General features: G+C 35.7%; 2 protein-coding genes and 4 pseudogenes across 2 annotated transcripts; 1 reads left to right on the plus strand and 5 right to left on the minus strand.

Annotated features, from left to right (window-relative positions):
- The window catches only part of LOC106026582 (olfactory receptor 51H1-like), a 910-nt pseudogene extending 830 nt beyond the window's left edge, over positions 1-80 (minus strand).
- A 2879-nt stretch (positions 81-2959) lies between these two features.
- Positions 2960-12076, minus strand: LOC100731815 (importin-8-like; annotated as a pseudogene).
- Positions 12077-32789: 20713 nt separating this feature from the next.
- On the plus strand, positions 32790-33737 carry LOC100731538 (olfactory receptor 51A7-like). Its single transcript, XM_003465362.4, has one exon. It carries the CDS (start codon positions 32793-32795, stop codon positions 33735-33737), a length of 945 nt encoding a protein of 314 aa, XP_003465410.3. The 5' UTR covers positions 32790-32792.
- Positions 33738-39972: 6235 nt separating this feature from the next.
- Positions 39973-40944, minus strand: LOC100722875 (olfactory receptor 51S1-like; annotated as a pseudogene).
- A 7507-nt stretch (positions 40945-48451) lies between these two features.
- LOC100731268 (olfactory receptor 52J3-like) lies at positions 48452-49453 on the minus strand (annotated as a pseudogene).
- A 10037-nt stretch (positions 49454-59490) lies between these two features.
- LOC100722604 (olfactory receptor 51G2-like) lies at positions 59491-60432 on the minus strand. Its single transcript, XM_003465278.2, has one exon. It carries the CDS (start codon positions 60430-60432, stop codon positions 59491-59493), a length of 942 nt encoding a protein of 313 aa, XP_003465326.2.
- Between the last annotated feature and the right edge of the window lie 11657 nt (positions 60433-72089).

Here is a 72089-nt window from a genome sequence, read left to right on the forward strand (position 1 = left end):
GTGTTCTTGTCCGTCATTGCCAGGATACCTGTCAGAATGAAACCATGGTGATTGACATGCGACACAGTCAAATTTATCATGATCTCTCACCATTGGGTAAGGCAGGACTCTTCCACTTAGCTCACAGTCCCTAAATTGAAAATATATTCTGCATGAGATAAGTAAATGGAATTATGATTATACATATACAAAAAAGGCAAGAATTAGGTGAAATATCAGTATCTGGGTCATTGCCCTGTCACCTTGAATCTTTTTTTTTTTTTTTCTTTTTTTCTTGCTAGACCAGGCAATGGCCTCCCTTTTCTTGGATTGAATTTGTTCACTTAAAGAAGGAAGACAGAGTAATCACCTGGTGTCTATACATTAGAAAATCTGGGTATTTTCTACTTTTGTAATCCTTAAGATTTAGCTAATGGAATGGCCATGCCCAGGAAAATTTTGCAAAATTGTACTGTACAGAGCCATTGTGCCCTCATTGTTGAGGCCTGTCCCACACCTAGACTCCAAAATTCCAAACCAGTGCAAGGGATATGTTTTTCCTTGTCCTAAGTATATATGTGGAAAAACTTCTGCAATTTATTACAGGAAATTATGTGAGGGATTATTTAAATAAAACACACAAATTATTCTACATAGTATTTATTATGTAGAGGGTATAAGAAAAAAATGTAAGATTAATTCATTATCTGTATTAATCTCTATGATCCAGCTCAGAACTTTGCTTCTGCATTTCTCTGACACTGCGGTGCAAGGTACTTATTAAGACAGTCATAAACCTTTAGGGATGTCTGGGACCATCAGGATCCTACAAATATTGTACTAACACTTGGGGCAGTATCCAACTGGGATGTTTGGTAGTGTCACCTGTTCACTTGGTCTGTTCCACAGTAATGTCCCTGCAAAGTCCATTTTTCATTCATCTCTCAGACTGTCTTTTCTTTTTTTGTGTGTGTGTGTCTTTATTGTTTTTATAGGTACCAGGGATCGAACTCACGACTGCCTGCTTGCAAGGCAGGCACTTATGCTGCTGAGATTAATCTCCAGCCCCTAAACTGCCTTTACTTGATTCAGTGTATCTGAACAGTTTTCCCCATTTTTCATGTAACTATTAGACATTTGTATGTGTTCTTTTGGAAATACCATTTTATATTTATTGCATTTCATTTTTATTTTTAAAGAGATAGAAGCAAAACAAAACAATGAACACAATATATGATTTCAAAGCAAGATGATAGGAAATTAACAATGGTCACTGTATTGCAAATTGTTATCTTCAAAATATTTGCTCAGATTACAGGTAAAGGTATGTAAACCAGATCAAACAGTACAGACAATTTCTTTCCATGAACTAATAAAATTAGTAGTACAATTACCTTAGCTATCTTGTGTGTGTGTGTGTGCATGTGTGTGTATTTTATTCCCTTCCTTCTTTTCTCATTTTCCCCATTTTAATCTCTTTACCTTTCACAATATCTATTGTACATTTAGGATCTTATTTACTCTTTCTGTTTCTTACATGAGGGAGATAAAATGATGTTTATACATGTGAGTCAGATTTATTTCATTATACCTTTTTGAATTGTATTTTTTTTTTTTTTGCTAATGAGTTTTTGGAGTTCTTATGCATTGTAGTTATTCAGCTCCTAGTTGGATGTTTGCTAATAACTCTCCTATTCTCTCAGTTGTATCTTCATCTGAAAAACTGTTTAATTTTCTGTGGGGATGCTTTTAACTTTGATAAAATCCTCTTGTGTATTTTATTTTCTCTTCTTGTGTGTTTGGTATTTTGTGTGAAACGTCCTTACCTATTTCAATGTCCTGAGTAATTCCATCTATGTTTTCTTCAAGTAGTTAATGATTTATATCTAAGTCTTAAATAAATTTGAAATAATATTTATGCCTGGTGAGAGTGAGGTATTTAATTCCATTCTTCTCCTTGTTGATACTCAATTTTCCCAACACCATTTTTTACTGTCTTTTTACTGAAGCGTGTTCTTCACACTTTCATCAAAAATCAGTTACGTGCAGGTGTCTGTATGAATTTGCTGGTAGCCTCTCCGTTTGTTTCCACTGATTTATATGTCAGTTTTTATGCCAAGGTTGTTAAGTAAATCTTTGTGGCTTGTTGTGAAGCCAGACACCTGCTTCATACTTTTTGTATAGAGGGCTTTGTCTGTGTGATGTTATTTTTGTGGTAATTCTGTACAAACATTGTGATTTGCTGTTTTTATTCTTGTGATGAAAGCCATTATGTTGACCAGTATTATACTGAACGTGCTTTGAGTACTATGAACATTTAAACAATATTGCAACATTGATTCTCTCAGTTTATGAACACAGGATACCTTTCATCTGTTAATTTTACTCATCACTGTTTTATAATTTTTATTATAATGTTCTTTTCCTCTTTGGTTAAATACTTCTTAGCTATTTTATTCTTTTGTAGCTATTGCACCTATAACTCTTTAAGCAACCATATTGACTTTCTATGTTGACCACATATCCTGAAATTTTGCCAAATTAATTTATTAGTTCTAAAAATTTTTGGTGAAGTCTTTGGAATTTTTGAATTTTTTAGAAGTCTTTCATTTTTTTAATTTGAAATGAATAAAACAAAACAAAAAATGCAACAAAACAAAACAGTGAGAACAATATTGGATTTCAAAAACAAGACAGAAGGTAATTCTCCAGAGTTGCTATATTGCATGTCATTATCCTCTAAACAGATACTCAGAATACTGGCCCCAGGCCTGCAAATTCAATCACTCAGTACAAGCATTACATTTTTATACCTCAGTTGCTATCATTCCAGTCTGTGTTTCTTCAAATCAGCTGGTTGTCTATGGGTGTGGATTGGGGTGGGGTGGTGGTTTCTTGTCTCTCAACTCCCAACTTGGATGGCTCCCCAGACAGGCAAGCTGACTTCTTGGTTCTCTTTAAGGAGTAACATTTCTGTGTCTCACTGATCAATTCCCCTTCCTTTGCACTGAACAATGACAACTTAGAAGTCTGGCTGTACAACAGTCGGAATCTTCTCCTGCATGTCTTCACAGGACCTTTCTATATACGGTGAAAGGACTTCTAAATGCTTTGGACTTGAGAGTAATGTATTGGCATCTACTGTCACATAATTACGCAGGAGAGGCATCATGTCTCTGAGGTATTCAAAGGAATTCTGCTGGAAAGCTTCACATAAAATACACAGAAGCTGCCACAGTTGAGGGGAAGTAGTGTGGCAGGTTAAACTGTACACCAGTTATAGAATTCAACTACATGTTTCTGTAAAACAAGATCAGTAATCCATAGATAGATATTATCCAACTGCTGCATAATCTCTTTATGATCTTCTTCAACTGTTAAAATAGTATCAGTAGTATGTAAAATTCCTATAGCCAGCACTGTTTTGCTTTCAACTTCTTCATATTCATATTCATATTCATATTCATATTCATATTCATCCTTCTGAAGGACTCAGCCAAGTATTGGGTCATGTGGACTGCAGTTGGTGCTACCTCCTGATTGTACTTGCATATCATCTTCTGGATGACAGTAATGTCATCGTTTTCTATCTCTGAAAATTTGCAACAACTGCATAACAGGGCTCACATGCAGCTTCATATATTCCTTAGCTTGTACCTGGTTACAAATTAATGACTGGAGAGTATGGGCAGCTTCAGCTTTGACAGGTGTCTCCGTATCTTCATTCCATTGTGTTTCTTAGGTCGAGCTCATTATAAAACTTCAAAGAACTAAATGCATGAAGCACGCAGCAGGAACTACCTCAAAGATATCCAAGTTAGACAGTAATAGGAGAAATACATGATTCTGTAGAAATAACTTAATTTGGTCCTTGAATAAACTCTTGTTCAATAAAATCTCCACCAAGAGATTTATCAAATACAGGACCCCATCTTTCTTCCTTGGGTCAAAGTTCAGGTTTGGGTTTTGCTGCCGCGCCTGGCCATCGGTGTGCAGAGGAGGAGCTGGGCGGATCTGGGGTGCCTGCATCAGCCTCTCTGTGTGTCTGGAGGACTGTGGATATCTCGGCCCAGACTGTTTGGGTCCCTCCAGGCTTCGGGGTGCAGTGAAGGGGAGAGGTAGGTTTGAGGCCTCTACATCCGCCTCCCCATCTGGTTGCACTTGGAGAACTGCTGAGCTCCCGATGGGTGGGCGGGCCCACAGTATCCCCAGAGCCCAGCCTGTTTTGCTACCGCGCCTAGCCATCAGTGTGCAGAGGAGGAGCTGGGCGGATCTGGGGTGCCTGCCTCGGCCTCTCTGTGTGTCTGAAGGACTGTGGATATCTCTGCAAGCAGGGAGGGATCACAGGTTCCTGAGGCACCAGGGCCTGTGGTGAGTACCCTAACCCGGCTGCGATTGAAGAGCTGTGAAGCTTCCAAGGGGCAGGTGGGCAAAGCATAGTGTCCCTGAGGCCCAGCTTGTCTGGAACTGCGGAGTTCTGAGCAGGCAGAGGAGGGCCACTGGTTCTGCAGGCCCAATGGCTTGGGATAGGGTGGTGCCAGAGTCTCAGTAGCTGCAAACATAGAAGGGGATTTTCAACAGATCCTGAGGAAGCTTTCAAATAACACTTGAAACACAGAAATATAGGAAAATGACAAAACAAAAGACCAAATTACAACCTCAAACCTCCAGCCCATGTCAAGAAACCCTAAGGCAATGTATATAGAAGAAAATATATCCCATCCACCTCATATATCAGACACAATAGCTACTGAAATTGACAAGCAACTCCAAGAAGCTTTAAAGAAATTCAAACTCGAAATAATCTCCCAGATAAAAGAAGAAATGATAAAAGAAACTAAAGAGATTCTAAATTTATCTAAAGAAAACACAGATAAAAAATTGGAGGAACTAAACAAAAAGATAGAATCCCTGGAAGAACAATATAAGAAACAAACAGAATACATAATGCAGATGCACAAAAATATACAGGAAATAAAAAACTCCACTGAAAGTTGTAAAAACCACCTTAACGAAAGTGAAGATAGAATTTCAGACCTTGAAGACAGGATTGCAGCTAGTGAACAGGAAGGAAAGATCTTTTAAAAATAACAAGGAATCAGCAAACAACAATTCAACAACTACAAGACGATGCAAAGAAAAATAACATAAGAATGATACGGATTAATGAAAAAGAAGGAGACAACATAAAGGATGTCAAGAGGATATATAGAGAAGTAATAGCTGAAAATTTCCCAAGCATGAGAAAAGAAACTGACATCAGGATTAGTGAAGCATATAGAACTCCAAATAGTCATAACCAAAATAAAACTACACCCAGACATATAATAATAACCATCCCAGAAATCCAACACAAGAATAGTTTATTAAAACCTGTCAGAGAGAAAAGACAGATCACTTATAAAGGAAAACCTATCAGAATCACAGCAGACTTCTCATCACAAAGACTAAAGTCAAGAAGAGCATGGAGGGAAGTATTCCAGAGCCTAAAGCAAAATAATTTCCAACCTAGACTGATATATCCTGCAAAACTATCATTCAAAATAGATGGTGAAATACGATACTTCCATGACAAAGAACAGCTGAAGAACTTCATGAACACCAAACCGACCCTGCAAAAAATATTGAAAGACAGTTTAGATACACAAAGGAAAAAACCACTAAGCAAAGCAAATAATTAAACAGAACCGAAAGATAAAGATGCAACAGCAGAGAGATAACATTCCTACAATTAACCAGCATTTAACAGTAATAACCATTAATGTAAATGGTCTCAATGCACCAATCAAAAGAAACAGAGTAGCAGAACGGATCAAGAAACAAAATCCAACCATATGCTGTTTACAGGAAACCCATCTAACCCAGAAGGATACACACAAACTGAAATCAAAGGATGGAAAACAATTCTTCATGCAGCAGGAATCCAAAAAAAGGCAGGAGTAGCCATTCTGTTTGCAGACAACATGAACTTTAAACCAACAACGACAATAAAGGACAAAGAAGGTCATTACATACTCGTAAGGGGAAAACTCCAAGAGGAAGAGATAACTATCTTAAATATATACGCACCAAACTCCAGAGCAACCAGTTATATAAAACAATTATTAACAGAAATGAAAACTCAAATTATCAGTAACACAATTGTAACAGGAGACCTTAATACGCCATTGACACCAAGGGACAGATCAACCAGACAGAAAACGAGCAAAGAAATAACAGAACTGAATCACACCTGTGTACAAATGGGTTTGATAGGCATATACAGAATGTTCCACCCAACAACATCAGAATACACATTCTACTCAGCAGTACATGGATCATTTTCTAAAACAGACCATGTATTAGCTCATAGAACACATTTAAACACATGCAAAAGAGTTGAAATCATCCCTTGCATGTTATCGGATCATAGCGCTCTGAAATTAGAAATTAATGATAAAAGATACTGCAAAAATCCCGCAAACAAATGGAAGCTGAATAACACACTCTTGAGTAATCAGTGGGTCAAAGAAGAAATTAAAGAAGAAATTAAACAATACCTAAAAGAAAATGAAAATGCAGATACAACTTACCGGAGTCTGTGGGATGCAATGAAAGCTGTCCTCAGAGGAAAATTTATTGCACTGAGTTCCCACATCAGGAAAACAGAACAAATACAAATAAATAACTTGATGCTACACCTCAAACAGCTAGAAAAAGAAGAGCAAGTCAAGACCAAAGCCAAAAGAAGAGAGGAAATTATAAAACTCAGAGCAGAAATCAATGCAATAGAGACTAAGAAAACAATCCAAAGAATCAACGAATCAAAGAGTTGGTTCTTTGAGAGAATAAATAAAATCGATAAGCCTCTAACAAACCTTATTAAAAAAGAGAAGAAAAAGCTCAAATTCATGCAATAAGAAATGAAAAAGGAGAAATCACTACAGACCCAATAGAAATACAGAAGATCATCAACACCTATTTCGAAAACCTCTACTCTCAAAAGTTTGATAACACAGAAGAAATAGACAGATTCTTAGAAGCATATGAAGTACCAAAGCTAGATCAAGAGGATGTAAAACTGTTGAATAACCCAATCTCTGTTAATGAAATTGAAAATGTAATTAAGTCCTTACCCACCAAGAAGAGCCCAGGCCCAGATGGATTCACTGCAGAATTCTACAAGAAATACAAAGAAGACATAATGCCGACACTCCTCAAACTTTTCAATGAAATTGAAAGGGAAGCAATCCTTTCTAAGTCATTCCTGGAAGCAAATATTACTCTAGTACCAAAACCTGAGAAAGACCCAACTAAAAAAGAGAACTATAGACCGATCTCCCTAATGAACACAGATGCAAAAATCCTCAATACAATATTGGCAAATAGGATGCAGCAAATCATCAAGAAGATTATACACCATGACCAAGTGTGATTCATCCCAAGAATGCAAGGATGGTTCAACATACGCAAATCAATAAATGTAATCCACCATATCAATAAAGCCAAAAATAAGAATCACATGATCATTTCTATAGATGCAGAAAAAAGCCTTCGAAAAAGTCCAACATTCATTCATGATAAGAAATTTACAGAAAATTGGAATAGATGGTCTTTACCTCAACATAATGAAGGCCATTTATGACAAACCAACAGCCAGCATCATACTACATGGCCAAAAATTGAAAGCCTTTACTTTAAAATTGGGCACAAGACAAGGATGTCCTTTATCACCACTCCTATTTAATATAGTACTGGAAGTACTAGCCAGAGCAATTAGGCAAGAAAGAAAAATAAATTGGGTAAAGATAGGAAAAGAAGAAGTTAAATTATCATTGTTTGCATATGACATGATACTCTAAATAGAGGACCCTTAAACTCCATTGAAAGACTCTTAGATACAATAAATAAATCCGGTAATGTGGCTGGATACAAAATCAATACTCAGAAATCAATAGCATTCCTATACACGAACAACAAAATCACAGAGAGTGAAATAAGAGAAACTGGACTATTCACATTAGCAAGCAAAAAAATGAAATATTTAGGAATTGCTCTTACGAAAGAAGTGAAAGACCTATACAGGGAAAATTACAATACACTGAAAAAGGAAATTGAAGATGATCTCAGAAAATGGAAAGACATCCCTTGCTCATGGATAGGAAGAACAAACATTGTGAAGATGGCCATTCTCCCAAAACTCTTATACAGATTCAATGCAATACCAATAGAAATACCATCAACATACCTTATACATCTAGAGAAATCACTCTTAAATTTCATCTGGAACCAGAAGAGACCTAGAATTGCAAAGGCAATTCTAAGCAGCAAAGACAAAGCAGGAGGCATCACAATCCCTGACTTGAAGTTATACTACAAAGCAACAGTAGTAAAATCAACATGGTATTGGAATCAAAAAAGAGCCGAAGATCAATGGAATAGATTAGAAGATACAACCACAACTACAAACACACTCAACCACCTTATCTTTGATAAAGGAGCCAAGCAGGTTCACTGGAAGAACGACAGTCTCTTTAATAAATGGTGCTGGAAAAACTGGCTCTCTTTTTGCCGAAAACTGAAGCTAGACCCATGTCTATCACCATGTATTAAATTAAAATCTAAATGGGTCAAAGATCTGAATATTAAAACAGAAACACTAAATCTATTGGAAGAGAAATTGGGTAGAAACCTTGAAGACACAGGAGTAGGTAAAGAATTCATCAACAGGACTCAAACCGCACAGGAAATACTTCCCAGAATCAATAACTGGGACCACTTCTTATTAAAAAGTTTCTGCATGTCAAAAGAAATCTCCAGCATAGTGAAAAGAAAACCCACAAACTGGGAAAAAGATTGTAGTGAACTCTCCCTCAGACAAGGGACTCTTGTCTAAAACATATAAAGAATTAAAAAAACTCAGACCTCCAAAATTCAAAGATCCAATCCAAAAATGGGCATCTGAGATGAATACACAATTCTCAGATGAAGAAATTCAAATGGCAAATAAATACATGAAAAAATGCTCATCATCATTGATCATTAGAGAAATGCAAATTAAAACCACACTGAGATACCATCTCACTCCTGAAAGAATGGCCAGGATCAAGAAAACCAACAACAAATGCTGGAGAGGCTGTGGGGAAAAAGGAACTCTTCTGCACTGTTGGTGGGAGTGTAGACTGGTACAGCCTTTGTGGAGGTCTGTCTGGAGATTTCTCAAAAATTTGGGATTGGAAATCCCATTTATTGAGCTATTCCACTTCTAGGCATATTCCCAGAAGAACTGAAAGCATCATACCACAGTGATATATGTGCACCTATGTTTATAGCAGCACAATTTGTAATTGCCAGATCTTGGAAACAAGCCAAGTGTCCATCCACTGAGGAATGGATAAAAAAGTTGTGGTATTTGTATACAATGGAGTATTATTCAGCTATAAAGAAGGATCACATTGAGATATTTATCAATAAATGGGTGCAGCTTGAGACCATACTCATAAGTGAAATAAATCAATCTCACATGTGTCAATACCAAACAGTTTCCCTAATGTAAGTAATGATTCAAATATAGAAAAGTATGTGGTAATCATGATTTCCCATTATGTGGCCTTGAAGCCTTATAAAGTTTTCATTCATTAATTAGAAAGGCTTTATTCTGGGCTTCTTGATATGGAAATATTTGAAGATATAGTATATGAAGTTTTATCCAAATATTTCAAGGAAAAAGACAGACACTATGGTAACTACTCTTAAGTCGGGTTATTTGGTGGTGAAGCACTAGGTTGCTGAAACAGTCATGCTTTGACCTCTATTGTTATATTGTTATGTCCTGTTTTATCTCAATCTCTCCCTTATTCTTTAAAAAATTATTTAGTTATTTTTTATGTTTCTTTTAATTAAGGGGAAAAATTTAAAAAATCAGGATATATAATGTTAACTCTTTTTTATTTCCTATTAACTTTTTTTGAAGTCCTGTAATACTCCCACGATCTTGTTTTGACTGATTAGACTCTGTTCCATTCTGTATGATAGTATCAAATTTCAGGGTATAGGCAACTACTTTGAAGGCAATAAGATTCACTAAAATGCCCATTCTGGTTTGACTATTGTCTCCTTTGGAAGTCCTGTAATGTTTACAATGCCTCAGTTTTATTGGTCTTGTTCTCTACTGTTTTGTCCAACTTTATAATATCTAATGAGATAGACAATTCTTTTTAAGGAAACAAGAGACAACGTTGATAACCATTGTTGATAACCTTGTACTCTGTTCTACATCATGTGCTATGTCTATCCTTGGTTTTGACTGACAGCTTTGTTTTGCCATATTTGACTGTATTCTCTCCCTCCCACAAAAAGTAATAAGAACTAAGGAGTAATAAAATCCAAAATGTGTAAATTTTGTTGTAAAAAAGAGAGGCGAACAAAAAAGAGCTCTAACGGATATAACAGAAAGTGTGTTTAGGGGTGTTAAATAGCTGACTATATTGATGTTTTTGGATCATTGAACACAGCTGTTTGCAGTCTCTCCACTTTGTATTCTTTGATACTGTGATTTGAGCAACTATTTCCAAGATGATAATATGTAATCTATTAACAGGTGATTTCTTACTCTCTCTTTTTTTTTTTTTTTTTTTTGTAGTTCTGTATTACGTGTACCCTTACACCGCTTTGTTTCGTTTTGTGTTTTTCGCTTTTTCCTCTTAAATAAAATTAAAAAAAAAAAAAAAAACAAAAAACATAAAACAAAAAAAACAAAGTTCAGGTTTGTGAGGATTTTATAATAGAAACCATCATTTTGCTCAACACCTCTTTCTTTCTTTCTTTCTTTCTTTCTTTCTTTCTTTCTTTCTTTCTTTCCTCCTTCCTACCTTCCTTCCTTCCTTTCTTTCTTTCCTTCTATTTCCTTCCTTTCTTCTTTCTTTCTTTCTTTCTTTCTTTCTTTCTTTCTTTCTTTCTTTCTTCTGCAGCAGTGTATAGAAGTGTCTGGACTGCTGTAATGAGAGAGGAATAATTTTCCAAAATACCAAATTTCATCCTTATATGTTCATATCAATCCTTTTGCCAGAGCTTCTCATCTTCATCTTTATAGCACATCACAGAAAAAAAATCACACCTTCAGAGATGTTTTGTATGTGTGGCTTCATCTGCTTCCAGGTCACAGAATGCACAGCTCCTTGGTTGAGATAGTTAAGTGCTTGTTGAAGAACATAGAACACTATGCATTTTTTCTGCCTATACTGATCTAAAATTTTCAGTAGCACTTGCTAAATTCTCATTGTGTAGGTTTTCAAAAACAACTCAGAAGGGCTTCCATACCACTCGGAAAGATGAGCTACAATACACAGTGCCCACCTCTTACACCTCCACCACACCAGTTCTGGTCTGTCATCCTTGTCAATCTTCAGCACCTCAGGGGGCACCATCCAATCAATGATAGTTTCGAAGATCTCCATCCACAGTGTCATGGTTTGATTATTCACCAGTTGAAGAGGCACTGTGTACTGAACAAGTGCATAGAAATTTTCAGGATTTGTTTCTGTAGTAACACGGAGTAATGGGAGCAATCAAGGAGCTGCATGTCTGCTGCTGTATACATGGCAGAAATAACTGTGTCACTGAAATAAGAGACTCTCTTCTGCTTTCTTATATTCATAGGTCTTCAGCAGTTGACACAGACATAATAAACTGCCAGGCCAGCTTCCACTGTTTTGTGACTGTAAGTAATAATCTATCTTATCGACCACTGCTGGCCAGTGATCAGGAAAATCATGTTTAATCATGACACAAAAACACATTGTTAACTGGATTCTCACTTAATCAGGAGGGCAAATGATTCCTTCCATAAAGTTACCATGTATCTTCTTGGGTCATCTCCATGAATATTGATTGCAATGATTCATTCTCCCAGTGGAAGTTCTCAGTCTCGCCAGTGCTTCAGGTGGACAGCAGCTGCTTGGTGTACTGGGAATTCCACATGGTCAGGGACTGTAATCCAAAGTGAATCAGGGGCAACATTTATAATCTTGTAGGGTGTGTTGAGCTCTTTGTTGGTGGTGAGGTGCAGCTTCGGGTCCATGGTGTCCTTCAGTGCCTAGATGATCTGGTTGAGTTCCATCACCTCGGCATGGGGTTCTGCAAGCCCCAGGCGAGTAAGCCAGACTGTAACTTTATCTTTAGTGGGATCTTCATGGCCTCCTCTGCTCTGCACCCTAATCAATCTCACTTTCCCCAGCAACACTTGCCACCTGCAACCACTTGCTTCCTGTAAGAGCATATCATTTCCAAATACTTAGAGTTTCCTCTCTTCCAAGTTAAATGTCCTTTATTTGTTTCACTTGCTTGATCTTTTCCAGATAGGATTTCCAATTCCTTATTGAATAAAAATGGTAAAGCTAGGCATTTTAATCTTGTTTTAGGTCATAATAAGGAAGTGTTCACTTTTTCTTTATTCATTGTAATCTTTTGGCTTTAGTATGCTGTGGTCTATTCTTTCTGTACCTCGTATGTTCAAAGGTTTTTTTTTAAATCATGAATATGTATCAAAACTTATAAAATATGTTTTGTACATCTACCAAAACTTTATCTATATTTGTTGAGATTAACTTATGTTTTTAATATTTTTTAATGGTCTTTGCTCTTTTATGTGTTGTACAACACTTATTGATTTGAACATCTTTTATCTCTGGAATGAATTCTATTGACTGAAGTGAATAGTTTTTTAAGGTACTTTTGTTCTTATTTTGATGAGGACTTTGGCATTTATGTTTATCAGGGGTACTTTTATTTGGCAAGTCTTTTCTGCTTTTGTTATTAAAGCAATTCTGACCTCATAGAATATATATTTGAAAGAACATTCCTCACTTCAACTTCTAGAATAATTTTAGAAGTGGTATTAGTTCTTATTTAAATATTTGGTGTACTTCAATGATGGAGCTATCTTGCCCTGTACTTTTCTTCAGAGGGAGAAATTTTATTGCTGATTCTATCTCAATATTTTTATCAGTCTGTTCAAATTTTTATTTCATTATGACTCATGATTTGGCAATGTTTTTATGTCTAGGAATATTTTCATTTCTTCTAAATTATTAAGTTCCTTGAAATATGTTTATTCAAAGTAATCTTCAATGATCCTGGGCATTTCTGGAGTGTTACTTGTAATACCTTCTTTGTATCTCTCAATTTATTTATGTGAGTATTAATTATTAACTTTCTTGTTGCTTAAGCTAGACAAGGTTTTATTATTTTGTTTATATTTCAGAGAATGTCTTTGTTTTTTATCTTTTGTATATTTTATTATATATGTTGCCACATGAAGTTGGAGATACTCTCCTAAGTGAAAGAATTCAGACACAAAAGGACAAAGATTGTATGATCCTACTTAGATAAAATATCTAGACAAGTAAATTCATAGAGATAGTGTGTAGATTAGTAATTATCAGTGGTGAAGGAAAATGGAAAGTTAATGATTGTTATAAATTTCTCCTTGGAGCAATGAAAATGTTTTAGATATAGGTACTGGTGATATTTGTGTAACATTATGAAATTAATAGCATGGACTTGCACTTTTTAAATTGTTATATGGTAAAATTTAAATATGCTTTATGCATTTTAGTAACTCATAATTAACATACTTCATGCCATTCAATTATATGTTTTAAGTGAGCAATTTATATAATATATGAATTGTATCTTAATAAAGCTGTTTAGAAAAAGATGCAAAAACTAAATAATGGTAATGGGTGTGCTTAATAGAAGGTAAAGAGTAAAGACGCTTGGAACAGGTTTCTGACAAGAAATATCTGAGAAGTATTTTTGAAGGTCTTTGAACAAGCATATCAGAAACTTTCATATTACTTTTAAAATTAATTTTATTGGTAGATTTTTGATATGTATAATGATCACATTTATCATAGAGAATTTGTACATATAAACAATAAACCTTGATTCTTCTTTTTCACCCATTCTCCCTCTTCTCCTCCCTTCAATCCTTGTCCTCTTCCTTACTTATAAAGGCTGAACTTTCATATTAGACAGATACATTCCTTTCCAGACTTCCAAGTCGTTCCATATACACATATTACTCAAGGAGTTCTGATACAAGTATTACATAATGTGCTGAAACATCGCATATTCTTTCGGTAAAATATATCACTTTTTCGTATTTTTATGCAACAATTAAAAGTAAATTTAAGTATAAAACTAGTCTATTCAAACACATAGATACTCCCATTAAATTGTAAACGTATAAACATGCACATACATACAAACATCACATTATGCATACACACTTTTATCCATACTGATATCAAGCAATATGTACTCCCAATTATGCATTAAAAACAACTTTATATTCACCAAAATAAATATTTTGAGACATATGCACATCAAATACATAAGCATTCAAACAAAAATATATATGAATGCAGGAATACACTTTCTAAGATACAGAAATAACAGATTTGTTGTTTATTATTGAAGACAGAAATTCTTGCAAATATGCAATGATACAGATTCATGTGCTCCTAGGAAAAGTCATATGGAGAGAAAGGCCCATTTATATGCATATATGAAGTTATCACTTATATTATTATGTCTACAAATTCCAAAATGTAATGCTTATTATAGAACTATATAGTCATAGTCCGGTAAATATAGTCAATCTTCTTTCACCAACATAATTATGTAGACAATTAGTAACTCTTGCATCTTCCAATGATCATATATTCACCACATATTCAAACATCTTTTCACTATGCAGCACAGAAACATATACATACACACACATACATATATACGTCATATGTATATACATAGGAAATGTAAGAGATAAGAAATAATGCAAAAATGCCATAAACATTTTTTATGATTACATGGTTACATCATGAAAACTGCTAGGCTGTTCTTAATTGTCTTCAAACTTATGGTAAATAGCTACAAAGACAATTAGATATTTCTTCAACTGAAATCTTGCTTTTTAAATTTGATCAAAATCAAATGTTGGAGAAATGCTTACAAAAAATTTCATCATTATTTGATGAGTTTCCTGTCATATGAAAGGAAAATGACTGAGACCACTATAAGGATGGGGCATAGTATATTAAATTATAAGAGAGATTTGATTCTAGTGTGAGAGAGACCTGAGCAGTCAACTGGAGAGGACAATATAAAATAATTCTCTTGTAATTTGTTTATACAACTGATTCTTGTTATTATGCTGTTCATCAAAATACAGGGGTATTTAACAGAAGAGCATTGAAGAGTGTGGGTCAGAAAATGTCTTTGATTACACATTCATGTGGCCATACTAGAATGGCTTCCAGTATGGGTAATGTGTTAGAATTTATAGTAACTTCTAAGAATTGGTCAGTATCTACAGGTTGTGCCAGAAGCAATGCCTAAAATTGTATATTTATCTCCAAGCCAAGGATTTCTGTTTTTGTCCCAAGAGATGCCTATTTGTTTCCATACTAACACTAATTATACTAACACAGACATCTATGGTGCTAAGAAATTGGAAACAGGTGTTACATGTCGTAGATACATTATTAAGAAAGTGAACAAGCCAGGTATACTTTAAAGTATGGATTTAATAAAATGCTTTTATATGCTAAGAATTAAAAAAACAATAGTAACAACAAAAACAAGCACAGTGGCTGAGTTTGAGAAAGCAGCAATCACAGTATTTCTCATGTGTGTCTTCAATGGAAATGGCAGAATAATTTTACTTTGCTTTGAGTTATCTGAGGTGGAAGACCCTAGGAGATGGCAGGTTGTCACTGGAGCAAAGAAGGCAGAAAATCAGCTCACATGCAGAGATGGGAATTGCTACCATGAGACTTTCAGTGCGCTCCAGTTCTACCATCCAGAGTGTTTGGGTATGAGTGTGGTTAGAACTGTACAATTCAGTTTTTACATGTTCCTTAGTAATCCATCAAAGTGTACTTCTAGTAAGTTTTCAGCTCTAAATTACTCTGTTTTATATTCTTTTATCTCTAGGTGGCTAAATTTTTTTAACCTGATTCCAAATATTGTTTGCTGCTTTGCACCAGTTCCTGTATCTATCTTCTGTTATTTTCCATTTTAAGAAGCAAATTTAACTTTAATCGATCCATGCCATTCCCAAAATCTACTGTTCATGTTTTTTGTTTGAAAAATTCTCAAAGGTTATACTCTCCTCAGCAGTGGCAAGAAAAAAATAAGGAAGGAGTTACCAATTATAGAATAATAGCTCAAAAGGAAATATGTTTTTGAACTGTTTAAAATGCCATTAAATTAATAATTTAAAATATCATTAGCTCTAAAGTCTTCCCACAACTGTAAACAGCACTTCATAAACTTTTTGAAATCTTTATCTGCATTCTCTTCCAAAGCTTTGTAATTTATTGTGACTTACAAAGTCCTCAGGAACCTCTCAACTTTTGGAAGAGAGGATTGACTCCTTTGGCTCATCTATTCCTCCTTGTCAGTTTTTTTCAAGAAGTTGTGATCTGCCAGAAATGTTTATATCTAGATTTTAAAGATTTTGTGCATGTCATCTTTTCTACAGTCCATCATTGTCACAGATTGTCCATTTCTCCCTCAGGCTTTGGCAATGAATTAATCTTCTTGAGGTGTGGTCGCTACCTCAGTTACCCATTTCCCATACTATTAATAAGTTCTATCAATCGTGGTTAATTTTAAATATGTTGAAGTATAACACTGATCTCAACTGGTGTGTACAACAAAAGCATGTTAGTTAGAAATAACGTGAAACACAATATTTTAAGTGAAAATGAAAATTTTATAGTCTCATTGTTTCAAGAAGGTATTATTAAGAGCTGAGTGCATTCCCAAGTCTTTGTACATATGTATTCTGCTTTATAATGGTATTAAACTGCGTAGGCACTGGTTTAGTGTTTTCCTTTTAATGTTTCATTCTGATCAGTTTCATATCTTCCTGTACTTCTATACTTCAGTGGCACATTAATGCTATACTTCAGAGGCACATGACATTCAACTGCACATTTTTCAATAGATATAGTATTTGAATTGTTTTTTATGATTTTATATAATTACTTTATGCATGCCTATTATACATGTTTTTATTTCACCAATCCTGATTATGTATAGAGAGTCTGACATCTCCTTTATCTGTTGGAAGAAATTTATAAACATTTTAAATCATGTACCAACTTATACTTCCAGCCTGATAAAGCAAAGCTGTCAGTCAAAACCAAGGATAGACATAGCACATGATGTAAAAACAATGGTTACCATAATGCCTCTTGTTTCCTTAAGAAGAATTGTCTATCTTATTAGGTATTATAAAGTTGAACAAAACAGTAGAGAACAAGAGCAGTAAAACCTAAACATTGGAAATCTTACAGAACCTCAAAAGAGGATAATAGTCAAACCAGAATGGGCATCATAGTGAATCTTATTGCCTCCAAAGTAGTTTCCTATACTCTGAAACTTGATACTTTCATACAGAGCAGAATAGAGTCTAATCAGTTAAAGCAAGATAATGAGGGTATTACAGGATTTCAAGATAATAGGAAATCAAATAAATTACTATAATATATCCTGCTAGTTTTTTTCCCCTTAGATTAAAAAAGAAATTTGAAAAATTAAATAATTCTTAATAAATAAGGGAGAGGTTGAGATAAAAGGGGGCATAACAACATAACAATACAGGTTAAAGCATGACACTTTCAGCAACGTAGTGCTTCACCAGCAAATAACCCGACTTAATAGTAGTTACCATAGTGTCTTTTTCCTTGAAATATTTGAATATAACTTCAAATATAGCATCAAAACATATCAAGACAGTGTAACATCATTCAAGTGGATAAAAGCATTATAGAATATTTAGAACCAGCTAACAAAAAATGAACAATGGTTTCTATATTGTCTCTTTGCCTGTAACAATTTTTGTTTATACTACCACATATGATAAAATCCTGCAAGATACAACATGATAAAATCAATGGAGACAGAAAAGCCATAGTTTGGTGTGGCTTCAAAACAAGATGGTATTAAATCAGCACTAGCTATTATGATGTCTTGTTTTCTTCAAAATAGCTGTTCATTGCATCACAGGCCATAATATCAAATAGCCCAAAATAAAGCCATTTCAATTAGTGAGTGAAACCTTTACAAGGCTTCAAGGCCACATAATGGAGAATCATGGTTACCACATACTTTTATATATTTGAATCATTTCCTACACTAGAGAAACTATTTGGTGTTCACAAATGCGAGTTTATTTCACTTATGAGTATGGTTTCAAGCTGTGCCCATTTATTGATAACTATCTCAATATGATCCTTCTTTATAGCTGAGTAGTACTCCATTGTATAGAAATACCACAGTTTTTTTTTTTTTTTTTTTTTATCTACTCCTCAGTTGAAACTGAGTTTTTTTTTTTATCCATTCCTCAGTTGGAACTGAGTTGGGTTGTTTCCAAGATCCGGTGATTACAAATTGTGCTGCTATAAACATAAGTGCGCATATATCACTTTGGTATGATGCTTTCAGTTCTTCTCGAAATATGCCTAGAAGTGGAATAGCTGGAACAAATGGGACTTCCAATCCCAGCTTTTTGAGAAATCTCCAGACTGACCTTCACAAAGGTTGTACCAGTCTACACTCCCACCAACAGTGTAGGAGAGTTCCTTTTTCCCCACAGCCTCTCCAGCACTTATTGTTGTTGGTTTTCTTGATACTAGCCATTCTTTCAGGAGTGAGATGGAATCTCATTTTGGTTTTAATTTGCATTTCCCTAATAATCAATGATGATGAACATTTTTTCATGTATTTATTTACCATTTGTATTTCTTCCTCTTAGAAGTGTGTATTCATCTCAGATGCCCATTTTTGGATTGGGTCTTTGAATTTTGGAGGTCTGAGTTTTTTTTTTTTTTTTTTTTTTAATTCTTTATGTATTTTAGACAAAAGTCCCTTGTCTGAGGCAGAGTTCACTAAGATCTTTTCCCAGTTTATGGGTTTTCTTTTAACTATGCTGGAATTTTTTTTTTTCTTTTTACTTACAGAGACTTTTTAATAAGAGGTGGTCCCAGTTATTGATTCTGGGAAGTATTTCCCATGCAGTTTGAGTCCTGTTCATGAATTCTCTACCTACTCCTATGTCTTCAAGGTTTCTACCTAATTTGTCTTCCAATAGATTTAGTTTTTCTGTTTTAATATTCAGATCTTTGATCCATTTAGATTTTAATTTAGTACACGGTGATAGGCTTTGGTCAAGTTTTAGTTTTCAGCAAATGGAGAGCCACTTTTTCCAACACCGTTTATTAAAAAGACTGTCGTTTTTCCAGTGAACCTGCTTGGCTCCTCTATCAAAGATAGGGTGGTTGAATGTGTTTGTATCTTGTGCTTGTATCTTCTAATCTATTCCATTAATCCTCTGCTCTGTTTTGATTCCAGGACCATGTTGATTTTACTACTGTTGCTTTGTAGTATAACTTCAAGTCAGGGATTGTGATGCCTCCTGCCTTGCCTTTGCTGCTTAGTATTGCCTTTGATATTCTAGGTCTCTTCTGGTTCCAGATGAACCTTAGGAGTGATTTCTCTAGATCTATAAGGTATGTTGATGATATTTTTATTGGGATTGCATTGAATCTGTATAACAGTTTTTGGAGAATGGCCATTTTCACAATGTTTATTCTTCCTATCCATGAATGTCTTTCCATTTTCTGAGATCATCTTCAATTTCTTCTTTCAGTGTATTATAATATTCCCTGTGTAGGTCTTTCATTTCTTTCGTGAGAGTAGTTGCTAAATATTTCATTTTTTGCTTGCTAGTGTGAAGAGTGTGGCTTCTCGTATTTCTCTCTCTGTGATTTTGTCGTTAGTGTATGGGAATGCTATTGATTTCTGAGTATTGGTTTTATATCCAGCTACATTACTGAATTTATTTATTATATCTAACAGTGTTTCAATGAAGTTTAGGGGGTCTTCTATGTAGAGTATCATGTCATCTGCAAACAATGACAATTTAACTTCTTCTTTTCCTATCTTTACCCCTTTTATTTTTCTCTCTTGTCAAATTGCTCTGGCTAGTACTTCCAGTAGTATATTAAATAGGAGAGGTGATGAAGGAAATCCTTGACTTGTGCCTAATTTTAAAGTAAAGGCTTTCAATTTTTGGCCATTTAGTATGATACTGGCTGTTGGTTTGTCATAGACAGCCTTTATTATATTGAGGTAAAGACCATCTATTCCAATTTTCTGTAAAGTTCTTATCGTGAATGAATGTTGGACCTTATCGAAGGCTTTTTCTGCATTTTGGAAATGATCACGTGATTCTTCCTTTTGGCTTTAGTGATATGGTGGATTGCATTTATTGATTTATGTATGTTGAAGCATTCCTGCATACCTCGGATGATTTGCTGCATCCTATTTGCCAATATTTTATTGAGGATTTTTGCATCTGTGTTCATTAGGGAGATTGGTCTGTAGTTCTCTTTTTCAGTTGGGTTTTTCTCAGGTTTTGGTACTAAAGTAATATGTGCTTCCAGGAATGACTTGGGAAGGATCGCTTCCCTTTCAATTTCATTGAAGAGTTTGAGGAGTGTCAGTATTAGGTCTTCTTTGTCTTTCTTGTAGAATTCTGCAGGGAATCCGTCTGGCCTGGGCTCTTCTTGGTGGGTAAGGAATTAATTACATGTTCAGTTTCATTGATAGAGATTGGGTTATTCAGCAGTTTTACATCCTCTTGATCTAGCTTTGGTACTTTGTATGTTTCTAAGACTCTGTCTATTTCTTCTGTGTTATCAAACCTTTGAGAATAGAGGTTTTTGAAATAGTTGTTAATGATCTTCTGTATTGCTATTGAGTCTGTAGTGACTTCACCTTTTTCATTTCTTAAAGCATGAATTTGAGCTCTTTCTTCCCTTTTTTAAAATAAGGTTGGCTAGGGGCTTATCGATTTTATTTATTCTTTCAAAGAACCAACTTTTTGATTTGTTGATTCTTTCGATTGTTTTCTTAGTCTCTATTGCCTTGATTTCTGCTTTGATTTTTGTAATTTCTTCTCTTCTTTTGGCTTTGGGCTTCATTTGCTCTTCTTTTTCTAGCTGTTTGATGTGTAGCATCAGGTTGTTTATTTGTATTCATTCTGTTTTCCTGATGTGAGAACTCAGTGCAATAAATTTTCCTCTGAGGATGCTTTCTTTGCATCCCATAAATTCTGGTAAGTTGTATTTGTATTTTCATTTGTTTGTAGCTATTGCTTAGTTTCTTTTTTAATTTCCTCTGTGACCTGCTGATTACTCAAGAGTGTGTTATTCAGTTTCCATGTGTTTGTGGGATTTTTACAGTATCTTCTGTCGTTAATTACTAATTTCATAGCACTTTGGTCTGATAGCGTGCAAGGGATAATTTCAACTCTTTTCCATTTATTTAAATATGTTCTGTGAGTTAATATATGGTCTATTTTAGAGAATGACCCATGTACTGCTGAGAAGAATGTGTAATCTGTTGTTGTTGGGTGGAATATTCTGTATATGTCTATTAAGTCCATTTGTTCACAGATACAATTCAGTTCTTTTATTTCTTTGTTGATTTTCTGTTTGGTTGATCTGTCCATTGGTGTCAATGGTGTCTGAAGATCTCCTGATAGAATTGTGTTACTGCTGATTTGGTTTTTCATTTCTGTTATTACTTGTTTTATATAACTGGGTGCTCTGGAGTGTGGTGCATATATATTTAAGATAGCTACCTCTTCCTCTTGGAGTTTTCCCCTAACCAGTATGTAGTGACCTTCTTTATCCCTTCTGATCATTATTGGCTTGAAGTTGACTCTGTCTGCAAACAGAATAGCTACCCCCGCTTTTTTTTTTTTTTTTTTTTTTTCGGGTCCCTGTTGCATGAAGTATTGTTTTCCATCCTTTGACTTTGAGTCTGTGAGTATCCTTTTGGGTTATGTGGGTTTGTTGTAGGCAGCATATGGTTGGATTTTGTTTCTTGATCCATTCTTCCAGTCTGTTTCTTTTAATTGGTGTATTGAGACCATTTATAGTTAGAACTGTTATATATTGGTTTATTGTTGACATATTATCTTTCTGCTGTTGCATGTTTATCTTTCTGCTCTGTTTAATTGTCTGCTTTATTTAGTGGATTTTTCCTAAATGTATCTAGCCTGTCTTTCAGTATTCTTTGCAGGGTTCGGTTGGTGATCATGAAGTTTTTTCAGCTGATCTTTGTCATGTTAGTATCTTATTTGTCCATTGAATTTGAAGGACAGTTTTGCACTGTACATCAGCCTAGGTTGGAAATCATTTTCCTTTAGGATCTGAAATACATCACTCCATGTTCTTCTTGGCTTTATTGTTTGTGCTGAGAAGTCTGTTGTAATTCTGAAAAGTTTTCCTTTATAAGTCATGTGTCTTTTCTCTCTGACAGCCTTTAATATTCTATTCTTTTGTTCAATTTCTGGCATGGTCATTATTATATGTCTAGGTGTAGATTTATTTTGGTTGTGACTATTTGGAGTTCTATATGCTTCATTGATCTTGATATCAGTTTCCAATCTCATGTTTCGGTAATTTTCAGCTATTACTTCTCCAAATATCCTCTTGACATCCTTTATGTTGTCCCCTTCTTTTCCATTTATCCCTATAAATCTTATGTTGTTTCTGTTTGCATCATCCTGTAAGTTTTGAATTGTTATTTCCTGATTTCTTATTGTTTTTAAAAGATCTTTTCTTTCCTGTTCACTGGCTGCAATCTTGTCTTCGAGGTCTGAGATTCTATCTTCACATTCATTGAGGTGGTTTTTACAACTTTCAATGGAGTTTTTGATTTCCTGTATATCTCTTTGCATCTGTTTTATGTATTCTGTTTGTTTCTTATATTGTTTATCTGGATTCTATCCTTTTGTTTAGTTCCTCCAATTTTTTAACTGCATCCTCTTTACCTATGTTTAGCATCTGCTTCATTTTTTTTATCAATTCTTCTTTTATCTGAGAGATTATTTCTAGTTTGAATTCCTTTAAGGCTTCCCATACTTGCTTCTTTATTTCAGTTACCATTATTTCAGGTATTTCAGTTATGTGGCATATGTTTCCTTCTTTGCACATGGCTCCTGGGCTCTTGGGATGGGCTGGATGTTTGAGATTGCATTTTCTTCTTTCTTTTTGTCATTTTCCTGTATTTTGGAGCTTCAAGTGTTGTTCCAGGTGTGGGAGTGAGGACCACCAGCCTGGGATGGGGTTCCCTTTGATGGTCTCACTCACTGAACCCGCAGGGAACCATGGCCTGGTCCTCAGGCCAGAAAGAGTGTCTCCTCAGGCTGGGCCAGATTCCCAGTCACTGCTACTATAGTCACTGATCTGGCCTGGTCTCCATTCTGGTGGGGAACCAGCCTGGTCCCCAGGTCAGGGAGAAAGTTCTCTACAGGATGGGCTGGACTCCCAGCCACTGCTGTTACAGTCTCTGATCTGGCCTGGTCCCCGGTCCAGTAGGCAACAGACTTGGTTCCAAGGTCAAGGAGAAAGTTCCCACAAGTTGGGTGGAACTCCCAGCCACAGCTGTTACACTCACCAGCCTGGCCTGGTCTCTGTTCCTGTAGGGAACCTGTCTGGTCCCCAGGTCAGGGAGAAAGTTCCCGCAGGTTGGGCAGGACTCCCAGCCGCTGCTGTTACACTCAGAAGCCTGGCATGGTCTCTGGTCCTGTAGGGAACTAGCCTGGTCCCAAGGTCAAGAATGTTCCCTCAGGCTTGACTGAACTCCCAGCCGCCACTGCTACAGTCTCTCTTTTAATTTTATTTTGATGAGATGTTAAAAGAATATGTGAATATCAAAAACAGAAAGTAAAATTAATTTGCAGATTTAGGAGTTGCCAGACTTCAAGAGATATGCCTCACATCATACAAAGTACCCACATAAGTTTTTCTTAAGGACAACAACTCCACAAACATTGCCAAATACATATCACTACGCTTATGTTCCATTGTGATAATCATATTCACAAAAAGTATTTGTCAATATTGTCGTATTGACAAATCATATTGACAAAGTGTGTGATTTAATTTGGATATTAGCTTAATAAAATAGCAGTTACTATTTTTATGCATAGAGGAAATAAGGGAATACTCCAAATTTAATAATTTTGTAGATTAAGCTGACATTATATATTGAAATTTTGTTTTTATCTCTGGTTGAATTTTTTTCTCTGTTTATTTAACTTGAGTATGTAAAGTGCTCTGCATATTGAAAACAGGAAAGTTCAACCAAGCATTTCTATTTCTAGATTAGTATTCCAAAAAAATGCTTCACATAGAGTCCACCAAAAAAAGTATACATCTGGAAAAGAAAAATATGTAAATATTTTAATATTAAAATTACTGTGACAGCCTGATATTAATATAAGTTTCTTTTGGCCTTTATAAGAGATGCTCAAAGTGGTGGCCATTAGCTTTATCTGTACTGTGAACTACTGAAGTATGTGTGCCTTTTTTGGTGGACTCTATATACCACTAACATATCTAAAAATGTTTAGAATCTATATTTCTTACAGATAAAATATAAAAATAACACAAATACCCATCAGTTAGAAAATAAGCAAACATCACTACATTTAATCTAGTACAATGAAACTCATCAAGAAGAAAAAATAAAAACTAATTGAAAGAAAATTACATGTAGAAATAGTATTGTGGAATTTTATAGCATCAACAATAAAGATCAAAATCTAGAGATCAAAATAAAAAGGAAGAGATGACCTACAAAGACAAGTTAGTAATAAGATGAATTTTATTCTTTCAGGCTCAGTTGTGCATGAGCGAGAGTTTTCTTAAAGCTACTATAAGGTCAGTCTAAAATTTATTAAGTTTAAGCAATTACACCTAAACACCTTTATGGTTTAGTCTAATACAGTGGACAATACTATTCTCTCCATAGCCAGAAAAAAAAAGCTAGTAGTTTTATCCACTGTATTAAAATTAAAAGAAATTGCTCAGACATAAGTATTTTAAACATAATTGCATAAACTGTTAATCTATTAAATATAATAAAGAGGAGAAAGACTATCGACAAACTGAAATACAAAAATTGTTCTTTATGCACATTTCCTTGAGTTAAAAAAATACCTGGACTATGTGCTTCAGTAAATGAAAGAAATCTGAAATAGATTTCACATTTGATAATAAAATATAAATTAAAATTTTCAGATATAACACTGATTCAAATGATCACAGCAGTGAATCCATCTAAGATAACATAAATAAAAGTGTGTATCAGAACTTTGTACAGAACATAGCCTCATGGGTAGAGTAATGGCAGAAACTAAGAACTCATGACCCACTGCAGGCTCAATGGACCAGAATTATATTTTTAATAAAATCTGCAGGATATAAGTCTGTTCATCATATTTTCCGTTATTTATTATAAAAAAGTTCCCATAAATCATTAGTTAAATTATAAAGAAAGCTTGTCTCTTATTCTGCTAAAAGACAAAACAAAGAATAATTTGAATTCCAGAAAAACATATAAAAGTTGCCCCAAAAAACCATGTCTAAAATACATTTTAAAAATTGAGACAACTATGAGCTACTGCCTCAAAATAAAAGGAAATAAGTTTCTTCTGATGATGTTAACTTTTTTTTTTTTTTGTCTTTTTCCTTTTTATCGGTACCAGGGATCGAACTCACGACTGCCTGCTTGCAAGACAGGCCCTTATGCCGCTGAGCTAAATCCCCAGCCCCTATGTTAACTTTTCTATAGTGATGCCTTGTTTACTTTTCTCTAGTTGCTGAGACAAAATACCCGATACTCAAAATTAAGGAAGGAAAGGTTTACTTGGCTCATAGTTTCTGAAGGTTTCCATCTGTAATCTGCTGGCTCCAATGCAAGGTGGCATGGTACAGGGGCAACACTTCAAGGCTGCAGAAAACACCAAAGCAACAAGAGCAAAAGTGGGGGAAGAGTAAGCCCCTTTTCCTCCCTTATACTGTACACAGCCATTCCCCTCCCCAGGGCGAGTGCAGCACTCACACCATCTCCCTGCCCTCCTCTTCCACAGGATGAGGATGTTTACAAAGTGAGGACCCTGGCTCCCTGCTGAGTCATTTAGCTTAGCTAAATTTCTCAACTTCTCAAGTTGACACAATGCATCAACCATAACTAGTGAAATTATTTAGTGATACAGTATTATGTGCCATTCTTTTTTAAAATCCCATCATATGTTCTGTACCAAAAATGTTTAATCATATTTCAAGATTTACTTAGTTTTCAAATTGGAATGATCTCAAAACAATATGCAATCACAGCTATAAGTTTATGAATCAATTTACATATCTTAGCTAGAGAAGCACGGATATAGGAGAAATATTACTCCCGATCTGTTAGATGTCAGATAGGTCTAGTATGTATCCCCCCAAAATTGATCAATGGACTTTAAGAAACAATGGAGACTAAGGATAAAAAGCTTTATTGAGAGATAGCTCCTGAGAGACATAAGGAGTCTCAAACGTGAGCTGTCACAAAGGCCTTCTGTCAGAGATAATTTATCAACAGAATCACAAAGTGGATACAAGACAGGTCAAACTATAATTATCCATATGATAATTATAGGATTACAAGTATAGTTGCTTAAGTAATATTGTTCCAATAAGGAAGCAAGTCACATATCAAAAGTGCATGAAAAAATGGTATTTTGGGGAATGAAAGGATCCCGATGCTCTGGTCATCCACCTGAGTGACTGGATCCTGATGTTCTGGTCACTCATGTGGGTGACTGATGTCTGTCTGGACTTTACTGGTCCAGGTAATACCAAGCACAGTGCAATCTCAAGTTATTATTTATCTTGCAGGAAGGAATGCAGCCCCTATCTTTCCATCTTTATCTTTAGGCCTGACCATGAACAGATAGATCTAACTCCAGCCATAGTTCCAGTGTGTTTTCATCTTTTATACCGACTTTCTCCAGCACCAGTCCCTATCTGTCCACACATTAATTTCTTCTAACCTAGCTGCCTATGATAGTATTGTGCTATTTGAGTCTGAATTTAGGAAAGGGAGGAGGAGAGTAGAAAGGGAGTACAAGGTCATTTGTTCCCCAGATTCCATGTATGAGGGAGGACATGGACTTTAAATTTGGTGAAAATTAAAAGAGAATATCATTAGTTATATCATTAGTTATAAAGGAAATACAAATCTAAACTACAATAAGATTTCTTTTAACTGTTAATGAAAGATCAAAAACTAATAAAGGGTTGCAGGGGTGTAGAGATTAAGGAAGTCTTGTAACTGTTGATGTGAGTGGAGATCAGGATATCCATTCTGGTGAATAGTATGGAGTTTCCTAAGAAAATTAAAATTAGATCTGCCACAATGACCCAGCTTTGTAGTTCTGGGTTTCAATGTGAAATCAGTGGGTCAGAGAGAATACTTGCATGCCGGTGTTTACTGTGACACTATTCATAGTAGCTACAACAAACAATACATTCTGTCTCACATGCGATAACCAAAAATGTGAATTTGTCTGCAGGATAGTGATGACTAGAGACTGAGAAATGTGAAGATGTGAGTGGATAAATCAAGACATAAAAAATTGGAAGCAAGTTTGAGTGATGCACAGGAGTGAGATGACTCTGATTCCTAATAATCTTGCATGTATTTAAGGACGATCTGCAAAAGAGGAGATAAAGACTCCAAACAAGAAGAAATTTCTAAGGACAGGATACTACCTTAATAATTTAGCCATCTTAATAGTTTAATGTTTTGATCAATATGTGTCCTACACGTTAAAATGGTATACTAATTATGAAAACAATTGACAAATTTTGAAAGTTTTATAAAGAAAACAATTCAAAAGGAGATATAAATGCAGTTTTGACTTGCTTCAGTCAAGTGTGAGTAGATGCCCAGGAAATTCTAGTTGTCACAATTAATGTGGAGTCTCAAGAGTCTCTTGCCAACAGGGTGAAGTTGCATGCTATGTTCCCCATAAAGGGCCAGGTCTATAAACCTGCAACACACGTACTCTCTGGGCAGGAAATAGAAAGGACACCTCCCCCTCCCTCTCTCGCTCTCTCTTTCTGTTGAGAGCCAGGTAAGAAACTAGGGTCACGAAACAAAGCCCACAACACAAACTGTTCAAGGCTAAACTAAAAAGAAGTGATTGAGCAGATAAATGAGAGGAAAGAGGAAGTGGAGACCCAATTGCTTAGAGGAAAAAGATTGCAAAACAGAGACAGAGAGCAGAAGTATTGGGAAAAGACATTCAGAGCAACTGGCTCAAACTGCAGATTGTGGGAAGTGAGATATCACCATGAGATTTACAAGTATTTATTTCCTGAAGAATATTTCAAAGACAGTTATGTCAAGGAAATGGGGGTAGAATTTTTATGACTTTATAGGGTCCTAAATGTGACACATTGTATATTTCTTTTCTGCTTCATGTATCTTTTAAAACTGGATGGTTTATAGATCTCATTAGTTAGTAAATAAACTTTGTGAGGTTTTTTTTTTTTTTTTTTAATTTGGAATCATCTCTACCTTCTTACAGATTCTCATGCTTTGAGTTCTTTCCTGGCTCTCTTAATAATGACTACTGTCTTCATTTAGCAAGATATACTTCAAGTGTATCTTGTCATTTTTACTATCATAGAAACAGCTGGAAGTAGGCAGATAAGGGTATTCTGTAGTGCAAAGTTTACATGTGACAGTACCAGAGATAGCAGCATGTTACCATGTCCTGACCTCTAGGAAATAAAAGAAGCTTTCAGTCTTTATGATAGTTATTCTACCTGACTGTAATAATCATACCACCAAGTATTTACCACTTTTTCTATGATCAAAGCATCTTCAGGCCATGGAAATCTATAGTTAGTGGTGTTGCTTACAGTTTTTTTTTTAAGTTTTTTTTAAATTTTATTTAAGAGGAAAAAGAGAAAAACACAAAACAAAACAAAGCGGTGTAAGGTTACACATAATACAGAACTACAAAAAAAAAAAAACATAACAGTAAGAAATCACCTGTTAATAGATTACATATTATCATCTTGGAAATAGTTGCTCAAATCACAGTATCAAAGAATACAAAGTGGACATTCAAACAGAGAGACTGCAAACAGCTGTGTTCAATGATCCAAAAACATTAATATAGTCAGCTATTTAACACCCCTAAACACACTTGCTGTTATATCCCTTAGAGCTCTTTTTTTTTTCTCCCTCTCTTTTTTACAACAAAATTTACACATTTTGGATTTTATTACTCCTTAGTTCTTATTACTTTTTTTTTGGGGGGGGGGAGAATAAAGTCAAATATGACAAAACAAAGCTGTCAGTCAAAACCAAGGATAGACATAGCACATGATGTAGAATCAAGTTTGAGGGTATAGGCAACTACTTTGAAGGCAATAAGATTCACTAAGATGCCCATTCTGGTTTGACTATTGTCTCCTTTGGAGGTCCTGTAATGTTTACAATGCCTCAGTTTTATTGGTCTTGTTCTCTACCCTTTTGTCCAACTTTATAATATCTAATGAGATAGACAATTCTTTTTAAGGAAACAAGAGACAACGTTGATAACCATTGTTGATAACCTTGTACTCTGTTCTACATCATGTGCTTACAGTTTTTAACTCTCATACAATCAAGAAAATCCAGAACATCACTAAGAGCACAATAGATACACAATCTGATTTACTTCAGATGCAAGGACACCATCTTCAAGTGTCTGGGGTTTTTCATATGGGCTGAGATCTAGGTTTCATAATTTACGTGGTTTCTAAGGAACTGCAGTGTGTAGGCATGATTCCTGAATGCCAATACAGCCTATCCTTTATACTGAGTCTTTTTCCAAAGTAAAGATGGAGTAGGCTATACACAGAGTTCGTAAATATATTCTGAAGCAAATCGCCAAGATCAGAACCCAGGTATGTGGACCTTGCTTCACTACCAAAATGGAGAGGATGATGACTTCTGGATGACATTTGCTCTCCTTGTTACTTTTAATTTTGTTTACCTGTACCTTTTACAATCAATAGCATTTGTTATTTTTACAGACGTTTTACATAATGGCTTTAATCCTTAGTAAGCCATAAATGTATTTCCTTTCTTAATTCTAATATTACCATGAGGTGTATTTTTGCCTTGAAATTTGCCACTCAAATACAATGTTGTATAAAATAGGAATGTTTATATATTTTCAAAAAGTTTTAGAGGGCTTGGAGGTTTATCTCAGTTGTATAGGAAGTGCTGGTATGCCGAGCACGCATGAATGTATGAGGCCTGGATTTCAATCTCTGGCACCAAAAAACAAAGTCCTCCTTACAGTTTGATAATTTCAATAATTTCAAATTCTATTTTGATGTATCAAAGGATATGTTATACTTTTTTGTTGTTCTCACTGGTATACTAAATGCATTTATATGTTTAAAGTATGTTTAATATCTATTTTATGATCTATCACTATCAAAATTTCTCTGGTGCTACTGATTGATAATGTATCATTTAATTGTAAATCCACATCTCTTCACTATGGTAATTCTTATGTCCAGCAAGGAATTAAGAAATAATGTGTTTTCTTAAATTAATTAATAAAATTTTACAGTCCCTCAACTAATTAACATAAACTTCTTAAATACTACATTTTATACTTCGTGAATGCAATGAAGAAATATTTGTAATAAAAATGTTTTAGTGAAGATTTTTTAAAACAAGATCATCTATTTATTTTTGGTATTTATCTGTCTCATTACTCAGGTAAATTAACCTTAGAACTTATAGTGAATCTTTTTGGTTATCTTCTGGCCAAAAAAAAAAAAAAAAAAAAAAAAAAAAAAAACAGTTACAGTGTAGATATAGTATTTGCTTTTTAAAATTATTTTTCTCTTGTACTTCTTAAACTTGTTAATATCATTGAATAGCAGTTATGACAGTAGATGTGGTATAGTTCACTCATTTTAATGGATTGCTAATAAACATGTTTTATTTGAATTATGGGAGGTACTTTTCACTAGGAAGCATTCTTTTAACTATTGTCTTGAATTTTTATTGAATATTATTAATTTTTCCTCCCTTAAGAAAATCACATTTTTCTCCTAAAATCTCATTAGCATAGTCCATTCATTGTTTTCTTAATATAAATAATTGTTTTCATTCATAAGACAAAGTCTGCAGTGTAAAAATGCAATTTGAGAAGCTTATCTCACTAATAAATGGTTTATTATGTTTATAAATGTCTTCAAAAGTAATTAGATGAAACTTTCTGTTTCAGATGTTTTAGAGAACTTTCTGTTTGTCTCCGTGCTTTAGGACAGAGTTTCTTAGTCCTGGCTTTATGGGTTGTCAGGGCCTTGTATTTCTTTGATGTGAAGGGCTGGGGAATTCTTCATTGTGGAGGGTGTTTTGCATATTATAGAGTATTTAGTAGTATCCTGAACCCGACTATCTAGATATCGGTAAATCTTCTCCAGTTTTGACAACTCAGAATGTCTCTAGGCATTGCCAAATGGCCCGTGAGTGGGGAACAAAATTCCTTCTCTTCTATGCTAGCTGATTTTGTAAAAGACATAAACATATTTTCCTTTTGCTAACATTCTTAGAATGAAGAAAATGTTGTTTTCCGTATTTTTACCAAAATAATATTTGATAAGAGAACTCCTGCACTTGGCTCCACTTTATGTCAATCTCTGCCATCATGTACCAGCTGTGGGTCCCTGGATTAACAGTGGTGCCGAGGCCAACAGGTATCCATACAAAGGTGTATTCTACCTGGTTGTTTATGTCCTCCATCGCAGAGGGTACTGCTGGAGAGTATTAGCAGCCTGTTGTCTGCATTTTCTTAGGAGAGCCCTTACTGACAGACAGCAGTGAAGCAAGTGCAGTTCTTTTTCCCAGAGGTAGAAATTGATTCTAGGTAACAATTAATTCTAAACAGGGTTTACTAAAGCTAAAAAAGTGTGAGAATACAGATAAGATGTGGATTCCCACCTGGGTGCTATAGTAGTCTGGTTGCAGAAGCTGCAGAATTGAAGGCTTCTTATTCCTGGTTTGGAATAAGGCAGCCCAGAGTCTGGCATGTGTCCTGGAGACTCACATTAAGTATCCTAAGGGAACTATTATGTTTTCTAATAGAAATACTGCAATTTATAGAGATCATCCCTATGTGTTTTGGGAGGCTGGAGGCAAAAAATCTTTCATGGATGATACAATTTAAGGGATTAAGCTACATTTGTGGGAGAGTTATGGCTGAACAAATCCTGAGTCTATGTGTAAGATATAGGGTATTTCTGTGTAACATAGAGGTATGTTTTTGCAGTTTCATGATAAATGCACTTGAAAAAAACCAATCTCTTCAGCTGCATGAATTAATTTGGAAGCTCGTCAAGAATAGCCTGTGACATGGCACTTTGATAAAGGTTCATTTTGAGGAGCTATGGAAGGGGATGGAAGTCCTATTACTGTGTTTCTCTTTACATATATCTCACTCCCCTGAGGACAGGTTTCTCTCCCAGGGCTTTTTTGTCACAAATCTCCTAAAAGGAGTGTTACTCAAGGCATCAGTGTTATCAGGATTAGGAATATGAGCAAATACTATATTGGTCAAAGCAGCATAAATTGCAGTATTTTTGTTAGACTAGAAGACTAGTGTAGAGTTCTTACATAAATGCTATGAAGAAGTTTATGTTGGCTCTACGTTTTTCATGTAGACAAAAAGTTATATTATTTCTGGTCAACTAAGATTCAGCTGTATTAAATTTGTTTCACAATCCAGATATACTTTTTGCCTATTTTTTGAATTTATTTCACAATCCAGAGATAATTTTTGTCTGTTCTTTTGAATGTCACTTTAGATCTTACAGCAGCTGAACAGGATTCTATCTATGATGTTTCCTCCCAATACTTCAGAGGTTGAAATTACCACATTTCAGTTGATTGGGATTCCAGGGCTTGAGCATATGCATGTTTGGATCTCAATTCCTATCTGCTTCATGTACATTATGGCCATCCTGGGAAACTGCACCATCCTCTCGGTCATCAGAACAGATACTTCCCTACATGAGCCCATGTATGCCTTCCTCTCCATGCTGGCCCTGTCTGACCTGGGCTTGTCTTTCTCCTCTGTCCCTACTATGCTAAGAATCTTCTTGTTCAATGCTATGGGAATTTCTGCTGATGCATGTATTGCCAAGGAATTCTTCATCCATGGATTCACAGATATGGAGTCTTCAGTGCTCCTGGTCATTTCCTTTGATTGCTTTGTTGTCATCTGCCATCCCCTGAGATACAGCTCTATCCTCACCAACTACAGAGTTTTACAAATTGGGCTAGCACTTGTCATTAAAAGCATTCTTCTAGTTCTTCCCCTTCCTTTTATATTAAAGAGGCTGAGATACTGTAATATGTGCTTATTATCATACTCCTATTGCCTCCACCAGGATATCATGAAGCTGACCTGCTCGGATAATAAGGTCTATTTTTACTATGGGCTGTTTGTTGCACTCTGTGTGATGTCAGACAGTGTGTTCATTGCCGTCTCCTATGTGTTCATACTGAAAACAGTGCTTGGCATTGCATCTCAAGGGGAGCGGCTCAAAGCTTTTAATATCTGTGTGTCTCATATCTTTGCTGTGCTAATCTTCTATGTGCCCATCATCACCTTGGCCACTATGCATCGTTTTGCTAAGCATAAGTCTCCTTTAGCTATGATTCTGATAGCAGATGCTTTCTTGCTGGTACCGCCATTGATGAATCCAATTGTATACTGTGTGCAAACTTGGCAGATTAGAGTAAAAGTCCTAGAGAAGCTGGATCTGAAGTCTAAGTGATGGCATAAAAGTGAAAGCTTTGTTTTCTCTGAGATATCTACCATAGAAAGAGGACAGTTTTCCAACCAAAAAGGAAGTTGCTTCTTTGACTTCACGGTGATTAAATTAGCATTAATTGTTAACATAACTTCTGAATTTCAAATAGAGGCTTGCATTTCATAGACTACATGAATCATTTTGTTGTTATTTGAGTCACTGAAAATACTTATCTTCCAGCACAATAATGAAGAGTAAAAATCCCAAGAATCTTCCAAGGGAGAGCTGGAAAGTACAGGCTTGGACTGTGACTAAGGGAACCCTATAAGATTTTGGAAGCATTTAGGATCTAGAAGCATAGGCCTTCTCTTGTTTAAATTCTCATTTTTATTTAAATTAAACTCTTCACAAGGTGTCTGAGTTTTACTGAGATTGTTTATTATTTTGCTTATTAAAAGTGTAGCCCAGTGATCATCAGCAAGGTGTTGTCTAAAGCCTTGTTTAAATGTTGGAATTTTATTATGCTTCTGCAAGTTTGCAGGTCAGTCTTCATTTTAGCAAGATTTCAGGAGTTTGATATGTATGTTAATATTCAATAAATATTTTTCTAGTCAATATGAAAGGGGAAATTAGAGCAACTCTATCAATTATTTAGGCTGATTCTATATGAAGTTATTTTATAGGGAGTGAGTTATAAAAGAATCTTGGCAGGATTCGGCATTTGTGGTAAGGGTAAGACCTGGGTCACCAGGGTAAAGTGATCAGGGGCTCATGTGCAACTGTACCTTTAAGTGCATGTCTCTCATCACCACTGTATTGTGAATTTCTATAGGGCAAGAACTGTGTGCTCTTCTTTAAAACTTCTGACAATAAAGTAACTTTTCCAGAGTGCATGCTTTGTAGATGTGTATCCATTTACACTAAAAAAAGGTACGAAGTCAAAGACGTCATTTTTGGTAAATAGTTGGCCTAGTGGGTTTTAAAATGTTAAAGAACATATAATAATTTCAACAATCTCCATGGCAAAGAAAACTTGAATCAAAGCACCAAGGGACATTCACTAGGTCATGAAGATCAGGGTCAGTAAACACTGAAGTGTTCCAGAAAGATCCAGAGTGATTCAGAGCGATTCAGAGTAGCCATCACTTTGTCTGTGCTCAGCTCTCTTTTCTTTACACCTCACAGAAAAAGTTAACACCTCAGGGACCTATGTAGGATATACGATTCCTCCCTTGGATGCTGCTATCTGAGTTCAAGGTATCCCATTTAGCCAAAATGACTGTCACTTCACAGTTCACATTTGAAACACTGTGACACCTGAGTCTGCCTGAAGACATTTGCCACTTCCTGGCATTTTTAATGAAGTCAGAATAAAGAACTTTCAGGATCTTCTAATGTCTAAAGCCCAACCAGAAGTCTGCAGGAGCCACTGGGACTATGCCGTCTTTCTATAAGGGCACAGTGTTCATGATTACTCCTGCACACTAATATATTTCAAAACTATGATTCAGAGCCTCAGCTTCATCCAGAATTATACACTTTCTCAACTCTGTTATAAGGTCAGCCCTTTCAGGAAAAAGACGAGATAAACTCAAAAATACATTCTCTGTCCTTGACTCTGATACTAAACAGCTGTGTGACTTCAATGTATAACACTATGTATTATACATTATTATGCATTTCATATTCACTTTGAAAACAGAATGTAAACATTCTTTAGGCATTATAAATATTAAGTAAGTTAACTGCTTATAAAATATGTTCTCCATACAGTTTTGTTTGGGCCATATATTATTTTGATAATTTCATATAAAATGATATTTTTATACTATATTATCTTAACATTAGAAATACATTACTATTCAAGGCCTGTATTCTCATAGGGAAAAATCCACTGAGAGTTGACTGACCTGCTAGTGAACACAGTACTTAATACTTGCAACTTGTTCCATGTATTTATTATTTGTCTGGCTCTACCAGGAATTTGAATACTCATCAATATGAATACTCATACTTATGATACGCATCTTTGTCTCTGGCCTCTCTCTCACTTTTTCACACACACACACACACACACACACACACACACACACATACACACACACACACACACACATACACACACACACACACACAGAAAGAGAGAGAGAGAGAGAGAGAGAGAGAGAGAGAGAGAGAGAGAGATTTAAATTGTGCTTGCTAATCAGACGGCTTTGCCAAGCCTTCAGACAAATCCAGAGTTTGGATTTTGTAAAGCATTTCTGGGATCTGAAGTTTTATCAAGTTGCTGTGTACCTCCATTAAATTTTGTTTACTGTAGCAAATTCCTTGTTAACATGCCCATCCCCCCCCAGTGCTACTGAAAAGAACATTCTTCCCAAATGTATCAATAAATTGATGAAGAGTGACTTTTCAAAGGGCGCATGGTATGATTCTCAGTTCTGAGGTGGTAATCCCAAGTGTTGGGAGCAGGAACCTGGGGTCTGGCAGTGAACAGGTGTGGAAAACCACACACTTAGGCTGGACCCCAAACAGTTCCTTATCCTGCAGTAACCTCAGCCTTCTAGACAAAGCATCGCGCTGATATTAACCTGGGAATAGCTTCATAACATAAGCAAAGAAGTTTCTCATGGGCCCAAGAACATGTTTATCTTTGCTGCATGCACAAGAAAGTGTCCTGAAGTGACTTGTACTGCTCTTTGTTTTGAAACACTATAAAACTCTGGAGTCCTTTAATAAATCGCCTTTTGCCTCCTGAGCAACTGGTATCCCTGTGTCTTCAGTCTCTCGCCTGACTCCTTCCCCGTGCTGGCCTTGGCCCCTGGCACTCAAGGGCTGGAAGCTTGATGTTTTGGACAGAAGCCAGAAAGAGTAGGAATCAGGAGCAAGTAGCTGAAGTTTTACTGTGAAAGAATAGGCTTCTCTTGCTCAGTTTAGCAGAGTGATAAATATGATGAAGCAGTCAAAGATGATAGATTTTAGCTCACCATCACTGATTTACACAAATCAATTCCAAAACATTTTCAGCAGGCCCCACACTGCAGTTTTCTGGTTACAAAATGAAGTAGTAGGAGACTTTTATTCAAACTGAATATTTACAATGTTTAAATATAGTTACTGTTACTTGCATTATTTTAAGTAACCACCATTTATTGAATGTGATATTTATGCAAGACATTGTGAGGACCTGGTTCATACCATCTTCACTGCATCTGTGACACAGGGGACAAAATGAGTAGTGGGGTGAGGATTAAAGTTGAGGCCTATGTGACTCCAAACCTGAAGTTCACCTCATTTTTTTCTCCAGTGCTTCACTGGTTATCTGAGTGAGGCTGGGGGAGGAGAGGGATAGATGTGGGGAGGTGGGATTTCTCTCAGAGGTTATCAGCATTTTTTCTGGACTGATCTGCTCTGTCTAACATTTTTAAAACAACAGAGGCCCTGTTTAAGGCAAATGTGAAGTCAAGTGCTGTCTCAGTAATACTTTCATACATTTGGGGAATTCTTAAATCTTAGCCTGGGAAAAGGAGATACTAACTCATCTAATTGCTTTAGAAAGAAAACATACACCTGGAAGGCAAGCGTGGTACTCTATTAAGATCATGTCTCAACGTATTAATGTACTTGCTTTGAAATATGTGGATTTGGTTTGCTTCCTTCCATTTAAAATGCATTACTTTCTAATCACAAGGATGTTTCAGTATCCAAAATTTTATTAAAGAGTGATTATTATATTTTATCAGGGAATGCTGAAAAACATTCAATATGATTCAGCAACAAGCCTATAAAAACAATAAAATTGAAATGAAAATTAGATATTCAAATTTTACAGAGTTTACTCAAAAATCTATCAGCAAACCATAATTTTAATTTTACTTTATTTTGTGTTACCAAAATCAAACTCAGGACCTCGGTGCTTTCCAGGCAGGCACTTGTGTCACTGAGTTACATCCCTGGCCCCCATAATTTTAAAAAGTAAAAAAAAAATGTAGCTTCTATTAAAAATAGAAAATCTTAATAGTTACTTTTACTCTTATCTTTTATAGTTGTTTTGGAGGTGTTAGTGATTTAAACAAAAAATAAAATTACATAATTTGCTTGAATATTTTGGAAATACTAACCACAGGTTTTAGTTACTTATGCTACACCTAAAGTACAAGAATAAAATAATAAAAAAATACTATTCTAATGTACATAATAATTGGATAAAGTATCTTAATGATAAATGACAAATGTTTTATTTATAAAAGTAAAAAAGTCATATATTTATAAAACACATGGAACTAAATTTAGCTTACAAAAAGCTTTATAAAACAATATAAAATGACATTGTTAAAAGTAACACATCATAGATTCTTGTGAAAAACTATAAATGTTTACTCTCTTATAGTTATTCAACAAATGTAATTCCTATTAGAAATCCAAATCTTCTAATCATTCCATTAAAATGTCACTGAGGTTTCTTTATGCCACCTTTTAAACTAAATCCACTGTGAAGCTATTTAAAAAGATTAGTGATGTCATAATTAAAGGACTTGTAATGCAAATTCCATACACACACAGATGCATGTGTTTTGTATGTATAAGTATACATATGTATGCATTTAAAAGATGACATACATAGTATTTATTTCAGTGAGAATTAAAATAAATTTTATATATGATTGTCTCAGTACATATGTGTAATTAATGCACTTTTATTATTAGTGATTAATATATTGTTGGACTTTGACAGAGAAAGACAAAAGTAAAAGTTATTATAGTAATTTTAGACAAATTTATTTATTCATTTATTTGAGGCAAGATCTCACAGTACAGTTTGGACTAGCCTTCAAACTCATGACGACCCCCCTTCGTCAGCCTCCTGAGATTACACCACACCTGGCTTAATTTTAGACAAAATTATAAGAGATTATTTTTGGAACATAGAGATTAAAGATATTGGTGATGACTGTGATCATGATTTTCTAGGACTGGAGAACGAAACAGGGCCTTATGCCTGCTGGTTTACATACGCAGCCCAAGAATACTTTACTGAAGAGAGCAAATAGTGTGTGCATTCTCAACATCATTCTGAAGGTGAGTCCCATGTGCCAATTCTGATTTCTGTGATGTGAGTGTGGCAGTATAATGCTGTAACTGTCAGAAAGCAAAGATTAAGACCGGCAATCCTGTGTACTGTGTACCATATTAAAGACTCTGCTTATATAAAGCACGATATTAATGTTCTCTAAAAAGATAATTGTGGGAATGGGGATTTAGCTCAGTGGCATAAGCTCTTGCCTGGGAAGCACCAGGTCATGAGTTTAATCCCTGGTACAAAAAAAAAAAAAAAAAAAAAAGGACAATTGCAGTTAAGCATGGATGATGTCATGTAAGGTGGTGTTTGTTTATTCCATTTCTTCTGAATTATGTAAAATTTTAACAGTAAATGTGTATATTTTCAAAAATTCAACTTATCTTTTAAAATTAGAAGCATTGAGATATCTTATTTTTATGTACCAACCACACACAAGGAATGTGAATATTATGTAGTACACAGGTAACATACTAAGAAGATGATCAAGAGGGTGGGAGGAGATGAAAAGGAAATAATATGTGTTGGGTACATACACTGACTCCACACAAGGGATGGAAACTGTGCACTATGCACATATACCAATAGACTAAAGTTAAAAAAAAATAAAGCATAGAAAGTTACATTACTTTTTTCCTTTTCCTGGATGATGAGTTAAGTGACCTATATCTTGGTTTGAAGACCATAAATGAGAGGGTGCACAATTTTTCTCATTCATTTCACTGCTAAGGATCAATCAGAATACTACCTTGAGTGATGATGCAACGCAGGGCAAAATCCTTCCTCCAGCTGGGCAGAGTGCTACAGTCTTCCCTTTGTTGTGCCGGGTGTGGTTTAGCTCCTCTGCTTTCCTCAGGTATTAAGTTATAGATACAGCGAGGGAATTCACAGCAACTGAACAACAGTCACACACCTGGATGGCTGGAAGGCTAAGCGAACCCTGGAGTCTGGTGCTTTATGTCACTGAGTGTAAGTGTGTGTGTGTGTGTGTGTGTGTGTGTGTGTTGGGGATTTCTTCAATTCCCTGGGACCCTTTACACATGCACATTTCTAGAAACAGGTATTTACATTCAAGTACACGCACTCATTTACCTGAATGACTATTTTACATGTGAGGAACTGAGTCCTTGTCCTGGGAGGCCTCTAAGCCGTGTGTGGAGAAACATCCTACAGATTGCCTGCTCACTGAGCACAGCCCACCCTCCTGCGATGCACCCACTTGAGTATTTTCTCTCTAATCTCCTTTGTCTTAACACTGTAGATAGCAGGATTCATCAGTGAGGGCAGCAGGAAGTGGACACAGGAGAGAAGCGTGCGTGCAGGCTGAGGGAGCGGCAGCTCGAGCCAGTTGACAAGGGCCAGAAGAATCATAGGGATGTACAAGAGGAGCACAGCAGAGAGATGAGCAGCACAGGTCTGCACAGCCTTCCAGCGATCCTCACTGGATGCCACGCTGTGCAGCACCCTGCCAATCAGGCCGTAGGAGATGAAAATCAGCAGGGGGTCTAATGCCATAGCGGACAAGACCACCCCGAGGCTGTAGAATGTACCCCAAGCTCCTGGGCAAGCTAGACAGGCCATATCTGGATGCAGGCAATAAGAATGAGTCAGAATCTGTGGGTGGCAGTATGGCATGTGGGCCAGGAGAAAAGGTAGTGGCAGGTGGACACCCAGGCATCAGAAAGCAATGGCCACGCTGATCCTGCTGACAACGTCATTGGTGAGGATTGCTGGGTAGTGAAGTAGGCGGCAGATGGCCAGTGCCCGATCAAAGGCCATAGCCAGCAAGACAGAGGACTCCATAACAGAAAACACATGGACAAAGAACATCTGTAAGAGGCAGGCGGAGGCAGGGGTAGCATGAACATTAGCAAGGGCCAAGCCCAGCAAGGTGGGCATCAGGGCTGTAGTCAAACCAACATCAGACATACTGAGCAGAAAGAGGAAGAAATGCATTGGACGATGTAGCGTGGGCTCCAGGGCAATGATCCAAAGGACAGTGCCATTACCCAGGGCAGAGAGGAGGTAGACAGCAATGAGAGGTATTGTCCACCAGGATGGTACAGCAGATAGGCCAGGCATGCCCACCAGCAGGAAGGTGGGAGCCATCGCGGTGCTGCCATTGAGAGCTGCCTTGGTGGAGAGTGTTGACATAGTTCAGCATAACAATTTGAACTCTGGACCCTAAAAATTGATTAAAGATGTTTACTTAATCTTGTGACATATTTGTGTGATGATTTCTGCAATAGCTTGCTTCTCCTCTCCATGCATACATATACATTACACATTCCTTTCCTATGAACCAACACGTCCCTTCTAAATGTTATGCTGTTTACATCCCTGGACTTGGAGCTTTTTCTCTAGTTGTTTTCCTAGCTCTCTTTGTCTCCCAGAACTATTTATCCATAGGCTTTTAATCCTATCCCTCTCTGTACCACTTTCCTAATTTAGTTCTTTCCTTATCTGACAAATACTAGAGAGATCTGTATTCTCAAATCCACTTTCTATTCATTTTTCTCTCCTTCCTACGTAGTCTGTCTTTGTGCTGCCTTATCAGTCACATTTGATGCACGTTAATTGTTCTCTTGAAAGTACCTGATACTTTGTTTCTAAATCAAGGAGCACTCATTTCTCTTAAGCATTTTTTTCTTAGTGATCTATTAATTTACACACTCTTATTCCTGAAGGATCATTACTTGGCTTTTTTTTTTCCCTCAGTTCTCATTTACTTTAATGATAACAACTAAAGTCTATAAGCTGACAAATCAAAAATGCATCCCTATTCTCTTCTATGTTTATTTCATCTTGGAATGCTCTATTTGAATGTGCTGTATATCTTAATTTTAAATAATTTGAAACAAGTCTTAGCATATGCATTTTAAAACTGCTCCTACTGCCCTTAGTTAGAAGACAATTGTGGACTTCCGGGAGAACATGGCGGACAGATAACAGCAGCTACAGAAGCTCTCTGAAAGGCTTGGCTCAGAAGTCAGGAAGGGTGCGGGGTAATGAGACATAAGCAGGTGGAGATATGCTCTGCTGACTCAGGAACAAACTGTGCTGAGAGAAACCAACTTGGAATGCAATCCTGGTGCTAAAACAGAAGCAGAAAAGCCTCGGTGTGGAGGCTGGACCCCGTGCCACTGGAAGCCGCAATTTGGGTTTCCCGCCGCGCGGAGACTGCCTCTACAGCGGCTCAGCAAGGAGAGAGATGCGGAAAAGCTCTGAGAATGGGAATCTGCAAATGGAGTCAAAAACAAGATGGGCAGGGAGGCGTGCACTGACTTGTGGTGAGGTGAGTGAGAGAAACTGACACTCTACCACAGGTTTACTCCAGCGGAGGACTTTCTGGGCCCGGGCAGTCCTGCGGGATCAGGGCGTGGTGGCGACTCCAGCCACACATCCCCCTCTCGGGCAGAATTGGTGAAAGTGCCTGGCCTGTGTGACACTGCTGGCGGACCCGGTAGGCTGGCCCAACCCAGATCCCAGAGCCCAACGGTAGCCAGGAGGGGCAAGCATAGGCTGCCTGGTCTGGAACTTCCTGGTGCGCTGCGGTGGGCGGGAACACCTAACCGGAGCAATTCGATCAGGCTGTGTTTGACAGGGAGAGAAGCTGGGTCTCCTATATAAGCTTGCATATATAAGGAACAGAGAATATGGGAAGAGGCAGCAACAAGAAAGGCTCCTCGGCCCCCAATTCTGAGAGCCAGGCAATAGCGGACACTGCACCAATAGACATAACGTGCCATGTAGAGAGCCTCATAGATCAATTCAGGAATGAAGTTATTAATGACCTGAAGCTAGAAGTATGCAGAATAGTTAGAGAAATGCTAAGCACCACCCAAGAAAAAACAGATGGTGGAATGGAAGAACAGAAAAAGAGGGGAGAATTGTTTGATGGAGAAAACAGAGAAAGCATAGAGTACGTGAAGCAGGTTCAAAGGGACTATCAAGAAACTAAGAAGTCTATCGAAGACTGGCATAACAGCTTGAAAGAAACTAAGGACAGACTATCTGAACTGGAGGGCAGACTTGTAATATGGGAGAATGAAATGAAAAACTTCTTAAAAATAACAAAGAAACAAACAGCAATAATACAAAGACAAGAAGTTGGTAAGAGGATTCATAACTTAAGGATAAAGAACATAAAAGAAGAAGTAGGGACACAAACAAGTGAACTACAAAAGCTACTCACAGAAATAATCCAGGAGAATTTTCCTACCTTAGCAAAAGGTAAAGATACTCAGATGTATGAGGCATACAGGACCCCAGCTACCTACAACCCAAACAGAGCAACACCCAGGCATATAATAATAAAAATTCCAGAAATTCATTACAAGAACAGAATATTAAAAGCTGTCAGAGACAAGAAACAGACCACTTACAAGGGAACACCCATCAGAATTACAGCAGATTTCTCTGCACAAACCATCAAATCACGAAGAGCATGGGGGGAAATAATTCAAGCTTTGAAAGATAATAATCTCCAGCCAAGATTGAGATATCCTGCACAACTGTCCCTGGAAATTGATGGAAAAACAAGGTGCTTCCAGGATAAAGAGGAACTGGGGGAATTTGCAACCACCAATTCAACTCTACAGAGAGTATTGCAGGATAGTCTAAAAAAAAAAAAAAAAAAAGGAAAGAAAAATACAAAGAATCCAGAAATAGTGGTGGGGAGGCCACAACGAATGGAGCAGAAACAAAATGAAGAAGACAAACTGACAGCTACTGACAGAAAAAGAGCTCAACAGAAATGAGGCAGAGAAGATTGGATGATAGGAACAGCTATTTTGGAGAAAATGACATCTTAATAGGTAATACTAATTTAGTATCATCTTGTTTTGAAGTCTCATCAAGCTTTTGTTCTTCTGTCTCCAATGGTCTAAACAGGTTGTATCTTATTGGATTTTATTATGTACGATAGTATAAGCAAAAACCTTTTAAAGACAAGGAGTTTATACAGAAACCATTGTTCATTTTCTGTTAGTCGATTCTAAATACTCTGTAATGCTGTCATTCTCTTAAATGGTTTTACATTGTTTTGATATACTTAATGTTACAGTATATGAAGTTGTACTCAAGGATTTCAAGGAAAGAGACAATATGGTAACTATTTTTGGGTCGGGATTATCTGGAGGTGAAACACTATTCTGCTTAAATGGTTATGTTTTGATCTGCGCTGTTTCGCTGTTATGCCCTCTTTTATCTCAATCTCCACTCCATTATTTACTTTTTTATTTTTATCCTTTTAATTAAAGAAAAATAGCAGGATATATTATAGTAACCCACTTTGACTTTCCATTATCTCGATTTGAAGCCCTGTATTACTCTCACCATCTTGTTTTTGACTGATGTTCCCCTATTCTGTTTTGCTGCATAGTATCAGGTTCGAAAGTTTAGGCATCAGCTGTGAAGATAATGAGATTCATTATAATGCCCATTTTCGTTGACTTTTATCTACTTTTGAAGACCTACAATGTCTCCAATGTTTTGGTTTTGTCGGTTTTGTTCTTTACTGTTTTGTTCAATTGTATTATAACTAATGACATAGGCAATTATATTAGAGATAGCGGGAGGCATTATGGTAACCATTGTTGATCACCTTGTATTATGTTTTTACATTATCTATTATGTCCACCCTTTTGACTTTACCGATACTGTTCTGTTATGTCACATTTGGTTTTACTCTCTTCCAAAAAAGTAATAAGAACCATGGGAGCAATGAAACCCAAAATGTGTAATAGTCATTGTATAAAAGAGAGGAAAAGAAAGTGCTCTAAAGTATATAACTGCATGTATATTTAAGTGTATAAGATAGACAATGATATCACAGAGTTTTATTGGATCATTGAACAGAACTGTTTGCAGTATCATTGTTGGAATGTCCACTTTACAAGCTTTAATTTTGTGACTTGAACAATTATTTCTAAGATGACAATATGTAATCCATTAACTAGTGATTTCCTACTGTTTTTTTTTTCTGTAAATCTGTATAACTTGTACCCTTTCTCTGCTTTTTTTTTCTTTTTTCTTTTCTCCTTAAATAAAATTAAAAAAAAAAAGACAATTTTGGGGACATTACAACAATGATTAAAAAAAAAAGTTGGTGGCACTAACACTGTGACTTCCCAAAGCAAAAGCCTTGGAATTAACTACACGACTATAACTATCATATCTAAATACTTTTCTAATTTCAGTAAAAAGGACTAGGTACACAGGAAAGTCTTTCCCTCAGCTAAACACTTGCTATTCTGAGGTTGCAGTCCTCCTAGTGGCAAGCCACTGGCCAGCAGCAGCTGGGTGTAAAAGGGTATCTGTCTGAAAGGAAGTAAAACCAGATGGTAAGAGGAACTAATGGCAGATATGAAGAGTGCTGAAATTAGTAAGTGTATAGACCAATACAAAAGTCTATAAATCTGTTTTGAAAAAATGTTTTTCCATTTATACATGCGCGCACACACACGTGCTTCTTGATTGCTGATGGAGTTTGCTCCAATAATCTCATTGAAAATTTAAACATTGTAAGTCAAAAGTGAATTTATTATATCTAATGCAGAAGGAATTTCTACTTATTTAACTACACTGAACTGCATACTTAAAAAATTTGTTCAGTGGGTTTATGTTTACCCTAATACAAATACAGACAGAGAAGGCGAGAGGAGAGGAGAGAGAGTTAGAAAGAGAGAGAGAGAGAGAGAGAGAGAGAGAGAGAGAGACAGACAGACAGACAGACAGAGACAGAGACAGAGAGACAAACACAGAGACAGAGACAGAGACAGAGAGAAATGTCTCTGGTTAGAGACCTAAACATTTAAGAACCATGAACGTGAAACACTGTGGGAGATCAGAAAGGAAGAGGTGTGCTGGGCTCCTAAGGAAAGCTTTTTCTGCAGAGGGTTCTAGCACGCTGATGCATTGAGCTTCTGCCTGTACTCCCTACCTCATTTTGTCCAGTTGTGTCCACTGAGAGCAGAGTGGGCAGTCCTTGACTCACCCTTCACTGGGATGAGAACTGTGTCACTCCACACTCCAAACCACAACAGGTCTGGATTCCTATTGGGTCCAGCTGGCCAGATTCAGGATCCAGTGCATCCTGACCAAGATCAGGGGACCACAAGAGAAGGTCTCTTTGACTGCCCCTTAGGAAACGTCTATATATGTGATTTAGGACTAGCAAAGGTTCCTCTGTCTTCTGTGTGGCTGCTGGATCCAGGACTCTATCTTCCATCCAGAGCCCAAGTCACACTCTGAAGCCAGCATGTTCACCTGGCTCAGGCTCTGCTTCCCTCCTACTGGGCTTGCTCACAACAGGTCTCCCAGAATGCCCAGTTCACTCCAGGCACCAAAATTATCAGATAAGAGCAGTTATAAATTGTGTCTGGATCAGGCCTGACCTTCCAATCCATGGACATTGTGAGGATCCAAGTACATTACAGGATGCCAGAGAGAGGAACAAAATTGGTCTCAGTGATTTGTATTGAGATAGTCACTCACATCTTCCCTTACTGCTGCTGGCTCCTAAGTTCTGGACTTTGCCTCTTGTCCCTGGTAATTATACTATTATTACAGTTATTCATTGGAGAGGTTTTAGTGCTCCCAATCTCCTTGTATGCTTTCCTTGCACCTCTCAGCCCTAAAAAGCTCTCTCTATGTCTCTCTGTCTCTCTGTCTCTCTGTCTCTCTGTCTCTCTCTCTCTCTCTCTCTCTCTCTCTCTCTCTCTGGCTTTGTCTGTCTTTCTGTCTCTGTCTCTCTCGACCGTTATGTGTGTGTATCTTCCTCTCTATCTCTCTGTCTCCCTCTCCCACTCCTCTCTCTATTTTCCAGGTGACTCATGGACTCATAACTTCAAATTATGCTTCCACCTTAATCTCCTAAGTAGCATATGAGTGTCACACAGATTTGAAGGCCACATCTTTGTCATAAAACCTTCCTCAGATCTGAGCATAGTTCCTGATGCATAGCATATACTTTACAGAGCATTTCTGCTCATTAAATGGATGTGTTTGATATAAAGTAAAGCAAAAAGGAGATTTGGGCTCAGAGTCTGTTGGAAACAACCAATGAAGCATTTGCAGTGCTATTTAAGCCCCTGTATGAGAACTTGCATAATAGACAAGTTCATCTATTTTAGAATTTTAGAAGTTCTCACAAACAACTAACCAGTACAAAAAAGCCTATTTATACTGAAATTGATGCATTTAATAGCTAATATGAATACTCACACACTATACAACTCTATGCATATGTAACTGCAATCAGTGTTACAAAATGCATCAAATATTTCATCTGTGTAAATTAATATGATGTAATCTAACAAAATAACATGAATGGCTACAATTAAAATTTTATTCTCTTATATCAGAAAAACACATTCTAGAATCTGCCTTTAAATGTCGCATAAAAAGTGTTGGACATTATTAAAGATGATTTTAACATTAAGGATGTATACAAGTTTACCAAGTATCATCTCTGGATGAATACAATGTTAATTTTTTTTTTCATTTTATTTGTAGTTAGTTTGTTCTTTAAATGAAATGTAGAAGACAAAATAATCAAAACTGTAAAGAAATGTAAAATGATATAACAAGTTAAATGCATGAATTTTTTTTTCACTTTTTGGAAATGAAATTAACAAGTCACTTGAAAAGTGCCACTCTAACTTACATGCATCACTCAGGGAAGAATTTAGAATTTCCACACTAAAGACTCCTGCAGAACTTGAGATATTTCATGTGTAGACCATGTAAGACCTTAGATTTTAAGATAGATAACTCAAGGGTCAAACAAATGTTGAAAGAACATATCTGAACACAGTAGTATCAAGTCAGGCATGTATCACATGGATACACTACCTGTAACCTAGATTATCAGATCTTGCTGATAATTATGTACAGGAATAAATGCAGAATCAATCAGTGATATGTTTCTGTTAGCATATTGGAGATACAGTTTGAAAATTGACTATTTCTTTGGCTATAATTTTAGTGAAACATATACTTGGCAGACAAAGCTACCTAAGGTACAGATTCTGTGATAAATGTTTGAATCCAGGAACCTGGCTTTACAAGTGCAAGACAGAATATAACTCCAAGAGACATAGACTGTTCTGTTAACTTTACATCTTGATTTATGTTCAGCACATAGTATGACTTAAGAAAAACAGACTTCTCAAAACAAATATATTAAATAATTAATAAAATGTACTATCCTTTAATAGATAAAAGAAAAATATAAAAAAGAAGGAAGGAAGGGTGGGGAGGAAAGGGAAAGAAATAGAGAAAGAAAAAGGAAAAAAGAAGGGAAAGCATAAAGTAACGAGGGAAAGAGAAAACAGAATAAAACAGTAAAAGAAGTAAAATTAGGGTCAAATTCCAGTGACAATTATAGAAAATGAAGTTATCAAGTGTTATGCATGAGATCATATGAGTACAAGTCACACAAGTTTCTTCCAGGATTTCCCTTCCAGGATATCTCATCCATCTGTGAGTTAGATATGAAATGACGTTTCTTAGTTTTTAAATCAATTAGTGCATAACAGCTTGAAAATTTACAGTAATGAGGTAAATCTTCATGAAGATATAGGGAAAGTTTGCTTTAAGGCAAGCACATAAATCTTCCTAGAGCAGAGAAACACCTTAGAAACAGAACACGAGACACTTATCTTTTATTAAACACACTGAGCACTCACTCTCTTATCTGTTTGGTCCTCACTCCATAAATGATGGGGTTAAGCACAGGTGGAATAACCAAGTAGAGGTTTGCAACAAGAATGTGAACGTAGTGTGGAACGTTGTGTCCAAATCGGTGGGTGAGGAAGGAGAAGACTGATGGGATATAGAAAACACAGAGAACGGCTAGGTGAGAGCCAGAAGTGCTGAGGGCTTTTCCCCGCGCATCCTGGGATGGGAGGTGGAAGACAGCACGGAGAATGTGCACATAGGAGGTGGCAATAAGGACAAGATTCAAAAGAAACAGTGAGACCACGAAGAGCCCATAGATAGCATTGATACGAATATTTCCACAGGATAACTTTGCAATGCCCATATGTTCACAGTAGGAATGGGCGATGGTACAAGCATGGCAAAAGGGTAGCCTGTAGATAAGATAGATTAAGGGAAGTAAGAACAATGCTGGACGAATTACAATCCAGGACCCAATGCCCACCAGCACCAGGGATGTCAGGATGGCTGTGTACTGTAGTGGAGCACAGACGGCCACATAGCGGTCAAAAGCCATGGCCATCAGGACTTCAGCCTCCATGCCAGTGAAGGTGTGGATCAAAAACATCTGAGCCACACACCCTCCAAAGGTAATCTCATGAGCTTCAAACCAGAAGATCCCCAGCGTGCGGGGCACAGAGGTGGTAGAAAGAGCCAAATCGACTGTTGAAAGGATGGCCAGAAAGTAGAACATGGGCTCTCGGAGGGACTGCTCTGTCTTGAGGACTATCAAAATCATGGTATTCCCCAGTAAAGCCACAAAGTAAATAAAGCAGAAAGGCAGGGAGAGCCAACCATGGACCTTCTCCAGACCTGGGATTCCAACGAGGAAAAATGTGGCTGGGTGAAAGATGCTCCCATTATAGTGGGTATAGCATTCTGTGCTGATTAGGGGAAATGAAAGTCTCCCTCTGGGATTTGGGCATGGAGGATGAAACATCAAGAGAGAGACAGACAGAGAGACACAGACAGAGACAGAAAGGCAAACAGGGAGAAGAGAGAGATCAGCAGAGGAAAAATGTAGAATGTAAGTTGGTAGCTCTGCGTTCCAGCAGCATCAGAGTCACTTTACTATGAAAAGTAAGTCTCTTAATGAAGATCATCACTTAATCATCCTCTTAATCATTTGAATGTTTCAGAACATGATCAGATTCTGAGTTTTGATTCTTTGTGTTGATAGTCTTCTCATTCTGAAATGGAGATTGGTAAAAAGTCAGTGCATGCTTCTAAGATTTAAAGCTTTCCACTGTTTTTGAAAGACATAAGAAGATTAAAATCTGGGAATCTAGTCTTTGGTGAGAGACTCTGTAAGAATTAACACAGTTCATAGAACAAAATTAATAGACAAGAAAGGAAGATTAAAGTGCCTTTACACAATCCATGGTTAAAATACCTTACAAATCCTAGGTGATAGGCAGTCTCAAACTGAGAAATTTATTATTACAAGTTCTCATTGACTGACAGAGACACATTTATAAAACTGTGAGCAAGTCAATAGCTCCTTAAAACACTGAAGCATAAAATCAGCAACACAATCAGATATTTCCAGGCAAGCACTTTTTCTTTGAGAATCCTGCCCTGGAGTGAAAATTACTCCTGACAGATCGACTACACAGAGGATCAGCTAGGAAAGGGGTAAGAAGGGCTAAAGACACTATACTCTGTCCAGTACCCATACCAGAATAGGTGCTGTAAGACTGTGTGATAATTTCACCTAAGGGAGGATGTCAGTACTTTCTTGATGACTTCTCTCACCAGTTCAACTCACCAGAGGGGTAGAAAGAGTAAAAACCTGACAGCCTCAGGTTGTTTCAGCATGATAGGAGGTAATTTTGTAGTTCTGTTGAATTCCAGTGCTTTGATAGTGCAGGATTCAACATGTGAAATAGCCTGAAGGAACAGAGGATGACAAATTAAGTGCTCAAAAGGCTTCAAATGATCCATGAGGCATAGAATGGTAGGGAATTTTCCCATAGGCTTGGGCACAGACATTTTAAAAATAGCCTAGAGACTTTCTTTCATCCTTGGTATTAACTGCACTCTCTAATCATATTTTTAACTATCTTTTTTGTTCAATAAGGAAACATATTAAAGTGACAAAATTAATACATTTCTCATATTTTTGAATTCATTCCAGGAAAATTAACAAAAATATTGTAAAGTTTTACTTGTTTCTGCAAGAACGTAGGCACTCTGATCATTTAAAATATCATTGTCCATCTGAAAGATAACAGCAAAACCAATGGAATGTTCTCTACTTTTGGGCTATTGTTAGGCACCTTTCAACGTTAATTCCTACTCGTATGGAAATTGAATTCATCTCATGAAATTAATGGGCGTTTTATGCCTGAATTTTTGTGAGATGTTTTACATATAATATTTAACTGAATATATAATTTATTTATCAATAATACATACTCACTACTTCGATGTGTCCTGATTTAATAGAGAAGGTGTTATTACTTAATGCTTAACTTTTTCCTACAAGAAGTATGTTGGCTACACAGTCCAGATCTCAGTCTGTACTATATAAGTGCTCCTCTCCATGGGTGGCCACATCACCCTCCAAAATTCACAGCTGTTTCACTCAGCCTTCCCCTGAGTGTTGCACTTGGTCTCCTTTATAGGTGGCAATAGAAAGGTAGCTGTAACAGGTTTCCACCAACTGAGACCTCCTTTATAATCTCAGCTTTAGACAGGATCAGAGATTGAGTCTCCAGGGACTTCTTGCCACACCTAGACCCGAAAAAAAAAAAAAAATGAAAAAGAAAACTGAGAACACAAGCAAACTAAGATATACAAATGTACCAAGGACATATAAAAAAGTATAGGTTAAATACATAAGTATTCTCATTTATTTTAACTATATAAAGAAAAAGATAATTAGGGCAACACATCTTTTGGAGAAGAGGAGACTAAGAGCTGGAGGGAAAGGAAGAGTGATGGGGAGAAGGAAAAGAAAGAATTAAGATGTGTTGTGCACCTGTACCAATTACCCATGAGGAACATAATCACTGCAAATGTCCTAACAAAACTAGGAAAAAGAAAAAAATTATGGATTAAAAAGCATAATTCATTTTCCACATGAATGTGAGTCTGTGTTACAATTCTGTATATACTTCCATACCTAGCAGAAACTGACCAATTTAAATGCAAAGATTTTAATTAGTAAGAAAGACTTCTTTTTCAAGTTTCCATAATACTGTTTTCCTCAATAACAGTTTCTATTTTCTCAATTACTGAAGCGTTTAGGTTTGTTTGATTTGCATAAAAACACAGAGCCATAGCATTTCCCCTAAAATGATTTCTGTCCATGAATTTCTCACTGCCACAAACTGTTTCCAAAAAAATCCTTTTGATAAGTTTTACAATTTCAGGTCCTGAATTTCTAATAAGTATCATGTTGCTGATTTTCAAATCTTGGTTTAGTACTGGCACTTTAGATGACTAGATACCATTCATACATCTACATTTTTTATTTATATGATAGAAATTATAATAGAACTTCCCTCCCAGATAAATATTGGACATAAATAAAACTCCCCTGATGCATCTAGAATAAAGTTTTACATAAGAATTAAGCTTTAAAATGTCATATCTTTATAATTATTGGTATTATTTTAGATTTCTGCTCACAAGGACCACTCCATACATATACTTTATGTAAAATAGATTGAGGAATCACTTATACAACCAACTCTGTACAAGTTTCTTCTGAATTCTCCAAGACTTTTTCTAAATTTGGAGGTATATGCTGTGTGACTTTTATGAGAATGTGATTGAGTGATAACTTAGATCTCTTTAATATACAATTGAGGTTTCTGAGAAGCACTGACTGCATGCATGAGAAGTAATACACTGCACTTGTTTTTGAATGTCTTCTCCAGTGCTCTACAGGAATGTTTAAAACATCTCTATTTTCACAGCTTTTGCTTTCCTGTACATATACAGAAAAATATTGTCTTTGGTTTAGTCAAGGTTTCACATCTAATCACAAATCAACATTAATGTATTTGACCAGTGACATCTTTCTTTTTTTCTCTCTCTGTGTATATGAGGAGTAATCTAAAACTGGAGGCTCCTGAAGGTACCTTGAATCCATGAAGAATGTCTTAAGATAAAAACAAGATGTAGAATCACAGCACCAAATAAAAATTAACAAAATTTTTCTCCACTAACAATCATGTAGTTATTGAGAATTTATTGAAATAATTCTTTTTCATATATGTCTGTAGAACTATACTCATGTTTAAAATAATGCATAACATTATTATTTACAGTATTATTACAATGATTATACATATATACATTATTGATAGTTTTTACTCCCTATTCTCTCATTTCCCCTTCTGATGAAAGAAAATTAAAAGATCCCAACTAAATGAAAGGCTCGTTAATATTCTTAAATTGATAATGCAATGTAATCATTTAATTCCTCACAATGTATTTTGTAGGTTCAACATTATTCCATCCAAATTCTGGCAAATTACTTTGATGACCTCAGCAAAATGATTCTAATTGCTGTGGCAAAATACTTGGCATCCAAAATAAAAGGGGGAAAGCTGACAGTTTGTAGAAGTTTCAGTTCAAAATCCCCAACCTATGACTGCATGAGGTTTAGGGTCTGACTTCTAAACACAAGCTATAACAAGTACTCTTGCAACCCAATTTTAATAATAAAGTTGCAGTAATTAAAGCAATGACTTAATGATAGAATAACAGATATATAAATATAAAAGAATGAATTGCTAAAAATATATACAAACATGTAACTGAATTTTTTCTCTTTCTCTGGTGTTTCTTATGTCTTTGTTTTTTTCTATTTTTATTAGTACATGAATGGGACAAACATAATTCCATGAAAAAAGGGTAGATTGTTCTACAAATTGCACTAGAAATACTGGAAATGCATATGTGAAAAACAGAATCTAGATACAGAACTTTTCATTAAACTTAATATAAAATGTTTGAAAAACCTGAAAATAAAAATTAAAGCTAAAAGTTAACTACATGCTAAAAAACTTATAAAACAATGTAAGAGAAAATTGTTATGTTCTTGAGTTTGGTAAGAAAAAATGTACAATTCCTGAAAGACAAAACTAATATTTTTGATGATATTAAAATTAAAATATTCCTCAGTGATACACTGTTAAAAGGATGAAAAAATCCAGAGAACATGAAAAACTATTCCCAAGTCACATAAGTGACAAATGACCTTTCTCCTGAATGCATTCCTGATATTGCTATATTTATATACTAGATATGCACAATTCTGTACATATATGGTAAATGATGGAACATGTCTTCTCATTTATGGAGTAGGAGTTACAAGCAAGAAAGGACAGTAGAATTGCTACATATGGTGATATCATCAGAAATTCATATTTTGCTTACTTTAACTACAGTACATACATATAGACACATTGATCAATAATGGTTCATGAAGATATTTTTGATATATGTCTTTCTATTTTTCCTGAGAAAAACTAGTGAGAGAAAACTCTATTAGAAAGTAGTAAATAAGCATTAATAACTTGGCTTACAATATTGTTTTTATTTTTTATTTTATTTTCAGTGTACTTATTGGTATACATTTGGGATACACAATAATTCCATTTATCTCTTGGAAGTGGTACATATAAAGCAAAAAGGCAGGGGGAATTAAGAGATACAATGGTTTCTTAGACAAATGACTAATACTAGGAGTTTCACAAGGCATACACAAGATGACACTTGAGCATATCCCAGCAGCAGAAACAGTGATATCCTGAGATAAATAAGGAAACCAACAAAAAATAAATTTTACATTGATGGGACATTAACTAAAATAGCTCCTTTTAGTTAGATCACAATAATTTCTGAAAAAAAATTGTCTGATTATGATAAAATTTAGACATAGTAACAGAAATGAATTGAAATAGAGACCAAAATAGTATTCAAAAGAATATTTATTGCTTTGTATCAACTCTGCTCTTAATGAGGGGAAACATGAAGTCCTATAACCTCTCAGTAAAAGCTGTATATACTGACTTTCTTTCAAAACATTGTGCATGAAAGTAGCATTTTCATTAATTTTATTTATTCATTGTTTTTATTGTTATATTAAGGAAATGCAGAGTCTCTGCTTTTTATGCTGGAAAATGTGTTGTATTACTATGCTAGTACATAGGAGCTGCCTGTAAACAGGTGGGGTTTTTTTTGGAGATCAATTTCCTAAAGAAGAAACAACATGAATATTACCCTAATCACATGAATGCTGTCTTTCTCCTCAGACGACATAATCCTAATGTAATCATGGATAAAAAAAAGAGAAATCTCAGTAGAGTGACATTTTACAAAACTCCAAAATATCCTTGAAAACGTCCAGAAATTCAAAAGTGATGATGGTTTGAGAATCTCATAGCATTAAGGGAATGCTAAGGAGCTAGAATTGATGACTCACAGCAGTAAACTCAGCAATCTCAGCACTCTAGGATGCTGAGGCATGAGGATAATAAGCTGCAGCCCAGTCTGAAAAACTATTTTCACTTACCAAGAATCTGTTTCCCAGTAAAACAAGGCTGGAGGAGGCCTTCAGTTAAAACCCTGAATTGAAAAAGAAAATTCTATTACACCTATGTTATATGTTTCATGGAACAAATTCTGGAGTAGCAGCAAAATATTAGGCAGGTATGAAAACCTTAAGAAAATGAGGTAGCTGTGAAGATGGCAAATCAATAAGTAGCAAAGTAAAAAGCCTCTCTAGAGAAATAGCTCAGATGCTGGAATATAGCATCCCGGAGAAGACCAGATGAAAGTAGGCGGATCCTCTTGAACCAGGAAGAAACTAAAGTGTAAAAAATTACCAAAAAAAAGTAAAGAAAAATGTGAACAGCAGGCCATAGCAAGATGCAGTCTCTCTCTAGAGCCAGTCCCACTGTGTGTGAAATGCCACTGGAATCTGAAGTCACATGGTCACAGTCAAGTTTGGGGGTTGGCAAGCCTGACAGCCTTGGTGGGAGGACATGATACCAGAGGAGAGCGGCGGGCCAGAGAACTGCACTGGCTCACAGTGAGTGTGGGGAACTCAGTCCTCCCACAGGAGTAGGTGATTGCATGGGCGATATTGTGTGGTCAGGCAGGATAAGCCTGGAACCAGGACTGCATTTGGCTTCATTCAGCCACTCCTAGCACAGAGCAAATTGGTTTGAACTGCTTGGAATGAGACCTGCCCCTGGGTGTGATCCAATCTCCAAGACAGAGGTTTCCCTGACGCTGTCCTTAACCAGCCCTGCCCATGCAACACACACTAACCTGGTGAAGTCTCCTAGTGGTTGACCAGCTCAGAAGGGAGAGGCCAAGCCTGTCCCACCACTGCTTGTACTCCAGTGGTCACCAGCAGACTGGGTAGGACAGCAATCCCAAGCCAGCACACTTGAGAGAAATTGTAACCAGTACAGGAAGTACCGGGGACCCTACTATCCATTTGTCTGGAAGAAACCAAAAACATGACAAGAGGAAGAAATAAAAAGAAGTCTTCAGCATCCATCCCAAGCAGTACTGGCCCAGGAGAGATGAACACAGACGAGAACAGGGCTGCACAGCTGTAATTTCTGAAGAAACAGCCTCTGACAGAAAGAAATATCTTCATGAAACTAATACATGTAACAGAAGAAATAAGAAAAATAATAAAGGAAATATTAAGCAACTCTCAAGAAGACACAGGTGGAAGAATGGAGAAGCACAGAAAAAGGAGGGAAAACCTTCGATGAAGGATATTAAAAAAAAATCTACAAACAGATTCAGACAGATTCAAAGAGATTACCAAGAAATTAAAATTCTGTTTCAAACTGATAAAACTGCTTGAAAGAAACTAAAGATAGACTATCAAACCTTGAAGACCTTTGCAACTTGTGATGATGGGAGGAAAGAACTCTTAAAAATAACAAGGAACCAGAAAGTAACAATACAAGTCTCAAAGATGACAAAATAATCTATAACTTAAGAAAAAAAATGAGTGAAGAAGCACTTGGTAAACACAAATGAAAATCAAAGGCTATTTACAGAAATAATTAAAGAAAACTCCCCAAGCATTGGAAAAGGAAATGGTATTCAGATATATGAGACATACAGAACTCCATCCATCTTTAACCAAAACAAATCTGCACCCCGACATACAATAATCAAGATCCCAGAAATTCAACACAAGAACAGAATATTAAAAGCTGTCATAGAAAAGAAACAAATCACCTATAAAGGAAACCCATCAAAATCACAACAGACTTCTTGACATAAACCATCCACAAGAAGATCTTAGAGCAAAGTATTCCAAACCCAAAAATAAAATAACCACCAACTCATATTGATGTACCCTGAAAAACCATTTTTCAAAGTTAATGAACAAACAAAATGCTTCCATGATAAAGAGGAACTGGGGGAGTTCATGACCACCAATTCAACCCTACAAAAAATACTGAAGGGTATTCTAGAGAGAGAAAATAAAGACCATGTTTTCAGGAACAATGGCAGAGGGGACTAACTGAATGGGACAGACATTGGATTGAAGGGGAAAGTTTGACAACCAACGATTGAAAAATAATATGGCAGAGATGAGGCAGAGAATGTTGGCCGTAATCTATAATATCAATGGCCTCAATGCACTAATAAAAAGAAACACAGGCAGAGTGAATCAGGAGATAAGGTTCCTCAAGATTTCTATGTAAGAATTGTCATTAATCTGAAAGAGGGTTTATGGACTGAAAGTCAAGAAAAAATAATGCTCCATGTGACAGGGAACCAGAAAAAAGTGGGGGCAGCTCACTCTCACCCTTCAGCTGCAGATTGGTTGGAAAGACGTAACACTTTCACACAATGGAGAACTACTCAGCTATAAGGAAAGAAAACCTTGAAGCTCTTGTAGGTAAATGGATACACCTTGATAAATCTTGAATCATGAAAAGATTTAGAGCCACTTGGGTAGATAGCAGGTTGCCTCCCTAATCTAAAAACTAAAGCAGTCAGTGTAATACAAAATGTACAGTGAACCTTGTGCAAGTTAGGAGGGGGAGCAAAATGTGTAAAAAGGGAAGGGAGAGGACAATGTTAGTATGTATCATGATTTCAAAACCTATATTGTTTTAATCACTCTGTTTAGTTTGGTTATATTCTGTTCCAGTTTGTCTACTTGTACTAGATCTGAGGGCATGGACAGCTATTCAAAAGATAGCAGGATATACTATGGTAACCATTTTTAATATCCTATTAACTTAATCTGAAGCCCTCTATTGCTTTCATTGTCTTGTTTTGACTGATTGTATTTGAATGTTTTGTTTGATCACTGTCTTGTATTGACTGATCTTATTCAAATCTGTTATGTTTAATGGTATCAAGCCTGAGAGTATAGGCGATTACCCTGAAGGCAGTAAGATTCTCTATGAAACACATTCTGGTTTGACTATCACCTTCTTTACATCTTTTTATTAATTTTGTTCTGAACTGCTATGTTAAATTTTATTGTGCCTGATGATATGGGCAATTCTATTGAAGATAACAACAGACACCATGGTAACCATAGTAGATCACCTTGCATTTTGGTTGTAAGACATGTACTATGTCGATCCTTTTGTTTTGACTGACTCCATTTGGTTTTTTCTCATTTGGTTTTATTCTCTTCAAAATAAAAGTAAAAATTTAAAAAAAATCTGAAGAAAACATAATATCTAATGTTGTTTAAAGTCTATAAAAATGGTATCTTGATTTTAACAAATATTCCACATTAATGTCAGATTTTAATGACATAGGAAACTACGTGAATGATATATAAGAATTCTATGCTTTCATATTTTTGATAAATCTAAATACTAAATTTTTTAAAAGGAAAAGGATGTTTAAAGGCTGAAATGAGTAATGAATATAGCAACAAATAGATCACTATAAATAAATATTTTAAAATTCAATTCTAGTAGAATTATGAAAGTTAAAATCAGACAATAGGAAGTTACATTTAGAATCAATGATTATGACATTGAACCACTGGGAACAGAAAAAATATTAAAGATACTTTATGAGTTATGCAATTTTAAGAGGGTTTAAGATAGTTCATGCAATCACATTAATTGGAAACAAAAGCTTTTAGAGTCAAGAATATAAAGTTCCTAGTGTTCAAAATATGTGCATCTATCTCTCCTATAGTGATATTTGAAATATGCAGTTCCCTCAGAAATCTTGAGCATACCAGGGCACAATGACATTGAGTTCTGGGTAAAGCGTTACGAGGATAGTATCAGCAGGAGCTCCAGGAGCTCCAGGACTGTATTTCTCTCAACTTAAGTTTCAGATAGTACATTTTAGGATATAGAATCAGTGCTTACCATTATAAATCATTGAGAAATGTACTGAGAGTTCAGTTTAAGAAAATGAACCAAAAATGATCTCAAAATGTTAAATGTTTGTACCCCTTAGAAATGAACAGCATCTGCAGGTTCCTTAAAAAAAAAAAAAAAAAAAAAAAAAAAAAAAAAAAAAAAAAAAACTTCATTAGTTTTGCATTATATGAGAGCATCTAAATTTAGTTCAAGTAATTTGGTCCAAGTTTACTCCACTTTATCCTTCTGAAAATCTGCTACATTTTTCATGCAGGCATTGTTTTGTTCTGACAGCAGCCTTTTTGTTCGGATTGTGACAGATCCAAAATGTATTTCAAACATTTTCACAGTCAGATAAATACATTACAAGATTGCAAGGTCTACATTAATCCTGACATCTAAGTATCTAGAACATGATAGTATTCAAAACATATAATAAATAATCTCATTATAAAGTAAAGTCAGGTCTTTATTCTCCACTGAAACACTAGCTTTTACTATTGTTCAGATTTAGGTAAAGTGCTTCAAGGAAAATTATTTTTGGAATCAGTTACATTTTGAAGACAACATTGATAAATATTCTCATACATATAGAGGAGATGGGAGGAAAGCTGTGGTTTGCAGTATCTTTCTTCTAAACTTCATGTTTCTTGAATTTCTTGAGGATTCTGTCACGAATCTGCTTGGTCTTTACACTATAGACAATAGGGTTCATGAGAGGTGGCACCAGCAAGTATACATTGGCCATGAGCACGTGGACAACCGGAGACACACTCTGCCCATAGCGGCGGATCATAGAGAGGCCAATCATGGGTGTGTAGAAGGTGAGCACGGCACAGAGGTGGGAAATGCAAGTACTGAGTGCTCTCACTCTCTCTGCTTTGGAGGCTATACTCAACACTGTGCCCAGGATGAGGAGATAGGACAGGAGGAGAAGCACTGAATCAAGTCCCATGGAGCAGATGACCACCATGAGGCCATAGATACTGCTCACCCGACGGCTGGACACGGTTGTCTTTATGAGGTCCTGATGCAGGCAGAAGGGGTAGGAGAGAACATTGACTGCATGATATTGGAGTCTCTTCAGCAGGAAGGAAGCCGGAAACACCAGGGCTAAGGCTCTTCCAGCTATTGCCAACCCAATCCCAATGATCACATCAGTGGTTAAAATGTTCACATAGCGCAGAGGTTCTCGGATTGCTACAAAGCGGTCAAAGGCCATGGCTAACAGAACAGCTGACTCCATTATTGAGAAAACGTGGATGAAGTACATCTGGGCCAGACAAGCATCAAAAGGAATTTCCCGAGCATGGAACCAAAAGACGCTAAACATAGTTGGCAAGGTGGTGGTGGATAGGCCCAGGTCAGTGAGTGCCAGCATTGAGAGGAAGTAGTACATTGGTTGGTGAAGCGAGGACTCTGTCCTGATAATGAAGAGGATGGTAATATTCCCCACAATGGAAGTGGCGTAAACCATGAAGATAGGGAGGGAAATCAAGCCGTATACACTTTCAAGGCCCGAGAAGCCTGTGAGAAGAAAGCGAGGATACAGGGTAGAATCATTGAAGACAGACATTGTGCTGATGGAGTCACCTTCAGTCTAATTGGAGAGACATAAATATGGAAAATTTATCTGTATTCTAACAACAAATGCTTTCATATGTGTGTGTATTGTTTTAATCATTCCTGTGCTAATAAAGTTTAATTACCACTGTCCATTGCCCATATTTACAATTTAAGAAATTTATTTTTCATGCACATAATAAAGAATAGCTGGTTGTGTTAAAAATAGGAATATATATATATATATATATATATATATATTCATGCAGTTGTCTATAGTGTTTAAATCAAATTTAATTACCATAATTTAATCACTATCTGTATTTATTGTTTAAGATTTTATTTATTCTTTCATCATCTACATCATAATGAATAGCTGGCAGAACAAAAAGTAGAAAAATACATAACAATGTGTTCAAACACTTTCAAACTATCTCAACAAGAGTTAAAATTAAATATTGCTTTAAGATTGATATGAAAACTGGCTACAAAGTAGATATGAACTAAGCTCATCTAGGGAGGGGCACGACTAGTTTTAGAGTCAATTTTCAAAGGACAAATATGGGTTAGATAGAACCAAAGGAGTATGATATTCATCTCATCCTGACTGATGCTCATGTAAATGAAGAAATGTATTAGAGAGTGCAGCCAATCCCCATTATGCTAGGAGACATATTCCAAAAAACCTAGTGGATGCCTGAAACCATAGAAGGATCAAAACTTGTATATACCAGTGTTTCCTACACACAAACAAAAACGATTAAATTTAATTCATAAGTTAGGCACAATAACAGTCAATAACAACTAATAACCCAATTGAACAGTAAGTTTTTTTTTAAATTATGAATTGATTTCATCTAGATTTTTCCTTGTAATGCTTTTATGCCAAGTTACTAGCAAATAATAAAGAGTAGAAAGCAGAATTGTGGAGAGTCAGGTCTATTGTATTTCAAATGCAAGCAAATGTTATTGAACAAAGCTAAAGTAATGATTAATGCTACATTTATGAGTCATGTTTATATGGAAAGATGAACAAGAAATTTTGAAGGAAATTGTGTGTGAATATAAAGAGCTTGCACTTACTCTTAGAGGGTCTAGTATATTAATTGCAGTTTAAAAATCACCTTGACCAGGTCTACAATGTATCATTGTCAAGCAAGTATAGTTTGGGCTATAGTTTGGCAGTGACCAAACTAGGAAATGTTTTAGGAGTTATGATCATTTTAAAATATGGATTTATGATCATTTAAAAATATGGATTTCAGCGAATTCTTACAGTAAATATTATGATGGCTAAATAGGAATGAAGGTTATATAGAGAGGAAAAAACTCCACAGTACTGTGGATCATTATATGCTAAGTTCAAGAAGGAAAAATCTAGAATAAATTCACTTACTTTGCAAAATTTTGTGACATTATGGAGAAAAAAAGACATATTTAGAAATTTAGGAATGCAGTGAAAAGGATAAATCCAATCAGGTTATGTTGAATTGGAGGGCTATATGTTCTGTAGATAGTGATATATTTTCCAATGCACTGGTGTAAAAAGAGAAATTATGCCTACTCCTAGAACATGTGTAATGGTACCTAACAGAGCAAGAGGAGGGAAAAAATTCATAGATTGTTCAAGAGAACATATGACACCAGCACAACTGTAGGTAGATAAACATAGACATTAAAGTAGTAGCCCAAGAAAACTCCATCAGTTACCAACATGATCAACATCCAATTTTAGATACCCAGGGCAGCCATCAACAGTGAAAATTTCAGTCTCTTCTACATCAGAGCGTTCCCCAAATTCATATGGCCATTGCCCCGGCTATTCTACACCAATACTATGAAGTCTTACAGTTTTCTCTGAATTATAACTAATTCTATACTGTACAAATATATTGGAATTTTATCTCCAATAATATGCTCCTACTTTGTAAGAAGCAATTAGGAATAGGAAAAAGAAAAAAAAATGACTGATTTACACTATGTCTTATATTAATAATATCACTTAGGTAACACTGTTGTTTACAAATTTTCTTAATTATCTAGATGTTTATGTCATAATATAACATTTATGATATGTGCCATCTCTTGGACACTCAGGCACAATTATCTTTTTCCTTTCAATATCTGCTCTCACATCCTCCAATATTCTGCTTCTTCCTAAGGCAAGACATATCCTTTTGTTGGGCAGTTTTGAAGAGTATTCACAGTCTGACTTCACTCTTGGATATAGACACATCACTCTGCTCTCAGTGGCTACTTCTCTACATTGGAAACTCCAATGACAATCGTTATTTTATACTCCAATCACATTTAAGAGACTACTAAACTTCTTTGAGCATTAAATTACTGGGAATTTTATCACTTTGTGTATCATTTTAAAGATTCTTGCTAAAGTATTTAATATTCTCTGCACAGTGTCTGAAACATAGGAACCATAATGGTAATTGAAATGATGAAGTAACCATGATCATAAAATTGTCGGCCACGAATAGCAGTGACAAAGTCAGGTGTGAAATGCAGTGCAAATGTAATCTCTAATGAAAATATAATCTCTTGATCCTTTTCTGGAGAATTATCTTGCCTAATTTTGTTTGTTTGTTTATACCCTTGTCAGGTGTGCATGATAGATGAGGAGGTAATATAGTCAAGATTTCAAATTATCAACAGTGTCATCAGTTCTATCAGTTTAACATCATATATTTTGAAATCACAAAATGTTAAGAGCACAAAGCCCCTCTATAGATACTATCTGTGGCTGCAGATGGGTGTGGAAAGCTCTTTGAGCAGCTTTTAAGGATAATGGTCTGTCTCCTCAAGGTAAAGGGCAATCTGTACTCTCATGTATCCAAAATCAGTGATTCCCCATTAAGTAGGTATCAATCCCTCCTTTCAAACTTTCCCTTCACTTTCTGGGTTCATTAAGATCAAATGCACTCACATCTTATCCACTCTTCTCACCTAAGTGCTGTCTTTCAGATGAAACTGGAATCCCGTGTGCATACAGACTTGCATGCTGATGGAGGTTGGAAGGATTTTCAATCTTTACAGCTTAGAAATTTCTCGTAGGCATAGAAAGCCACTGAACATGGGCACAAGTGAAGAATAAAATGCATAGAATATCTAAGGCAAATGATTCCTCAAAAAAGCATAGATGCCACAAGCAAGGTGTCTGTCTCTTCTTTAGTGACTCCAGAATCAAAATAGGGAATCTTTTGCTTTTAGCATCCTCGAGTCTGCCCAGTTTTGTGCTGTATCATCAATGCAATTCTGTCCTTTAAATACTTGTAAGTGCCTGTCCCTCTTGACTAGGGCATTCCCATAGGATCCCAAGCTGTGGTGAACAGCACCATATAGAGGAAAAAAAAATTGTCAAGCTGATCCTTCTGCTCAAGGGCAGGAGGTGGCTAAGACAGTCTAGACTCCCAGATAGGAAACTAATAGAAAGTTCCTGAAGATCATCTGCTGGAAAATAACAATGGTTTTAGTAAATCATATGATGGAAAAAGATAATCTGCGCTTTGAATAATTAACAGTTACTAAATTTTGAATGGTAGAAAAATAAATTTACAGCATATATTTACAACCATATGACAGGAATAATGAAAATCAAATTGTTAACCTAATGTGAACAGTGTAAATAAGTATATAATTTACTATTTAAAAGAGATACAACTTATAATAACAATTTTAAATAATTAAAAATACAGGATATGTATACAATTGATCCATAATACTCAAGGCTTTTACCATTCATTTGATAAAGAGTGAGTTTTCTGTCTGTATCCAGCAATGACTCTCATTCATAGGAGCCCACAAAACTGCCCCCAAGCAAGCCAGAGCTGTTCTGATAGTGATAAAAGATTCAGGTTTGGTGGACTTCAGTAAGATACAGCTCCATATCCTTATTATGCAGCAAAGAGTGAATTCTTTTCCAAAGCACATTTGTAGAGCACATCTTATCTGTTCATTCACAAACTACACAGGTGATAAACGTGACAGCAGAGACTGAGCTTGGCAAATTTATTCTGCTTTGGTTAGAATACAGTGTTCTTCTTATTCTTTTTGTTTACAACTCTTTCCCATTTGCAACTAATCTATCTAATTTATGTTATTTTTGTTTTTTTCTCGGCACCCATGCTTTTTTCTTCTTTTCATATTGTCATGATGTAAATATTCAAAATATTTTAACCCAAATTTTAGATTATCTCTGAGATCCATCATTTTGTTTCTCTTCTCTTTAATGCCAGATGTGTCTTTTACTATAATAAATATTTTAAAATTTAAAGACCTATCATATTATTTGAGTAAGCCTTGGAATTTAACTCTCAATTTTCCATATACTTTTTTTTCCAAACATTATTCATGTACATTTAAAATCCTTAGTTTTAGACTGTAATCCTCATCTAAAATATTTTTTTGCCATACAGAGGATATGTGACTGTGCCATAAGTGCCGTATTCCAATTTTGCATCCTAAACCTGAGCATGTTCTAGCACGTTGGCTGGAGAAATCCACATCTTTGATAAACTTATCCATCACAGAGGCACAAGGCTTAATGGGACAAGGCATAAAACCTATAACTTCTTTTCGAAGACACTTTACTCAGGCAAGATCAAGCTCTTAGCCTCATAACCTTTTGCTAAAAGCTGAAGTGAAATATCAAGGAAAAAGATTTTTAAAAAACCAAAAAATTGGAACAGAGAATAAGTAGCATAAAAGTTGTAGTCAAACATTGTAACATATGGTGGAATTTAAGCACAGAACACAATAAGGCAAGTCAGTATTTAAGACAGAGGAAAGCAGTAGCATTTATCTTAAACTAGTGTATTGTAAATCTGCAGGAATTTCTTTCTTTCTTGATAATCTTATCTAAAATTTATGGAGGGACAGAATCCATATCTAAATACAGTATTCTTAGTGAGTCATCTGAAACATTTAACTAAAGAATGATAGAAAATCTATACATGTATTCTTAAAGAATATAGAGAAGGATCATTTTTTGAGATCTTTGTGAGTGAATCACACTGGATACTCCAAGCTAGGATGAAAGTACCAGAAAATAAGAGAGTATCAAAAGATAAGACCATTATGAGCCCCCAAATTGATTGCAAAATCAAAACCAAAAATTAATATTAACAAAGTGAACCTACTGATACATACACACACATAAACATGCATTTTATTTTTCTTTTGAGCTTAACTTGGACATTAAATTCATTTTAAAAGCAAAAATCACATCAAAAATTACTAAATTAACATAAAGTAGGAAATCATAATTTATATTATAACAATAATTTATAATCATAATCTAAATTTATAAGAAAAAATTTGACAAAATTCAGTGTTAATAATCTACCAAGTTGTAGACAGAAAATAAATTTCTTTGTTTTTTAAAAAAAATTGTAATAAAAACCTATTTAGTTGTAATATTGTAATCAGTTTTCCCAGAGGCAAACAAAAAGAAATTTGCTAAATACCTGCTTGATATATTTAGAAGAGAAATACAGAAAGACTGGAAGCAAATAAATAAAGCCTTCTTATTATTCAAAATAATATTTATACACTATGATAAATACAAAATAATCTAATGACAAGCCTTGAGAACCAGTAAGTGAACTCTTCAGACTACATACATATTTTTCTTTCTAAAAAGTAACAGTAAATACAAGCTTAAATTTAGAGCATAAATTTATACAAGCACAAAAATACAGAAAAAAGAAACTTGTGAAACATTTGCAAGATTTATACACTTAAAATTTAAAAGATAACTGAGATTGGATGATTGAAATCATCCAATTCAATCAAGAGATCCACATGTGAATGAAAATACTTATTTTAATGTGGTTTTTCACCACAAATTGTCCCATATATTAAGCTTTTATAGAAACTAAGTTATTCATAAATATTTTATAGTAGAAATACAAATACAAAAATGGTCACAACGATTTGAAGTAAAATAAGTTCTTAAATTGTTGGACTGTAACTATCTTATAACAAAGCTTCACATAAAGTCATAGGAATTAAAGTTTCATTAAGGCAAGGATAGAAAATCACTGCCCATTAGAATTGAACAGAATGGTCCCAGAAAGACCCATTACATTGTATGTCAGAGGCAGCCACGTGCGTGGCTGATGTTTTATGCAGTGAATGGTTCCAAGTGAATGGAATAGTTATATCAGAAATATGAATTGATAATCTATAAAATAAATTCTACATAGTTTCTATAACCAAGATAAAAAGGCCATCTAACTTTCAAATATTTCACAAAATAATATCATCCACTTTGTTAGCAAATGTGGCAGTTATACATATATATATATATATATACTGCCTGAGCTTCAAACAGGGTCTTCATTGCCTCCACTGTGAGAGTGCAACCAGACATGATGAACATTTATTACTAACACAAATAGCAACATATTTATTTTGGCAAGTAGAGTAGGCTGAAGGGACACTTACATAAGATACTTTTAAGTACTTCTTTGAATTTTCTTTTACTTTTTTTTTAAGAGAAAAAGAACAGAAAAGTCAAAAAGAAATCAAACAAAGAAAAACAATGACAACAAAACTGAACGAGAAGGACACCATCATCATCAACCACTGAAATGAACAATAGTGATAAAAGATTTCAAGACAAGATGATAGAAATCCAACAGTGGTTATTATACTGCACATTGTTACATTCAGAATAGTTGCGCAGGTTACCAAGTACAGGCATGCAAAATTGATCAAACCATATAATTTCTCTTTGAGCAGTGCCTTTCCATTTCAATATATCTATTGTAAATTTTAGATGTTATTTACTTTCAGTTTCTTACACCAAATGGACAATGTAGTGCATACACATGTGACTTATGTAACTTATCAGTATGGTCTCTAGGTTACATCCATTTAACCATAACAGCCTTGAGCTTGGCTTTCTTTATAGATGAGTGCTACTCCATTGTAAAAAATACCTCATATTTTTATCCATTCTCCAGTTGATTGGCATTTGAGTTGTTTCCAATATCTTGCTGTTACAAATTGTGCAACTACAAACATGGGTGCACATATTTCTCTGTGGTATTATATTTCAATTCTTCAGTGAATGTACCCAGATGGGTAATAGCTGGGTCAAAAGAAACCTCTAATCTGAGTTTTCTGAGGAATTTCCACACTGATTTCCACAGTGTTTTTACCAGTCTGCACTCCCATATTTAACGGAAGAGTTCCCTTTCCCCACAACAATCCAGCTTTTGTTTTATGTTGATTTCTTGATACTAGTCATTCTTTCTAGACTGAAATGAAATCTCAGTGTTGTTTTAATTTGCATTTATCAAATGACCAATGATGCTGAACATTTTTCATATATTTATTTACCATTCATATTTATTCACCTTAGATGACCATTTTTGGATTGGGTCTTTTAATTTGGGGTGCCCAAATTTTCCACTCTTTATCTGTTCTAATAGAAGTGCTCTGTCAGAGTGACAGTTGGCAAATATTTTTTTTCTAATTTTGAGTTTTCTTTTCATGCTTTTGGTGGTTTCTTTGAATGCACAAAACAATTTCAGTAGGATGAGAATTCATTTATTGATTTTGCAAGTACTTTCCATGCAGTTCAATTTTAGTTTATAAACTCTCTGCCTACATCTATGTTGTCAAGGTTTCTACCCTACTTTGCCTTGCAGTGCATTTAGTGTTTCTGTCTTAATAGATCTTTTATCCTTCTGACTTTAGTTTAGTGTGCAGTGATATTTAAGGGTTTACTGTTGGTGTTTGGCATGTGAAAAGCCAGTTTCTCCAGCATCACTTATCAAAGGGGCTTTCTTCCATTGAACATATTTGGCCCCTTTTATCAAAGACAAGGTGGCTAAGGGTGTTTGTACATGTGCCTCTATCTCCTAATTTGTTGCACTGACATTCAGGTCTGTTTATTTTCCATTACCATTACCATGCTGATTTTATTATAGTAGCTCTGTAGTGCAATTTCAGGTCAGGGATTGTGGTGCCTTGCCTTTGTTGCCCAGGATTGATGCATCCTAGATCTCTTCTGGTTCCAGAGGAATTTTAGGAATTTTTTTTACAGATCTGTGAGTAATGCTAAAGATATTTTGATCAGGATTGCATTAATCTGAATAACAGTTTGAGGACTATGGCCAATTTCACAATATTGGCTCCTCCTATCTATGAGCAAGAATTTGAACATCTGCTTGAGACTTAGAAAGTTAAACATCAAGGACATCTCTTAAATTCAAATCATATTCCATCTATCAGCAATAGGGTATACTTAAGACTGTTTACATTACCCTCCCTGAGTGAGTTTTCACTAGAGAGAACTCTCAGAAATATACTTAGAGGCAAGTTTCAGTGCATGCTATGTTTATTTATTTTTATTTTTATTATTTTGTCTTCTTGAGACAAGGTATTACTTTGCAGTTCAGGCTGGCATTGGGATTGCTTTGTAGCCCAGGCTGGTGTTGAACTCGCAACGATCCACCTGCCTCAGCCTCCCAAGTGGTTGAATAACAGGAGTATGCCAGTGTGGCCTGACACACTATATTTAAAATAGAGAATGTTTTACAATGGATATGTAGAAAAAAAGGATGGATATAGGTAAGACTGGCCAGAAGGAGAATTTGAAATGAAAATCATGACTGATGAGACGGCAATCTTTTTTCCTTTATTTTAAAGAATTTCTTCATTTCATCTAAATTTCTTATTTGACTTAAACTGTCCCTTACTATATTTGAGCCAACTATTCTCTATAATATGGGTTGCATATTTCAAAGTCCTTGGTTTTATTATTAGTATTTTTGTACTTGCTTGTCTTTTTATTTATGTTTATTGATGCAATGAAGTATCCATAATGACCATGTAAATTGTAGAGAATTTATTACTGTACATGATAGCTTGATTCTTCTCTTTTATCTTTTTCCCATTCTCGTCCTCTCTTTTCAAACACCTTTGCCCTCCCATTCACCAAATATCACTGACTATATTAGCAAATGTGGCAGTTACACATTTACTGGCAACAGCTTCAAATAGTATCCTCTTGCCTCTGCTGTGAGTATGCAACCAGACACAATGAACATTATTTTAGTTATACAAGTAGCATAATATGTTTTGCTGCCAATAGAGGGTGGTGTAGGGATACATATATGACTTGCCCTTAAGGACTTGTTTGAATTTTCTTCTTTTTATCATGCAGATAGCAGAAGTGTGGCAGACATTTAGTGACATTCAACCCATGAAATTTTTGCTAATGCTGTAAATGTGATGTCCATTATAGAGACTGTTGGGTTTGGTGACTTATCTAGTGTTAGCTATGCAAATTTGTCAAGAAATTATCTTTTATGACTGAATTACTTCATTGGTGAAGCAATCAAAATGGTTTTGCTCTTAAAGGACTAAATGGAATACAGTGAATGAAGCACAAAGAAACACTTTAGTCTGTGTTTGGAAGCACAGATTTTAGGTATTAATATTGTCCTTACCTTAGTGGTTACAAATTTATTCTGCTCCATTCACCTTTTCAGTGCATTTGCCAGGGGAGGAAACCCTGGGTGCAGTGTTTCCAGTGTGTATACCTGCAGCATGTGACCAGACATCACAGAAGTGCTGAGGAATAACAGGAAGGCCGCTTGCCTGCTCAGGCATGTGCATTTTTCTTCTTATTTAGAATCAAAATATTTCGGGAGAAATATTTGACACATGAGTTGTTATGATTCACAAAATATTCTCTTAGTAATGGAAAAGAATTTCATGAAGAAATAAGATGTTAGTTGGAAGGCAGAAAGGAAGACATTCTGCCTAAGGAATTGAGAGTAGTATATGACATATGTTACTCAAAATGGCTGTGGCAAGGTTGTCATAGAGAGTATACAGACAGAGGAAAAATGAAGTCATACGAACACACTATGACCAAGCAAAGTTTTTACACCAGTGCTTTCACTATAAAAGATTTGAAGAGCTATTAGTCTTGTGATGAGATGGGCAGGTTCCAGGGGCGCCACTGTGCACTTTGAAGCCAAGTATCCCATGTTTAATACTATTCCTGTCCGATCTGCAAGGAGCATGGGGACAAATCTTGGATAGTCCTTGTTGGTTTCTTTAGAAGCACCAGTGTTGTTTCCCTCCAAAATATGCATAGCCCTCTTGTTTTCACCATGAGTAGATCTGGGCCTCTTTGGTTTTGCATTTTCCCAGTTGCTAGAAAGTCTATGTGGCCCTGCATCGTGATTAGGCTTTGTAAGATAGCACCCAGGCAAAAAATGGAAACAGCTTTTGTGACAATGAGGGGAAATGGTGTTGAAGGAAGAGTACTGGGATGGAAAAATAGAATTATAATCCATCATGTACAAGTAAAAAATTCCTTTGTGAATGTGATTGTGTACACCTACAATGCAATAAACTTAATTAAGTAAAAGAAATTTTCACTGAAGATTTCCTATAGGCCCTATGAGAAGGCTTTGTTAATTTGATGTGTCAATTGGATTATGCAAATCCCATCTAGTAACTTAATTTCAAAGCAGGAACCACTGAATTAAGGATATGATTTTCATTTATGTGTGTGTGTTGATGTGTATGAGTATTTTATCTATGCAAGGTCTTGTGAATCTCAAATCTCAAAGGAGAAATACAAGTACTGACATTACTGGGGAAAGCATTACATCTTGACTTACTGCTATTATTATTTAGTTGAAGTTGTCAAAACATATGGGGATTAGCTACCCTTTCCATTGTAGACACAATAGAAGCAAATAAACATCCTCAAATACAGCACACAAATGGCAGTAGCATTAAGTGTTGTTCAAGTGTCTTAATTATTGAAAATGTCAACTCAGTTTTGGATTTCTCTGTGTTAAAGGAAAATACTCCATACTCCTTTGTAGAAATAAATAGTCATAAAATTAAATCTTTCACACATCAGGTCATTTTATGAATCAATAGTGTGGTCACATGAAGATACTTTGTGTGTTTAGGAAGAACTATGATGTGATTAGGAAATACCAGCCTCCGAAAATTGAATGATAAGATGGAATTTACAAGAAATTTATTCTCTCATCACAAGATCTAGGTGATAGTTTATAAAATCACGTATTGGATTATTTTCATGTCAGTCAAAGTGTTTGACAGTGAAGCATCTTTCTGATATTTTCTAAAATAGATAAAATGATCAAACTCATGTTTAAGAAAGATGAAGTTTGCTATTCAATAAAATTACTTTTCTCTCCGCAGAAATTAAAATATGTGGGCACTGTTTTTATGTTTCAATCTATATTACTTAATGAGTTCCTTAGTAAATGTATCTTAATTCTCCTTTTTGCCCTATCTTTTGCCGTATGCAAATTAACACTGATCCTGTGGGAATGATGATTCCCTTGTCAATGCAGACCTGGTGATGAGGCGAAGTATGAGGTACAGATTTGGTAACAGAGGAAAGCAGTCAACTGTGAGTAGACAGTTATTTCATACCAATCTACATTCCTTTCATTTCAAGTTAGTAAAGCTAGGGTATGTTTATTGAAAGTTACTGTTGAGAACCAAATGTGCCAGAACCTCAAATCAGTCAAGGTAAATACCTTGGAGAACTTCACCCAGACCCCCACAGAATCTCTCAGTGCTGCTCTGTTGATGCAGTCTCTCCAGCAGGTGGCTGGTCTCCATTCCTCACTCACATCCTCCGCA

The sequence above is a fragment of the Cavia porcellus genome, unplaced genomic scaffold, assembly GCF_034190915.1.
Source record: "Cavia porcellus strain 051 isolate PalLab524CR breed Dunkin Hartley unplaced genomic scaffold, mCavPor4.1 scaffold_9, whole genome shotgun sequence".
Classification (NCBI taxonomy): domain Eukaryota; kingdom Metazoa; phylum Chordata; class Mammalia; order Rodentia; family Caviidae; genus Cavia; species Cavia porcellus.

Bases quoted from the DNA above. Each gene is read 5' to 3' on its own strand.
- LOC100722604 (XM_003465278.2), bottom strand. From the start codon at position 60,432: ATGTCTGTCTTCAATGATTCTACCCTGTATCCTCGCTTTCTTCTCACA.
- LOC100731538 (XM_003465362.4), top strand. From the start codon at position 32,793: ATGATGTTTCCTCCCAATACTTCAGAGGTTGAAATTACCACATTTCAG.